This window comes from Lactuca sativa, chromosome 2 (assembly GCF_002870075.4).
Source record: "Lactuca sativa cultivar Salinas chromosome 2, Lsat_Salinas_v11, whole genome shotgun sequence".
Lineage (NCBI taxonomy): Eukaryota > Viridiplantae > Streptophyta > Magnoliopsida > Asterales > Asteraceae > Lactuca > Lactuca sativa.
In genome coordinates, this window is record NC_056624.2 from 167,600,680 (window position 1) to 167,672,768 (window position 72,089).

At 35.8% G+C, this 72,089-nt stretch overlaps 4 protein-coding genes across 8 annotated transcripts; 2 read left to right on the top strand and 2 right to left on the bottom strand.

Moving 5' to 3' along the window:
- Nucleotides 1-12,008: 12,008 nt before the first annotated feature.
- LOC111897370 (uncharacterized) lies at nt 12,009-12,643 on the bottom strand. The gene has a single exon (XM_023893323.3). It carries the CDS (start codon nt 12,564-12,566, stop codon nt 12,207-12,209), a length of 360 nt encoding a protein of 119 aa, XP_023749091.1. The 5' UTR covers nt 12,567-12,643; the 3' UTR covers nt 12,009-12,206.
- A 15,051-nt stretch (nt 12,644-27,694) lies between these two features.
- Nucleotides 27,695-30,207, top strand: LOC111897350 (dihydroflavonol 4-reductase). The gene is made up of 6 exons (XM_023893302.3): nt 27,695-27,865; nt 27,979-28,148; nt 28,310-28,507; nt 29,280-29,439; nt 29,530-29,722; nt 29,796-30,207. Exons 1-6 carry the CDS (start codon nt 27,745-27,747, stop codon nt 30,013-30,015), a joined length of 1,062 nt encoding a protein of 353 aa, XP_023749070.1. The 5' UTR covers nt 27,695-27,744; the 3' UTR covers nt 30,016-30,207.
- Nucleotides 30,208-30,709: 502 nt separating this feature from the next.
- Nucleotides 30,710-34,103, bottom strand: LOC111897351 (soluble inorganic pyrophosphatase 1). 2 transcript variants are annotated; one of them, XM_023893304.1, is made up of 10 exons: nt 33,903-34,103; nt 32,219-32,354; nt 32,027-32,055; nt 31,869-31,934; nt 31,628-31,735; nt 31,477-31,542; nt 31,217-31,337; nt 31,052-31,133; nt 30,912-30,976; nt 30,710-30,796 (listed from the first exon to the last, which is right to left on the bottom strand). In XM_023893304.1, the coding sequence occupies exons 1-9, from the start codon at nt 34,086-34,088 to the stop codon at nt 30,934-30,936; spliced, it is 837 nt and encodes a 278-aa protein (XP_023749072.1). In that variant the 5' UTR covers nt 34,089-34,103; the 3' UTR covers nt 30,710-30,796; nt 30,912-30,933. The 2 variants fall into 2 exon arrangements, with proteins under 2 accessions (XP_023749072.1, XP_023749071.1); XM_023893303.1 differs by having other exon boundaries at nt 30,710-30,976.
- A 5,601-nt stretch (nt 34,104-39,704) lies between these two features.
- On the top strand, nt 39,705-41,470 carry LOC111897371 (phosphopantetheine adenylyltransferase). Of its 4 annotated transcripts, none has more exons than XM_023893325.3 (7): nt 39,744-39,863; nt 40,116-40,154; nt 40,268-40,416; nt 40,545-40,616; nt 40,702-40,761; nt 40,845-41,009; nt 41,088-41,470. In XM_023893325.3, the coding sequence occupies exons 3-7, from the start codon at nt 40,285-40,287 to the stop codon at nt 41,184-41,186; spliced, it is 528 nt and encodes a 175-aa protein (XP_023749093.1). In that variant the 5' UTR covers nt 39,744-39,863; nt 40,116-40,154; nt 40,268-40,284; the 3' UTR covers nt 41,187-41,470. The 4 variants fall into 4 exon arrangements, with proteins under 4 accessions (XP_023749092.1, XP_023749094.1, XP_023749093.1 ...); XM_023893328.3 differs by having other exon boundaries at nt 39,747-39,863; nt 40,273-40,416; XM_023893324.3 differs by lacking the exon at nt 40,116-40,154 and having other exon boundaries at nt 39,705-39,863.
- The last annotated feature ends 30,619 nt before the right edge of the window (nt 41,471-72,089 follow it).

Consider the following 72,089-nt stretch of genomic DNA (forward strand, 5'->3'; position numbering starts at 1 on the left):
GTGGCTAAAAGAGATTAATTAAATAAAGGGACCAGAACTGTCAATTGTGTGATAGTTGATATTGGGCTGAGAATCCTTATGGATTAGGGTATGGACGAAATTAAGGAGGAGTCCATCTTAAATTCGTCCAAGGAGGCCTTATTCCAGAAGGTTCTCAAGTTGCTTAGGGCTTAAGTCATCCAATTAGGGTTTTGACTGAAACCCTAGAAGCTCAAGTATATAAGGACCCCTAGGGCTAGCAAAATCGACCACTAGATCCCTTGGAAGCTTGGAGCCGTCTTTTGCCTCTCACCCTCTCTCCTAAACATCGTCCTCTTGCTTGTGGTGTTTGTGAGCCATTAGAGGAGTTACGCTTGTGACACTAAGCTTCTTGAAGATCAAAGATTCTTGCAACCATTGAAAGGTATCATCTAAACTAGTTCATTATAGATTTCGATTTCAATGTATGCTAGATTAGGGTTTTCAAGTCTTGGATGAATTGCATGTATAATAGAGAAGCCTAGATCCAAGCTTTAGGGTTTTGTATGAGCACATAGGATTGTTTTTTTTTTTTGTATAAAACCCATCATGTTCATGTCCTGGTCATTTGAAGGTTCAGTTTGTACTAAACCAACTTCACGTGGGGGAGAAAGATTGGTGGAAGTTTGTGACTACTAGTTTTACTCCTGCAGATCATGTTGTAGTGACGTGGGAGAGGTTCACCCCATTGTTCCGAGATGAGTATGTTCCCATGGTGGAAAGGGAACGTTTGGCCTAAGAGTTTCTGTCTCTCAAGCAGAAGACAAAGTCAGTGACTGAGATTACGAGGATGTTTCACGAGAGGACGTTGTTTTGCCCTGAACATGTGTCCACTGAGCAGGCACTTGTGAGTCCGTATCTGAGCATATTGAGGAGGGATATACGAGAGTTCGTGGTGAAGTCATCATACAGGACATTGACTAAGCTTCAGAACAATGCGAGACGGAGGGAGATCGAGCTAGAGTTACAGACCAAGGAGGAGGAGGAGTCTCGGGGTAGGGATCGGAGACCAGTGCAATTGTAACCGGTGACGAAGCAGGCTAAGCCCGCCGATACGAGAGCTGGGGGCCAGAAGGGCCGCACTTGCGGAAAGTGCGGCAACGGTCATGAGGGATCATGTCGGGTAGGGAGTTGCTACAAATGCGACAAGGAGGGGCACATGGCGAAGGATTGCCCCAAGGGGTTTGCAGTTTGCTTTCACTGCAACCAGACCGGCCATCGGAAGACCGAGTGCCCTCAGCTCACTCAGGGATTTGCACCTACTGCTGTGCCTGCTACTGAGAATTGGCCAGCGAAGGTCGAGACACCGAGGGTTCATGGGAGAGCATTTCAGTTGACAGTGGAGGAGGTCCGCGCAACACCAGACGACGTGGTCGGTATGTGCTCTCTTACTTATGCTATTTTGTATTATGTTGTGCTTATAGTGTGCTATGTATAGGTACTTTTCTTGTGAGTTCTGTACCTGCTTTGGTGTTATTTGACTCGGGTGCGAGTCGATCCTTCGTGTCTTTAGCTTTTAGTCGTCATATCAGTATCTGACGTGAGGCGTTTAGTCGACCTCTGAGGGTTTCTATAGCCGACGAGCATGCGGTTTTTGTTACTGATGTGATCCGGGGTTGTGTACTAAATATTTTCGGTGTTGAGTTCCCAATAGACCTGATACCGATCGCGATGGTGATATCTGTGTCATAGTGGGCATGGACTGGTTGAGTCGGTTTGTAGCCGTGATCAACTGTGAATGTCAGTTAGTGACTATACGAGACCCTAGTGGGGGAGTCATTACGGTGTATGGCGAGGGTACTAGATCTGGATCAACTTTCTACTCTGCTGCCAGAGCGAGACAGAGTCTACAATAGGGTTGTATGGGCTTTTTGGCGTATGTAATGGATACGTGGATTGCCACAGAGAGGCTGAGTTCTATCGCCGAGGTTCCGATAGTGTGCGAGTTTCCAGATGTTTTTCTCGAGGATTTGTCGGGTGTGCCTCCTTAGATGTAGGTGGAGTTCCGGATCGATTTGGTTCCGGGAGCGGCACCTATTGCCAAGGCACCTTATCACCTTAAGCCACCAACTGAGATGCAGGAGTTATCCTCACAGCTCCAGGAGCTGCTGGGGAAGGGTTTTATCAAACTGAGTAGCTCAACGTGGGGAGCACCGATCCTTTTTGTCAAGAAAAAGGATGGTTCACACCGGATGTGTATTGATTACCAGGAGTTGAACAAGCTGACGGTCAAGAACCATTATCCACTACCGAGGACCGTCGATCTGTTCGATCAGTAGCAGGGAGCGTCTTGGTTTTCCAAGATTGAATTGAGATCTGGATATCATCAGATGAGAGTCTGCGAGGAGGATATCTAGAAGACGGCCTTTAGGACTCGTTATGGGTACTACGAGTTGTGGTGATGCCCTTTGGACTCACCAATGCACCGACAACATTCATGGACCTCATGAATCAGGTGTGCATGCCTATGTTGGATCAATCGGTGATCGTGTTCATCGACGATATCCTGGTGTATTCGAGATCTAGAGAGCAGCATGCGGAGCATCTTAGAGAGATTCTTGGAGTTTTGAGGATGGAGAGGCTTTATGCCAAATTCTCCAAGTGTGATTTCTGGTTACGAGAGGTCTAGTTCCTGTAACACCTCGTTAATCAGAATGGGATATTAGTCGACCTAGCCAAGATTGAGGCAGTTATGAGATAGGAGGCCGAGATCTCCATCTGAGATCAGGAGTTATTTTAGGATTGGCTGACTACTATCAGAGATTTATCAGACACTTCTCCAGATTGCCGTTCCTCTGACCAGATTGACCCAGAAGGGTGTTACTTTTACTTGAGGGCCCGAGCAGCAGGCCTCATTTGAGGCCCTTCGCCAAAGATTGTGCAAGGCCCTGGTGTTAGCCCTACCCAAGGGAGTGGAGGACTTTGTGGTTTATTGTGATGTTTCTATATCCAGGATGGGCATGGTGTTGGTGCAGAGAGGGCACATGATAGCATATGCATCGAGGCAACTGAAGCCTCATGAGACGAGGTATCCCACCTACGATTTGGAGTTGGGGGCGGTGGTGTTCTCCTTCAAGATTTGGCGCAACTACTTGTATGGGGTCTAGTGTACCATATATACGGACCACAGGAGCCTGAAGTACCTCATGGATCATGTAACATCCAAAATTTCAAAACAATTAAAACTTTTCAAAATCACCCATTTTATTAACATTGTTGCAAAAAGGTTTTCAATACATTATTAAACAGAGTAATTTCCCAGGTTCATATCATAAAACACCAACGCGTGGAACGGTACGATCACGCCTTTGCCTTGCCACAGACTCTTGAGAACCTGAAACATAAAACCACAACTGTAAGCCCGAAAGCTTAGTGAGATACCCCTAGAATACCAACCACATATACGCCTTTCCAGGCCCTGACCTTCCGGTCCATGTGTCTCAGGGGACTTCCGTCCCTGCTGGGTAAACCTTCCGGTCCTACCCACGCCGACCTTCCGGTCCATCACACAACATAATCGCCTTCCGGCCCATAACATATTGCCTTCCGGCCCATAACATATTGCCTTCCGGCCCATAACATATATTGCCTTCCGGCCCATAAGCATAAAATGCATATACAACATAACGAATAATCATATAGCAGTTCATAGACAACAATCGATCAACAGATTACATATCATAGCATTACTCTAACAAGATACCGGTCTAGCCGGTCACTATCATAACATTACCCTATGAATCAGTCAACATACTAAATGCATACATACGCCTTTCCAGGCCATGACCTTCCGGTCCACATAGTAATGCCTTCCGGCCTATAACATATAATGCCTTCCGGCCTGTAACATATAATGACAACTACCCGGATTTCCATCCGGTAAAAAGGGTCGGCCTTGGTGCCATAAACCCTAGCGATATAGTGAGGATAACTCACCTCGAAACTGCCGACTGAACAGATAGCTCAAGCTGCTCCGATCACTGATAAGATCTCCACCTTTGGACAGTCACCAATGCACTGAACTCAAACAATAACAACAATTACCAAAATACCCCTAGAACCACTGGTAAATCCTTGGTCAAAGACAAGGTCAAAGTCAACCCCTGACTGACCCTACTCGCCGAGTCAACCCTATGACTCGCCGAGTCCCCATACTCAGAACTTCACTCAACCCGCGATCTAACTCGCCGAGTCACCCCAAGACTCGCCGAGTTCAACGACTCTGAGTCCACTCGCCCTTAACTCACCGATTCCTTAAGACACCCTTTCTACACGTCGAGTATCCCCTTTTTACTCGACGAGTTCCTCCTGGAAGAATCGTGGGGCCACCCCGACTCAACTCGCCGAGTCTGAAGAACAACTCGACGAGTCCCAGTAAATCTTCAAGCTACTCGCCGAGTCTGTTCATCGGACTCGGCGAGTCCATGCCATGCAACCGCTCAAACTGCTTTCTAATGGCAGAACTGCTCCGACCATTCATAGGCCTGGCCTTCCTAGACTGGTCCATCACGTAAGGTCCTCATTTTGGTGCTCATGATACACCCCATGATTCATAACATACATATTGACCTAAGGCATAAGGATTCCAATCCAAAACCTTCATCAATTCCCGAAATGTACAGGCATGGGACATTCTGGACCTCCAAAGGTCCCAATACAGAGTCACAATCGTTTGGGGGACTAGGGTAGCATTCAATCTAATCACAAAAGGGTTCCACAAACCCTAATTCCATAAACACATCAACATAGCAGAGTATACTCGAATTCTTACCTGGATGATGTATTCTCTGTGTCCCCAATCCTCAGAATGTGACTCCCTTGCTGCTCCTTTAGCCAATCCCTTCTCTTCCTTGCACAACCACTCTTCTATAATCAACAATGGCCTATAATCCTTGCTCCAGATGCACACAATCGATTTAGGGTTCTTCTCAGAAGGCTAAAATGAACAATGACGACCAATGAGTCCTTTTTATACGTCCCAAACCTGAACGGTTAGGGTTTTCGCTAAACAGCGTAGACTCGCCGAGTCCATATCTGGACTCGTTGAGTCCAGCCGTGAACCCGCGACCAAGTCTGCGATCCTACTCGGCGAGTCTAGGCTCCAACTCGCCGAGTCCCCTCTTAAAACACTCCAAAAACATAATTTTAACAATACCTGAGATTCCAGGCTGTTACAGATCAGCCCAACCTGAATATGAGGCAAAGGAGGTGGTTGGATGTAGTGAAGGATTATGACTGCAAGATCTTATATCATCCGGGAAAGGCTAATGTGGTAGCCGACGCCCTGGGTCGTAGAGCAGCGAGTGCTCCAATCTGAGATGTGTACATGAGGATGACAGTGATGACTCCAATCTTAGATACCATTCGAGAGGCCCAGGTGGAGGCCGTGAGACCGGAGCACCGCAAGTGGGAGCAGGTTATTGGGCAGGTTCTCGAGTTTGAGATGGACAGTGTGGGCTTATGACTTTTCGAGGGCGGATTTGGGTGCCCTATATAGGTAGAGCTTATCGTGTATTGATGGAGGAGGCACATAGATCGAGATTCTTGATCCACCCAGGGGCCATTAAGATGTATTTGGACCTGAAAAGAGACTACTGGTGGCCCTGTATGAAGAGGGACGTGTCATGGGTTGTAGAGAGGTGCTTGACCTGTCGCCGGGTTAAGGCGGAGCACCAACGTCCACATGGTCCATTACAACCTCTAGAGATTCCCCAGTGGAAGTGGTAACAGATTTCGATAGATTTTATCACCAAACTACCGAGGACCGTGCATGGGGTTGACGCGATATGGGTGATTGTGGACCGGTTGGCGAAAAGTGCTCAATTCCTCGCCATCAGTGAGAGCTCTTCTACAGAGAAACTGGCCGAGATTTATGTGAGAGAGGTGGTAGCACGACTTGGAGTGCCGAATTATATAGTGTCAGATCGAGATGTGCGTTTTACTTCCAGGTTCTGGAAGAAATTGCATGAGGAGTTGGGTACCCGATTGCATTTCAGTACCGTATACCACCCGCAGACAGACGGGCAGAGCGAGTAGACGATTCAGACACTCAAGGACATGCTACGTGCATGTGTTATAGACTTCGGAGGAAGTTGGGACACCTATTTGCCCTTGGCTGAGTTTTCTTAAAACAATAGCCACCATTCCAGTATTGGCATGCCTCCCTTCGAGCTCTTATATGGGAGGAGGTTTCGGACTCCCATCTGTTGGGGAGAGGTAGGGCAGCGAGTGATCGGTGGCACTAAGATAGTGCTGAAGACGACCGAGTAGATTTAGCTGGTCAAATAGAGGTTACTAACAGCCCAGAGTCACCAGAAGAGTTACGCAAATCGGCGACGATCCGAGCTAGAGCTCCAGATTGGAGATTTTGTCCTCCTGAAGCTATCCCCATGGAAAGGGGTGATCCGATTCGGGAAATGGGGCAAGCTGGGGCCCCGATACATTGGTCCTTTCAGTGTAATCGCCAGAGTAGGTAAGGTAGCCTACCGGTTAGAGCTACCTGCAGAGTTGAGTCAGATTCATAACACCTTCCACGTGTCTTAGTTGAGGAAGTGTGTAGCCGATGAGACGGGAGGTGGTGCCATTAGAGAACATTTAGGTGGATGCGAGTCTGAATTATATTGAGAGGCTGATTGCCATCTTGGATCGAAAAATGAAGGTTCTGAGGAACAAAGAGGTGCCCCTGGTTCAGGTCCAGTGGCAACATCGGAAGGGGTCCGAGTAGACTTGGGAGCTGGAGTCCGAGATGCGAGAGTAGTATCCAGAGTTATTTTCGGACCATGACTTTGAGGGCGAAGTCTGATTCTAGTGGGGGAGAATTGTAACATTCCGACTCCCAGGTACTTCATTTATTTTTTTCATTCATTTATTTATTTAATGAGTGACTCGACGAGTTGGGTGTTGTACTCATCGAGTAGAGTTGGATTGAGCACATGGGTTTAAAGACCGACTCGACGAGTCAAAGAGACGACTCGCCGAGTTGGCGCTGTGAGATGAAACCCTAAATCTCCGGGGTTGGGACCTATTTAAAGGAACTTATGTCCTCATTTCCGCCTCACCGGCTACCCAACTCCCCTGTGTGAAACCCTAATCGGCCATTGAGCTAAGAGAGAGTGATAGAGCTAATATTTGAGTGTTTTAGTGAATCATTGGAAGAGAAGAAGTGAGATTCAAGCAAGGAACGAGGAAAGGCTATGAGATCCAGTATTCAGTCACTTGGAGCTTTTGTTGGAAGGTAAAAGTCATCACCTTGCTCATCATGTTGTTCAGAACTTGTTAATGAGGAACTTTTGGGGTTTTTTCCATATTTCCTTGAGATTTGGTATGACTTGTTCTTGCCAAGCATTAAGACATCAGATCTGGACTTTGTGAGGTCCATAGAGTCCAAAGGTCCCAGCTTTATCCAGCCATGAAAGAGTTATGGTGCTTAAACACCATAGTTAGAGCTTGTATTGGCATTATGGAGCAAATATGCCATGCATGAACGTAAAGATCGAAGCTTTACGTGACATTCGAACCTTGGGAGGCTAGATCTAGAGTTTGGAGGGGTAGATCTGCCTTAAAACGTCTGAATGAGGATTAGATTTAAGGGACTCAACGAGTAAAAGAGTTGACTCGACGAGTCGGCTAGGGTTTTCCCCGATGAGTCTGGACATGGATAACTCGGCAAGTTGACGGGACGACTCGACGAGTTAAATTGGATTTCTCGATTTTTCAGAGGAAACAAGGGGACTCGACGATTCATATAGATGCACTCGGCAATTCAGGTCAACATGGACTGTTCACTTGAGTGTTGACTTCTGTTGACTTTAGGGTTTGGTCAAGACAGGGATTATGGGGACAATGGAGGGGTAAAATGGTCTTTTACCCATTCCAAGAGTTAGAAAAAAAGAGAGAGAGAGAGAGAGAGAGAGAGAGAGAGAGAGAATAACCTTTGGTTTATTTAGAGTGCTGAATATAGTATTAATTAGAGATAATTATCCTATGTGTTAGGCGGAGGCTAGTTCGAGATTCGTGTACGAGGTTATTACTTGCGTGCTTACGAGGTGAGTCTTTTCAGTATACTTACCTTGAGTGGTAATCTATGTGTGACCGAAGGGTCTTATGTGCTTATATTGAGTATTGTGATATCCTGCATTATGTCTATGTGATTTATGTTATTATTATTCTGAGCTTACTGAGTTAGGACCGGAGGGTCCACCCGAGTTGTAGGACCAGAGGGTCCCACTGAGACACATTGACCGAAAGGTCTTATTCGAGCATAGCCATGAGAGGCAAATGAGATGCGTGTGGTATTTTGGGGAACTCACTAAGCTTCGTGCTTACCGTGTTATGTGTTATATGTTTCAGGTACCTCTCAGGATCACGGGAAGACACCGACTTGATTGTACACACCGATGCGAGATTATGTGAATGATTCTGGGATAGTGACATTTTTATGTGGATTGTATTAACACTTGAGACAATTATGTTTTTGAGATATAATATAAGTTTTTGTGTGTTTTAAAAATGAAAAAAAAAATAGTTTGAAAATTTATGTCGTTACAGTTTAACTCATGGATTCTTAAGGAATTAGAAGGAAATGGAATTTAAAATCCATAAATAAACATGTTTGTCTTACCAAAGAAAAGGAATTCGTTTTCCTTAATTACAATTATATTCCGTATCTGACTCATTTACAATTCTTTAGTTAATTATCAAGAAACTAGATTCCATCCCATATCTTTCATAAAAAAAAGACAAAACTGACATTCCTTCCCTGTGTAAACTATCTACGCCATCTTCTTTCAAAACATAATCAAAGACATGATTAATATTTCTCCTACGATTAAATTATTTCTAGCAATTCTTTATCTCTAAAACAATAGTCTGTCAAACGATATTATGATTCGATCATTACAATTGTATTACTGAATCACATCATCAGGTTTGCCATTATAGGGCTCTGTTGCATCATCTCTGTTCCTGCATCATAGTTGTTGATTACATTCTTTAATTTATAGTGATTTACTCAGATTTCGGAATTTATCACTTCACCAAGATAACTACAACTATCTAATTATCAATTATCGTCTTTGCAAAATGCATGTTAGCTCATTACTCCTAATGAGCACTTTCTTAATTAAATCTCTTTCTACTCTCAATATCTCCTCTAAAAAATTTACTTTCCTTTGGTTATTCACCTTAAGTTGAAGCCTTATATATCGACCTCTCCTACAACTTGTTGTAAAACGAAAAATCGTCAAGAATCAGGAACTTGTTGTAGCGATATAGACACCATAAATGATGTGTTGGTGTTTTTACGTTAATTGAAATGTCATATTGAATTCAATGTTCAACATAATCTACTTCAATAATATATGATATTAAAATTAGTGTAAAAGGGAATGATACTTTTTTAGATGTTAAGAGTAAGGCCCCGTTGGACTCATGGATTCTTAAGGAATTAGAAGGAAACGAAATTTAAAATCCATAAATAATCATGTTTGGCTTACCAAAGAAAAGGAATTCGTTTTCCTTAATTATAATTATATTCCGTATCTGACTCATTTACAATTCTTTAGTTAATTATCAAGAAACTAGATTCCATCCCATATCTTTCATAAAAAAAAAGACAAAACTGACCTTCCTTCCCTGTTCGGCTGACTCGTGAAATCCTCGCTCTAAATCACAAGTATAAAACCCTAATTAGAAATTAGGTCAATAATCCAACTCGAGAGTCCAAACCCTAAATCTTGACTTTAAAGGCATAGGGTTGCTTAACCCTTGCCTCATTGGGCCTACCTCACCAAAGTCCAAATCCAACTAAAAGACCCTAAAACCCAATATGAAGAGCTCCAAAATAGACTAAAGCCCATAAATGTCCTACTACTACAGAAAGGTCTGAGGCCCAAACCTAAACAAGGGAAAAAGCACAACAAAACTCTAGCCTAGAATCCCTTAAGCCACAGACTACGTACACACGACGTACATGGCTCGTACGCCTGACATACGTTGTTGATCCAGAATCGGGGCATTGGCCCAGTACGCCCGACGTACTGGTCAGTTAGCCCAAAAATGTTCCAATGACTTAACCCATTAAGCTTTAACGTCCATAATTCAGATCCAAGATCATAAAAGTCTCTTAAGCCATAAAGTTGCAAACTTTATGCTTTTGCATGACTTAATGGGACTCAAACCATGGATTAAGCCTTCTATCTCTCTTAAGTGGTCACCAACTCATGCGTGATTGAGTCTTAACCTCCAAGATTCGATTTTTATGTCATCAAGAACCCCTAAGAGCCCAAAAGGTCAGCTTAAAAGGTGTGGAGTAGTCCATACTCCATGAGACCAAAGTTATGGGACCAAAAATGCTAAGTTCTTCCCTAAACCTAGATCTAAGCTTAGAATGAGCAAGTTTCAGACTTTTTACCTCCAATGAGCTAGAAATAAGGCACAACCTCTAGATCTACAAGCTTCTTCTTGTCCTTTGCTTCTCCTTAAGCCTCCTTCTTCTTCAAGATCACAAAAGGAACACCCAAAACTCTTAGCAAGCTCAAGAATGCTCTTCAAGGTGACTTGGGTTTCAAGATTAGCCCAAAAGGCAATGGGAGCTGATAAGGTGAAAGTCTTGAGGGGTTTAATGAGCTTAAATAGGATGAAAACCCTAAAAATTAGGGTTTTCACCTGGCTCACGTACGCATGGGTACGCCCAGTTTACGTGGGGGATGCCCCGACTTTGCGCATGCATGAAAGTACGCCGTGTGTACCTTGTGTATGCCCAACGTACTCGGACCTAGTCCATGGGTAATAAGAAGTTTAGTGCGAGAATTTTACCTGGCGAATCCGGACGTTACAGAACATAAGTAATGTTGTAAAATTCGATTGTTGGCACCGACAATCAAACTTTCGCTACTGAAGGATTAAAATGTTTAATGATTTACACTAAATTTAAAATAAAAAATGATTGAACTAGAATTTGTTGAACATTGTGGTTATAATTATCCTAAACCTTATTTGCTTCGTTGTCAAGTAAGTTATATATTAGGAATGTTTCCTATTTATGTGTTTTAAAGATTTTTAGAGCTCTTTGTAAGACTATCATATAAATCCATAAAGATGTCTTATTTTACTCATTTCAACATCTTCTTTCTCTCCTTTATTCCTTGAAGATTTAGCAACAATTTAACCCTTTAAGAGTTGGTTTTTTTAGATTTGGGTTTTCCACTTTATATCTTGGTGTTCGTGCGGTTATTCTATTATGTTTTTCCACATTAAGTTTATCTATTTTATAACAAATGGTATTCGTTTATTTTATAACACATTGAATTAAATCAAATTTTCATGGACGGAAAGAAGCTCTTCTTACTCTTAATATCTGAAAAAATATCATTCCCTTTTACACCAAATTTAATATCATCTATTATTGAAGTAGATTGTCTTGAACATTGAATTCAATCAACACATCATTAATGGTGTCTATATCGCTACAACAAGTTCCTGGTTCTTGACGAATTTTCGTTCTACAACAAGTTGCAGGAGAGATCGATATACAAGGCTTCAACTCAAGGTGAATAACCAAAGGAAAGTAAAATTTTTAGAGAAGATATCGAGAGTAGAAAGAGATTTTAAGAAATTGCTCATTGGGAGTAATGAGCTAACATGCGTTTTGCAAAGGCGATAATTAGATAGATGTAACTATCTTGGTGAAGTGATAAATTCCGAAATTTGAGTAAATCACTGTAAATTAAAGAATATAATCAACACGGATGGAGAGACCCGATAGATACAGATGAAGCACATGGAGAGAAAGGCGACTAGAGGCATATAGATTGAGAGCTAAATGTGTCACCGATGAGACATGGAAAACCGTGGGGAAGAAAACAAACGTGAAAGAAAGTGTATGGGATGAACTATTAGGTTTTTTTTAATATTTCTTTAGAAAGTACAATTATAAAGTAATAATTTCCAAAATACCATTGGATGGTAAATATTTTTTAGATATACAATGCTTTAGTAAAAAACTCTAGATTATTTCTCTTATAAGAATACAAAATGGTACTATAAGGTGTTTACAAATACAATTACTAAAAATCGTACAAGATCTAGTGGCATCTAAGATGCATATATAACACTACTCGATTGTGAGAGGTTTACAAACTTACGCACCTATAAATTATCAGATTTCATTCCTTGTTTGAAACAAATGATCAGTAGATTACAGGCATATTTGAATTTGAATCCCAGCTACCTCCTTCCTTGAGGTATTGCATGTACCTTGAGAACTCTGGTTTAGCCGTCGCCTTCTTCCTCCGGCTCCTCTTCTCGAATAAGCTGAACAGTGGATGAACTTTACTCACTTTCTTCACTTGCTTCTCTATGAAATCCATTTTCGCCGGAACTTTGGGTGCTGACACATACTTCAACGGCAAGTCGCCGTAGAAGTTAGGAGGCAACGTCGTGGATCTGATCATCTGAGGCTCCGGCAATAGATAGTCGTCAACGGTGGGTTCGCTGATCAATTGATCGTATCCCCGGCGACCTCTCCTGGTGCTCATCGCTCTAAACATGGCTACAGAATTGTAGTGAGAAAAGGGAGTTTGTGTATTGAGTTTGAGTGTTGTGATTGGGAAAGCGAGGAAGATGACAGGTTTTGTAGGTGTGGAAATTTGTTCTCATGGTCTTGTATGGTAGGCGATACGAAGAAAAACACGTTCTCGGAAAGTGTGTTTGATGTGAACTCTTTTTCTTAAAACGTGAAGTTATATATATAAATTAATAATATGTCGATCTCCACGACTCTTCGCTCTTTGAAAATGAATATAACATATTAACATGTGCAATAGGAATTAACAAATATAATAATTAGTTTTACCACTATAAGCATGATAGTTGAAAAACATATTTACTTTGATTTAATAAGTGTGTTGAAATATTAAATAAATGTTCAGAATACTTAATAACATGTTAACGATTTGACTACACATAACTAAAACCTGATGAAAATTAGAGGTCGATTCAAGACACATTCTAGTTTGAATATATTGAAATTGAGGTTTGATGAAATGAGTTCGAGACATTGTCAAATCGAGGTATAAATTAAACTTGGCTTGTGTCTACAACTAAAAATGGACTGCGATGTTGATTTTGCTCTTTTTCAAAAAATGGCCCATGTCTTGTTTACAGTGTGTTTTATTGAGGAATTAGATGATTATGGGTCACCTGAACTGAACTTAATATAACTAGGAAGAATAAAAAAGATGGTCCTTTATGCTGGAGAAAATTAAGTTTAGATGCTAGCATTGTTAGCGGGTCATTATTATTATTATATGTTGTTATTATGGATGTGTGTATATGGGTCCATAGCAATGCCCTCTTGTATTGGACCATGTTCATGTTTTTTATATATAACATATAACATTCTTAATTAACGAGAGATTGGTTTTATAGGTAATGATTGGTAACTTCATGGTATAAGTTATCCACTAAAAAGATCTCATTTCTGGATTCAAAAACTTAACAAAAGTCATCCACCAACCTTCCCAAAATATAGTCAAAAAGTCAAACCCCGGATTCACCACGACACGATCCACACGGACTGTTAGTAGATCCACGCGGACCGTGTGGATCTCGCTGATTGTATGCCTTGACCCATTTAATATATAATCCAGCCCAATCTTCTCATTCATCCTTTAGCCCACATGCATCAATTCTTGGGAGCCCAATTATGTTATTCCAAAGCCTCCAATGATGGTCTAATGCTTCTTTAGTCATCCCTAACTCGAGTTTTCATCCAAAGATTAAGTCCAACGCGCTTCTCACTCATACTAACACCAAGCCCAATTGCACAACTTCAAGTCCATAAACAAATTGTAAGCCTCCAATAGCCTCGCACTCCCTCCATACCTCCAATAACAAATAGTCTTCGATAAATCCTGGAAATAAGCTCAAAAGACTGGAAAGCACTCGGTAAAGAAGAAAAATAATAAAAAGAGAAAATATGCATGAAGATTAACTAAAATGAGATGGTTTTAACTAAAAATAAACTATGAAAAGAAGTAATAAAAATGAAACCATCAAATCACCTCAAGCTTGAACCTTATTTGTCCTCAAGTACGACAATACTAAAATGAACTTGGGATGAACTATCCTAAAAAGAAAAAGAATGAACATCTTAAGCAGAAATTCACGACACGCCTTTAAAATAAAAACATATAATCCATTTTTAGAGATAACAATCGCTTTAAGGGACGAGTCTTTGTTATCTTTCTAGCAAGGGATGCATGTTGATCAAGATGCAAAATGAGCATGCATACTTCACTATTATGGTTTATGTAACATTGTTTTGTGGTCCGATCTAGCCCACAAGCCATAAGAAAGTGTCCCTCAGTTAGAATGTTCCTCACTCCTCACAACTTCAACCCAACACCAAGAAATAAAACCTAGCAAAAGATAAATCGGGCCAAAAATGGCAAGGAACGAGTTATGTACAAAGGTTAGCAAACTACAATCATTTAGAAGAATAAGTGCTTCCACTAAATAAGATCCATGTAGGGCAAAGAATCGAGCACGTGATGAGTAAAGGGTGTCATTGTAGTTGCCAACCAAAATCGAAATCTAACTAGATAAATACTAAACTAGAAACAAATTACATGAACTAAAATCCAAAAAGGGCTAAACATCTACCAAAGAAAACAAATTGATGCAACTCCGTGGCCCGACCTTTTTTTTTTCTTTTTTTTTAACAACAAAACTCCGAAGACACAAGTACAAATACAAATACTTAAGCTAAAAACAAATACAATGAAGGAAACACTAAAAAAAATATTTAACTAAATTCACATTTTATAATTGCGATAATATCCGACTTTTGAAAACAATAACGTTAAAACTTCACAAAAGACCACAACTCGACTTCTACTAACAGTTTAAACACATATGAAACTTCCCATACACATACTAAATACTAGACTTCTACTATTTTTTTTTTCGAACGACATTTTAAAACAACTTGGTTTTGACTAACGAAACACAAAACAAAACTAGAGAAAAGGTGTAGTTGTCTTTTTTTTTTTTTCTGGGTTACTTTTTTGGTTTACCACAGGAGCTTTACAAATACAACCTAAAAATAAAAATACAAAACAAAACTATATACAAACTATAATTGGAATCTAAATCTAATCTAAACAAGAGGCCAAACAAGCACAACTACATTAAGGCTAATTCGAGATAAAGTGGGAAAAATGTGTCTAAATCATAAAGTGATGAGGCATGATGTGAAATATAGCGGTTAGACACTAAAGATCTCAAAATAGCAAAATCTAGTTTTTATTCATTTCTTTGGGGTTTGATTGTGGCTTGTGAGAAAAATGCAAGTGAGGGACTAGTCGACTCGAGGCTAAGTTGTCCCCCTACTTATGCCACACTTTACATGAGTCAATTCATATGCATAACTACTTGCACTCTCTCCCCACGTATATATAAGAAAAGATGCAACAACTGAAGGTCCCTAAGAGCGATTCTTATTTGTTATGCTAGTTTCCAAAAGAATTGTATTTAAGGTGTGTCGAGTCTTTCAAGTAAAGATGTTCGGAGATGAGAATGAAGAGATAACAAAAATGCATGAATGCTAATGCCCTAAGCTAAATGTCATACAAAAATAAAATGTGAAAAAGAAGAAAAATAAAATCTTTTTGTAGTTTATAAAAAAAATGAATGCAAATCAAGGCTAAAATGCTATGCAACCTAAGTTAAAATGCATGAGAAATCAAAAAGAAAAAGGGGATACCCCACCCCAAGCATATAAATAAGCATTGTCCTCAATGCTTAGGGCGAGGCGAAAGTACCTAGACCGGGGGATCAGGAGGAGGGTATGGGTATTGGGGATAAGGGTAAGGGTAAGGTGGAGGTGGATAAGGGTGGGTGGGTAGATGGTATGGATAGGGAGGAGGAAGTGGTATGTTCTCAAAGTGGTTTTGTGATAGGTTCCACCCCCACATATGGTGCATCTGCTGAGACATGATTTGGTTGGAGACACAAAGAGCCTCGAACCGTTCGGCAAAATTGGGGGGAAGCGGGTAATATTCGGGAGGTGCTTGGGGCTGGGCTTGTTGTGGACCATGGGTGGGCTCATCGCCGGACTCGCCATCCACATGCATCTCGTCATCATCTTGAGCCTGGAGCGCATCCTCATTGAATGACTGAGTGATGGTCCTCGCGAGCCTCCACTGAGTGCGATCGTGGAAGGTGAAGTTGGAGACTCGATGGTCGGGAAGAATAAGATATCCAACCCCTTGAGGACAATACCATATAAAACTGCTTCTGTTCTTACGACGGATGTGATGCATGTTTGTCAGAACCCGCTCATCCAAGAGAATTTTGTTTTCGACAGGTGTATAGTCATCCGGGAGCTCAATGTCAAGACCGCGGGATAAAAGGGTGACAAATCCTCCAATGCAAATATCACCGGTTGTTTTGGTTCTCATGAGTGCACATTTGTAAAAAAAGAACGAGGCAAAATCCGGGATCGGTGGGTTTTCACGTTGTGTCATGCACCAAAGGAAGAAAAGCACAATTTTTGTGATTTGGTCAGCTTCTTTGCGGGCAAAAACGGTGCATACCAAGATACGATGGGCAATGCGGAGGCACGAGTGAATGATGGAGGTTGCCTTATCGTGACCGGCACGTGAAAAGATCCAACCAGTGATTTTCGTCCAAAAAGTCTCGTAGTTGAACTCGGCAGGCATGGAGTCGAAAGTCACGAATGTGTTCGAGGAAGGTAAGCCCAAGATGTCATTTATCCTTGCAAAATCAGTGTACCCCAGGTCCCCCATAAGTTGGAATGCAATTTTTTTCTCTCGTTGTCTAACCCGCAGTCGGTAAGGAAATCTCTAGTAGGGAGCTCATAAGTGTCTGCCATGAGATTTAGAAGGTTTTCCCACCCGATGTTATTAAACAATTGAGTGACCCCCTCAAGAACCCCTAATGAAATGAGCGTGGGCTTGCACACAAATTTGGTTGAGGCAACTTTTCTAGGCAAACTTTTGTTATAGTTTTCGGTCGCCTTCGCTTCCCGAAACCTTGGAATGTTCGGTTCCGCATTTTGAGCTCTAGCGGGGGCCTTGCCTCAGGAAGCAGTCGAGCACTTTCTAGACGTGGACATGATCAACCTGAGAGGAAATTAATAACCGTTGGTGACCACGACTTTTGAAAGTTGAAATTTGTGCACGAAAATTCGGGATTTGAAAATCCTGCAACACTCCACCCCAAGTTTGATGCTTTGCTCGATTACCTATAAGAAGTAATTTACCGCGAAAACCCGAGAAATCTGGCAACAGCTTGAGATTCCGGCAAAATTTTCCGGCGAACTTTTAGGAATATTTTTAGTGGGGTTTGTAGCCTTGACCAAAATGAGTACAATGGTGGTGTCGGAATTGCGAGAGGTTGCCGGAGTTGGTCGGAAAATGGCCGGAAAGTGGCGAGATGGTGGTGGTGGCGCCCGGAATTCCGGCAATAGATTGGAGCGGTTTTTGGGTGGGGTCTATAGAGCTCGAAAAATGGGAGAGAATGGCAGTGGTTTCACGTTCCGACTTGCGGTTTGACCGGAAATCAAGTTTTTGTGTTGGAAGTGGGAGGTGCTTTAATGGAGTTTAGGGAAAAGAAGAAGAAGAAGTGGGGAAGAAAAGGGTCGGCTGCTTCTTTTCCTTGGTTTAATTTGTGGTCAAACCTAGTCAAAACACGGGTCACGAAAGTCAACAACTCATGTGAACGGTTCTTCAAGTACACGCGGACCTCGTGAGTTGCCCTAAAACGGTCCAATTGGTCATCTCTTCACGCGGACGTTTATACTGATTACACACGGACCGCGTATGCCCCACGCGGACAAACCCTCGACCACACACGGTCTGCGTAAAAAGTTCTGTTAACCCCCACTTTTGAAGAATGACGCGGTCGATTTTAGGGGTGACACACAGTCCGTTTTTATAACCCACTCGGACGGTTCTCCGAGTACACGCGGACCGCATGTGTCTTGTTGAAACATCTCAATTTTCTCCCTTTGACCGAAACGAATATTGGGGCTTAAAATTCAACATTCTTTTACTGCAAGAAAGAAGAAGAAGAAATGTGAAATGCAAAAAGGATTTATCTAAAACATTTATTTGAAATTAGAAAAGATGAAAACATTAAGTTTTCCAAAAATGCCCTTCTTTAACGTCTTTGGCGAGACGTCCTTCCAACTTGATTCAAGACCTCGGGACATCCAAATGGATGATTTCAAGGGAATTTGCATTAAAACCTTCGTAGAATGGCTTCAAACGATACCCATTGACTTTGAAATTTGTCTCGTTTCTTCACTTTGTATTTCCACCCCCCATGGTCAAAAGTTTTTATCACAACAAGGCCTTATCCACCTTGATCTTAACTTTCCTAGAAATAATTTCAATTGCGAATGGTAAAGTAAGACCCCATGTCCCGGTTCAAAGTGCTTCCGAGTAATGGACTTATCATGGAAAAACTTCGTTTTCTCCTTGTAAATTCTCAAGTTTTTGTAAGAGTCATTTCTCAATTCTTCTAATTCTTAAAGTTGAAGCTTCCTATGTATACCCGCCTCATCAATATTGAAATTACATTGCTTAACCGCCCAAAATGCACGGTGCTCCAATTCCATAGGAAGATGACATGGCTTTCCAAAAAACAACCTAAATGGGGACATTCTTATTGGGGTCTTATAAGTGGTCCGATAGGCCTATAAGACATCATCAAGGCTCAAACTCAAATCCTAGCTTGTCAGATTCACTGTTTTCTCAAGAATAGATTTCACTTCATGATTTGAAAACTCCGTTTGACCATTCATTTGACGGTGGTATGCGGTAGAGATACGGTGGGTCACGTTGTACTTTCTTAGCAAAGCCTCCATCATCTTGTTGCAGAAATGCTTCCCCTGATCACTAATCAATGCCGTAGGCACACCAAATCCCACAAAGACATTAGATTTTAAAAAGTTAATAACTGTTTTGGCATCATCCGATATTGTGGCTTTGGCTTCAACCCATTTAGAGACATATTCAATCGCGAGCAAGATGTAAACTTTGCCAAATGAGACGGGAAATGGGCCCATAAAGTCAATTCCCCATACGTCAAAAACTTCACAAACAAGGATTGGATTTTGTGGCATTTTATTTTTTTGTGAAATGTTTCCCGTCCTTTGGCACCGTTCACAGCTTTTACAAAACAAATAACAATCGCGTGACATGGTTGGCCAAAATAGTCCACGCTCAAGAACCTTTCTCAAAGTTCAGTTAGGTCCGAAGTGTCCCCCACAAGCAAATTCATGAAAAAATTGCAAATTGATTGATGTTCTTCTTGGGGCACACATCACCTAATGATTTGATCGGGACAATATTTCCACAAATAAGGTTCGTCCCACACGTGATATTTTACATCACTTTTCTATTTATCTTTTTGAGCACGTGTGAATGTGTCGGGATACCTTTTTCGTGACCAAAAAGTTAACAATATTGGCATACCAAGAAGTAGATTAAGTAAGGGAAAAGAGACGCTCATCCGAAAACTCGTCCCGCAACGAGAAATGAGTCTCATTTGAAGTGATCCGACTTAGATGGTCGGCAACAAGGTTCTCACTTCCACTCTTGTCCTGAATCTCCTAATCAAATTCTTGCAATAGTAGGATCCACCAGATGAGTCTTGGCTTTGCATCTTTCTTTGTCATCAAGTATTTGAGAGTCGCATGATCCAAATATACTATAACTTTGGTGCCATGTAGATATTGCCTAAACTTCTCCAAAGCAAACACTATGACCAATAGCTCCTTCTCCGTGGTAGAGTAGTTGCTTTGAGCATTGTCTATTGTCCTCGGTGTATAGTAGATCACATGGGAGGCTCTTCCATTCTTTTCACCCAAAAACGGCGCCAATAGCATAATTGCTTGCATCACACATGATCTCGAAGGGGAGATCCCAATTTGGAGCTTGCATTATGGGAGCGGATGTAAGCAACTTCTAGAGCTTGTCAAAAGCTTCTTTGCACGCCTCGTTGAACTCAAAATCAACCTCCTTTTGTAAGAGTTGACACATTGGTTTTGTTATCTTTGAAAAATCCTTAATGAATCTTTGGTAGAAACCTGCATGGCCCAAAAAATAACGAACTTCTTGAACATAAGTCGGGTAGGGTAAGCTTTGAATAACATCAATTTTAGCCTTATCTACCTCAATTCCTTTCTTTGACACAATGCGACCCAAAATAAGACCTTGACTCACCATAAAATGACATTTCTCAAATTTAAAACCAAATTCGTTTCAATGCATCTTTTTAAAATTTTGGTGAGATTGGTCAAACATTCTCGAAACGAGTTCCCGTATACCGTAAAATCATCCATAAAATCCTTAATTATGTTTTCAACATATTCCGAAAAGATGCTAACCATACAATGTTGGAAAGTGGTCGAGGCATTACACAATCCAAACGACATTCTCCGTTATGCAAAAGTGTCAAATGAACATGTAAATGTTGTCTTTTCTTAGTCTTCTGGTGCCACTAGGATTTGGTGGAAACCGGATTACCCGTCTAAACAACAATAATAAGATTTCCCGGCCAATCTTTCTAGCATTTGGTCAATGAAAGATAATAGGAAAAGATCTTTTCTTATGCTTGCATTGAGTTTGCAGTAGTCAATACATACTCTCCACCCGTTTTGCACATGGGTTGAGACCATCATACCTTTGTTGTACACGACCACCGTTATTCTCGTCTTCTTCGGTACCACTTGCACTTGGCTTACCCACTTGCTATCCGAGATTTGATAGATCATCCCCGCATCAAGGAGCTTCAAAATTTCTTTCTTCACAACTTCCATCATAGGCGGGTTCAATATTCTTTGCGCATCCCGACTCGGCTTGCATTTATCTTCCATCAAGATCTTATGCATACAAGTGGAGGGGCTCAATCCCTTGATATCTGCAATCGTCCAAACCATGGCTTCCTTGTGTTCCTTCAACACCTTGAGGAGTGCTCTTCTTCACCTTCGGTTAAATGAGTTGAAATGATAACCGAAAGAGTCTCATTTTTTCCCAAGTATGCATACTTCAAGTATTGAGGTAGGACTTTCAATTCTAGTTCTGGTGGGTGAACAAGGGAGGTGGCAATCTTGTGTGAGTTTGAGGTAATTTAATTTGCTTCACACTGAACTGAGTGGTTTTCTTGATCTCTAAATTGTGTACAAATCTTTCAACTTCGGTGTCTAATGAGTAGAGCTTCAACTTCTTCGCTAATTTTCCATAATCAAACCCTTTGCTCAAAATCATCTCCAACATGTCACCATTAGACAACTCAAACAACTCTTGGGTTAACGGTTCGACAACATCAAGTAAATACAAGGATGAAACATCACTAGGATATCTCATAGCATCGTAGATATTAAAACTTATCGTTTCCCCATCAAACTCCATCGTTAAGCTTCCTGCATACACATCAATCTTTGTTATATCCGTCTTCAAAAATGGTCTCCCAAGTAAAATAGAGCCGACTTGGAGGACACTTGTTCTTCTAGATCAATCACATAGAAATCCATCGGGAAAACCAATTGGTTCACTTGCACCAAAACATCTTCCAAGACACCTCTAGGAAAGACACTTGATTTATACGCAATAGAGATTATGACACTGGTTTCACTTAAAGGACCAACATTCAATGATTCATACACTGAATAAGGCATGACATTGATAGAAGCACCAAGATCAAGCATGTCACTACTAAAAGTGACATTTCCAATTTTGCAAGGAACCGTAAACATTCCCGGATCTTTGCACTTGGGTGGAAGTTTCCTTTGTAAAACCACGGATGCGTTTTCATTCATTGAGATTTTCTCATTTTCCTTCAATTTCCTCTTGTTGGTACAAAGTTCCTTCAAGAATTTTGCATATCTAGGAATTTTTATGATTGCATCAAGGAAATGGATGTTTACTTCCACCTTTCAGAAGGTGTCTAAAATCTCTTTCTCCTCCATATTCTTCTTTGAAGTTGCATGTCGGGAGGGGAATGGCGGTTGAGTGGATATTGGTGTTACTAGGGGAATAGTCTTTTTTGGAACTCCGACTTGTGCATCATTCTTAACTATAGAATCTTCAATGACATCTATTTCTTCCTCTTCTTCCCTTGGCTTCTTCTTTGAACTACTTTCTTCGGTTTGTTTGCCACTTCTCAAGGTCACCACATTGACATTTGGGTTCTTTTCGGTTTGAGAAGGGAGTTTTCCACGGGACTCCAACTTGTTTATGGATGTAATTATATCTCCCATTTGTGCTTCAAGGTTGGAGATACTAGTCCTTGTTTCTTTTTGGAACTGTTGGGTATTAGTGGCTAATGATTTGACAATGTCTTCAAGAGAGATCCCGAAGCTACTTGGTTGGGATTGAGGAGGTTGTTGGTGATGATGTGGAGGGTTCAGTTTGGGTTGATATTGTGGTTGTGAATGTTGGTAGTGAGGTTGTTGAGGTGGGTAGGAAGGTCTAACCAATGCATTTTGAGACAATGGTCTTGGGTTGTAGCTCATGTTGGGATTTGGCTTCCAACTTGAATTATATGCATTTTGGTAACCGGATGGTTTGTTGTGGTAATTTTGGAACTCTCCCGTGGCATTTACATGTTCCGCATCTTCTTGAAGAATGGGACACATATCCATAGGATGTCCCATTGTTTCTCATATTCCACAAACCATCACTTGTGGAGTTTGTCCCATGGCTAACTTTTGAAAAACGGATATTAAATCTTTGAGTTGAGACTCTAGATTCGATGTTCCCACTTCATTGACTTTTTTTTTTTGAGTTTCTTTCTTCATATCTTGGCGCGGACCAAAGTGTTGGGAGTTAGCGGCTATGGTGTTGAAGAGTTGTCTTGTTTGTTGTGGAGTTTTGATAAAGACATATCCTCTACTCGAGGCATCAACTAATCTTCTCTCCATTGGAAACAATCCCTCATATAAGTGTTGAATGATGAGTTGTTCCGGAATTTGATGTTATGGACAACTATAGCACATGTTGTTGAACCTCTCCCAATAATCATGAAAAGTCTCATTTTGACCTTGGCAGACTTTACAAATCTCATTTCTAAGACTTGAGACTCTTAAAGCATGATAGAACTTGTCAAGAAAAGCTCTTACCATGTCGGTCCATGAGTTGATTGACCTAGGGGGAAGATAGAATAACCAATCCTTTGCTCTATCGGCCAATGAAAAGGGGAATGCCTTTAACTTGATTTGGTCATCGGTTGACCCCTGTGGCTTCATGCTAGTGCAAATAATATGGAACATCTTCAAATGTTTATGAGGGTCTTCATTCTCTAATCCATGAAAAGTTGGAAGGTGATGGAATAAACTTGATTTCAATTTCGAACCTCCTTCCAAAACCGGGTAACTGATACCGGTTGGAGTTTGTGTAACATCGGTTTCCATCATTTGCCTCAAAATTCTTTCGGGAGCTTCTCCTTCGTTCTCCATTGCAATTGGTTCAATAATGGGTGGATTTTGTTGTAGGGGTGGCCTTTCGGGAATTTCTTGGCGAGGATCGAGACTAGAATCGGGTTTCGTGCCACTTGATGAAGCGGTTTCAACCTCCGGGTCCCCGTGAGGATTTGAAGTTTGACCACGTTCTATTCTCTTTTCCTTTGCCGAACTTCTTGCTTCTTTTTCAATTTTCGGATTATAAATCAAAGCACCTGTACGTTGAGATCTGGGCATAGAGAAACAAATTGATTAAAAATAAACCAATCCCCTGCAACGACGCCAAAATTTGGTGGTTGTCGAGGCCAACAAAATAAATACCCTAAATATTACACACTAAAATAGTGTATAGTGGTAAAGGGATCTTATCAACGAAGATTGGTTCAATTTAAATCTCTATGTAAATCACTTGTTCAAGTACTTGTAAAACAAAAATAAAAGTAAAATGGGGGAGGTTTAATTCTTTTTGATTGTTTGACAAAATTAAAACTAAGCTAGAATGCAAATATGACAAGTAAACAAGTAAAAGATTTGAGAAAATTCAATGAAGTGAAGTTGGTTGATTGTGGGATACACCACATGGATGACATGGTTGACTTATCATTAGATTAAATGGAACAACACTTATGAATTAATTTAACTTGGCTATAGCAATTCATAAGCACAAATTACCTTAACCCTTCATAGTTATTAAAATGGTTAGTGGAGCTCTTAACACATTTCCTTAATTAAAGTCACAAAATCAATGAAGCATATAATCTTGTGAAAATCAATTAGTTTAAGTTCTAAGAGTTACCAAGTCCAAAAGATAATCAAATGCTTACATTATAATTATGGAGGAAACATTTTCATGGTCTAAATGAAATGAAAACAAACATATAAACCATTTGTTGCTTACTAATTTAAGGGTCCATTACTTAACCAATAAATTAGTCAACAAAAATAAGCATTCATTCATCAAAGTTCATGATCAAAGATAAATAAACACAAGAAGATGTTTGGCTAGAAAACATTTCCATAAATTTCAAACACAAGATAATATGAAGTCTTCAAAGCAACTAATCATCAATGGTTTAAACCCTATTCAACCAAATGTGAATCTAGCCAAGCATGGACAAAATAAAAGAAATACAAGATAGTTTAGAGGTACCAAACATTGTTCTAGTTGCAAGATGAAAAGAAATTACACCAATCTTCTAAATCTTCAAATCTTCTAAAGCCTTCTTGAGAGAAAAAATGAATGATTTTTCTAAAGTGATGATAATGAACTCCCTCTCAAAGTTCCAGTAAAAAGGGCTCGTTTCCAGATTCAAAAGCTCAACAAAAGCCATCCACCAACTTTCCCAAAATAGAGTCACAAAGTCAAACCCCAGATTGACCACAACACGATCCACGCTGACCGTTTGCGGATCCACGCGGGCCGCTTGGATCTCGCTGATTATATGCCTTGGCCCATTTAATATGTAATCCAGCCCAATATTCTCATTCATCCTTTTGCCAACATGCATCAATTCTTGGGAGCCCAATTATGTTATTCCAAAGCCTCCAATGATGGTCCAATGCTTCTTTAGTCATCCCTAACTCGAGTCCTCGTCCAAAGATTAAGTCCAATGCACTTCTCGCTCATACTGACACCAAGCCCAATTGCACCACTTCAAGCCCATGAACAAATTGTAAGCCTCCAATAGTCATGCACTCCTTCTATACCTCCAATAACCAATAGTCTTCGATAAATCCTGCAAATAAACTCAAAAGATTGGAAAACACCTGATAAAGGAGAAAAATAACAAAAAGAGAAAATATGCATAAAGATTAACTAAAATGAGATGATTTTAACTAAAAATAAACTATGCAAAGAAGTAACAAAAACGAAACTATCAGGTGTGAAAGCCAATATGAAAGAAGTTTGTTGTGTAAGACGTAAAAAGTATCACTTACTAGACAATTTATTATTTCGATAAAACCAATTATCAAATTAAATAATTTTAATATTATGATATTCATTTTGTTGGATTGTTTGCACCAGAATTTTAAATGTTATTTTAATTTGGTTTGGTTATCTTTGTTTTATAAATCTTTATTTTTATTTAATATTTTAGAGTAAATTACTGAAATAGTCCCTATGGTTTGGTCAAAATTACATGTTTAGTCCCTAACATTTTTTTGCACTTAGATCGTCCTTATGGTATGATTTTGTTATGTTTTTCGTCCCTGAAAGACATGAAAAGACTATATTGCCCTTTTCAGGTTATTTATTTATTTATTTATTATTTATTAAATTAAAAAATAAATTAATGTATTAAAGAAAATGTTAATTAAGCTTTTCATCATCCCTGCAACCTACTATCACTTCACATGGGACTCTCTAATCCACCTCTCTTTCCTACCGCCGGTCACAACTGCACCCTCTAGCCGGAAACCTCATTCGTTGTCACCTTCGAACAACCATCCACCACCGCAAGTCTTCATCTCTTACGAAGAATCTACCATCATTTTCATCGAACAACCTACAACCATCCACCACTGTAAAAAAAACCTACAAACATACCAGATGTAATCCTCAAAAATCTGGCCTAGATTTCATTGCCTTCTTCATCTCCACCGGTGGGTTTTGATTTTAAGATGAGGGTTTTGATCTTACACCATCGTTGCCGTCTCCATCCACCATCGTATGTAACCATGAAGAATATGCCCTAGGTCAATCGATTTGCTTCTGTAACGATGAGGTTTTTGATTTCACACCGTCGAACAGAAAATCCAAGCCCTAGATTTTGTTTCCTTCTTCATCACCACTGATGACTTCACCTGAAGAGTCAAAGTCCAAGCCCTAAATTGTCACCGCCATCATCTAAAGAGTTAATATCCAACAATCCCGTCGTTGTGCATCTAGGGGCTACCATATTTAATCTTTTGTTAGGTTTTAAGTTTCAGGTTAGCATTTGATTTCATTTCAGACTTCATTTTTTTTTAGTTTCAGGTTAGGATTTCATGTATGTATTTGATCGGGCATCAATATGTTTCTTTTCTATAGCATTTGATTTTGATTTGTGGTTTGGAATTAATTTTGGGGGTTTGATATTTTTATTTGATTTGAGCTTCGATCTGTTTTTTGTGGTGGTTAAGTGTTAATTTCAGTTTTAATTTTCATTTTAGCTTCAGTGGAGGTGGTGGTGGTGGTATTGGTCGGTGACAATGGTCTTCCATGGCAATGGTGGTGGTCTATGGAAGTGACGATGGTTATGGGGTGATATATTTTAAAGTAAATTACATTAATTCATTTTTAATTAATAAATAATAAAAAAAGGTTTAAAATAAAAGACAAAGGGCAATATAGTCTTTTCATATCTGTTAGGGACGAAAAACGCAAAAAAATGATACCCTAAGGACGGTCTGAGTACAAAAAAATAATTAGGGACTAAACATGTAATTTTGACCAAACCACGGGGACAATTTTAATAATTTACTCAATATTTTATTAATTTTTTAGAAAAAAATTATTACATTTAACAAAAACATTTATGTTTTCAAAAACATTAATATACTTAAGATCTGAGGTGTCAATCGTGTCGTATTTTGATTGAGGGGTCTTGGTTGAGAAAGCTTAACTTGGACACTACCCATTCATATCGTCTTGCTTACCTTAACCCAGATAAGCCAAACCCGAATACAACTCCTATAACCTATTTAATTATATGAGTTTGCAGGGTCGTGGGTCACGGGAAAGAAGTCTAAATAACACATATTTGCTTATTTGTTATTGCCCTCTATTTTATTTAATAAGTTTTTTTTTTTAATCCAATAAAATAAACGGATTCACGGGTCAACCCACAAATTATTTACAAACCGGAACAGGAATAAATACTAAATAGAGTAACATGACAACAAAATACAACCCAAACTTATTTACCTTATTATAGGATTTATTTGTAGTCAAGAATTACCATCCTACATGAGATATCAAGTATGATCTCCAAGATATGATTCGTGTTAATAAAAGGGTATTTGTGAATTTAGACTAACCCCCAAATTAACCACCTTGTTGTCTGACCAACCGGTCAAACGTTCAAGCATGACACCCTCCTCCGTGACCACACCATTCTCCACCGTTTATTATATTATTTAGTTGAATGGTGGGTTCGGCACGTGATGTCAACAAAAACCCCATCTATATATATCATATTACAAAAAACTAATCCATATGCTTAATCAATCATTACAAAACCTTCAAAAACAACATGAAAGAGGATTCTCCGACCACCGTGTGTGTCACTGGAGCTGCCGGATTCATTGGTTCATGGCTCGTTATGAGACTTCTTGAACGTGGGTATAATGTTCATGCCACTGTTCGTGACCCTGGTATATATACATATATAGTCCTCGATTTTTTATTTTATTTTAATTAAGATATTGTTTTGGTTAGTTTTGTAAAAGTTAAAACAAATATATTAATATAACGTTTGATCAAACAGATGACATAAAGAAAGTGAAACATTTATTGGAACTACCAAAAGCAGCAACAAACTTGACGTTATGGAAGGCAGATTTGACACAAGAAGGAAGCTTTGATGAAGCCATTGAAGGTTGTCATGGAGTCTTTCATGTGGCTACGCCTATGGACTTTCAGTCCAAGGATCCTGAGGTACGTAGCTACACTAATTATCTTATACTTAATTTTTTGCATGCATATATATATATATATATATATATATATATATATATATATATATATATATATATATATATATATATATATATATATAGTAGCGATGATGATAACGAATATTATTATATATATTATAGAATGAGATCATAAAGCCAACAATAGAAGGTGTATTAAGCATCGTAAGATCATGTGTGAAAGTCAAAACAGTCAAGAAATTGGTGTTTACATCCTCTGCGGGGACAGTGAACGTGCACGGAAATGATCAACTTCCGGTCTATGACGAGTCTCATTGGAGCGATTTGGACTTCATCTACTCCAAGAAAATGACTGCATGGGTTCGTTTCAATTCGTTGTTTTTATTATCACGTATTCATACAAAACAAGTATTTTTTTTAATCGATTTACTCAGTCATGTTTTAAATTTTTAGCAGCAACGGATTTAAGAAATTAATTAATGTATTAACTGGTTTCAAATTGGTAGATTACTAAAACATGAGATTATAATGGTAAGAAATATATTTTGTTACATTAACAGGTCTACAATGCCTCTTGATTGCATTAATATATAAGAGCATCTACATTTGTAAAGTTTTTCATGAGTTTTTTGGTGCTAAATTCTCTGCTAAACTCATATTATGAAGCTTTACAATCCACTCCGTTTATTGGCACATGTGGCGGGTGCATAGACACTACCTCGAGCTAGTGGGTCCCACCTTATATTTTATATAAAAAAAAGTATAATTTGTCTCCACTTAAATTTACTTGGCACACTTTTAAGGAAAAAAAAAACCTAAAATCCATAATTTTGATTTCTTTTATATATAATGGACCCTGTAAATTAATTTTTGTTTCAGATCCACACTATTTACTTGCATAGAATGACAAAAAAAATTAAATGAAAAGTAACACACGTGACAAGAATGAAAATTAACAAAATAAAAAGGAATCGCATTTCTTGAGGAATGATCGATTCTATCCAGCGAAACAAATATGTTTTTTGGCTTCATGTGAAATAAACCATTCCATTCATTTTCTTTTACATCATATCAAACACAATATAAATTCAAATAGTTTGTCTTTTAAGTTTAAATTTGTGGACAAGTGCAGATGTATTTCGTATCAAAAACATTGGCAGAAAAAGCAGCATTTGAAGCAACAAAGGAAAACAATATCGATTTCATTAGTATCATACCAACGTTAGTCGTTGGTCCATTCATCACTCCCTCATTCCCTCCAAGCCTTATTACCGCACTTTCTTTAATCAATGGTACATACCACACCCCCCACAAAATCATAAAAGGGAAGACATTTTCTATATATGTTCTAACTTGTGTATGTGTGTTTACACTTAAACTAGGTGAGAAATCACACTATTCGATCATAAAACAAGGTCAATATGTGCATTTGGATGATCTTTGTGAGTCCCATATATATCTATATGAGAACCCAAAAGCCGAAGGGAGATACATTTGTTCTTCCCATGAAGCCACCATTCATCAATTGGCAAGAATGATCAATGAGAAATGGCCTGAATACCAAGTTCCAACAAAGTAAGTATCTAAAGTTGGTGGTTTTTCTTTCATCATGTTTATGTTGATATTCAAATGTATGGTGATTTGGTAGGTTTCCAGGGATTGATGCTGAGCTACCCGTAGTTTCTTTTTCATCAAAGAAATTAACTGATATGGGGTTCAAGTTTAAGTATGATTTGGAGGAGATGTTCAAAGGAGCAATTGATAGTTGCAGAGAGAAAGGAATGCTTCCATATTCCACAATCAAGAAGAAATTGATCACATGTAATGAAGACCTTGTTCATGGAGTTCTTCGTTCTATCAAAGACTAAGTGATACAGTATCAGGGACAAATTTCAAAATTTGAAAAGTTCGGTGTCTAGTTGTACCATTATAATAAGAAGTCGCCTTTTGTATGTGTGTGTGTGTTTTTTTTTTGGAACGATATTGTCGGTCTAGGGGCTAAAATGTATCTTTGTCAACCACTAGATCTTTATCAAATACATTCAACAATGTTTGAATTTTGATGCCTGGATACTATTAAAAGTTAAACCGAAAGAAATTAGAAAAATGCCTTAATCTAGATTTCATACCAAACAGAAAATAACCGTAAACAATCAACAAATACATTCACATAATAGAATTCCTTCATTTGTGGCGCAACAAAAAATATAGAAATAAATTGAATGGAAGAAATCGAAAGTATGACGTTTGATGGTGCCAAAATTATGAAACTTGGACTTAAAGTGAGAATTTCAATATACCACAAGGACCATTTCTGTAATTTACTCACAATTGTATTGTTCTTAGTTTTATAGCTTCAGTTCTGGTGAAGCTATTGGGAGCAAAATTGCAAGAGTATACTACTGTTTGATTCTTATACTGTATCCTAGATTATTTATACTTATATTTATTTAATAATTACATTTAATTCTTTTTAATGACAACGTTATAGCTTTAAAATATTTTTTATAATACGTAGGAAAACTATATCACAAATATGTTCATTTTATTTAGTGACAGCAATAAGAAAAGATGTTTTCTTTCTGTTGTTAAAATGTGTAGAGCAATATTCCACGACCACAATAGCCCTTTTAAACCTTTGTCCTTGTTCTAGAAACACAGTAAGAAATATCAGTAAAGATGATTATACAAACCATCAACATAACCCACCACCACTGTAACCATATATTATTATTATATTACTTTCAAGTTTCAAGAATCCTACCACATAATAATAACACCATTTTTTACTGCCTCAAGCTTTCAACAATGTAGGAGGCGTACAGATCCCTGCAATCACAAACATTCATTTAAAATATATGCAAGAAAAACACAGCAAGAGCCTATAGCTTCTGGATTACTCACATGGAATACTTGATAGCTTCAATTGCATCATTTGCTGGGAGGAAATCATTCACTTTCACTGATTTGTTCTCGTTCTTCTTGTCTGTATCAACTTAATTAAGGCTATACAACGCCCAAAATAATAATTTAAAAAAAAAAAAAAATTATACGCAAATTTACGGATACAGTCCTCGAAGAAACGACGAATTTCAGCAAGACGATGAGGAGGAAGTTCTTTGATGTCGGTGTAGTGGCGAAATTCAGGGTCATCAGCACATACTGCTATGATTTTGTCATCAGATTCACCCTGTAAAAACCAAAAGAAATTCAGATTGGTCAAATAAGTCAAACAATGGAGCTAAATGCAAGAAATGATACAAGTTAACATAATAGATATTTTCTTATTTAATTAAATAAGAAAATTGAAAAGTGAAAAGCACATGTACCTGGTCAATCATAGGCATTAATCCAATAGCACGCGCACGAAGGAAGGTGCCTGGGAGTACTGGTTCCTATACAACCCAATTAACTTCCAAAATATTATATAATCGACTTTTTTTTTTTAATTTTTAATTTTTTAATTTATTTATTTTATACCTGCATGAGTACCAATACATCCATGGGATCACTGTCTTCACAAATGGTTCTTGGGATGAAACCGTAGTTGTGTGGGTAAACCACAGATGAGTAGAGAATCCGGTCAACCTGTTTTTTTTTTTTTAAATTTAAAAGTCAACAAATGTAGAAGATATATAACAAAATCACTTATCTAAAATTGATTTTCTCGTGATCAGGGAAGAAGACAAATTGATAAAAAGGTAGTAAGAAACAACTTTACCTTGATTAGGCCACTCGCCTTGTCAAGTTCATACTTCACTTTGCTGCCTTTTCCAATTTCAACAACCTAACATAAAGTTACACCAAGTTAAATAAAAAAAATCTTAATTTACAAGAATTATCAAAAGCAGAAATTGACAGAAATGTCGAAAAACATACACAGTTGAAAACCGCAGGTGCACCTGGACCTGCATTTATCAAACACAAAAAGAACACCTTTAAGAGCCGATTCATGAGCTTTGTAACCATTTCAAATTATAAAAAAAGGATCCTTTAAATGATTGTTAATTGTACACTAGATTTTTATAAAACTATGATTATGATTAGAGTATTAGAAAATAAAGGCTTTACCAATTTCCAAGTCATGCCATGGATGAGCAGCAACAGCTCTTCTTGACATTGAGTTGAGGATCCTTTCATTGAGGCTCACACGAGTATTTCCAGAGCTTTTCTCACTTCCTTGTCCCTCATTGTTAGCCATGTGTACCTTCAATTTCAAATTATTTAATAAATTTTAATTTTAATTGACTCATTGTGAAACTAATACTTCTGTTGACACAGATTAACTGTATGAAACTGTTGAGAATACTAGCAAATAGATCTATTAAATATAAATGTGAAGACCAAAATACCCTACACCTGCAACCTTTTTATAAGAAGACCCCACAATTGACCTTAAGAGTCGAATGAACTAGTTTTAACTTTTAAAAAGTGGGAGCTTATTTTAAAAGAAAAATTGAAGTAAAAACATTATAATTATTATGTGGACCATATACAAGGTATACAGAACAGAAAATATTTTGGTCTTACTAACCAACCAAATAATTCAAAACATAAAGGCCATATCTATTGCTACACCAACTTTACTATAAAAGATCCATTTATTTCTGTTTTCCTTTTTATTGAATAGTGTGTAATTGCTGATAATCAATGATTTACACACAAAACAATTATGCTAAACCAAAATTTTACTCCACAAATGACAAACGAAATGAGTGACTTTTTTTCTTTCAAGAAACTATTGTTTGATACCATAAACCGATTCCCCTTGTTTAATTCCATAAACTGATATGAATTCTTTTGATTGTAGATTAAAAAATGATTATTAGATAAAACTATGAGAAAGTGAGAAAAACATTTCCAGATGATAATTAAGAACGATCGATGTAAAATTTGAGTTTCAGAAGTTTCAAAATCGAAAATTTGAAGACTTTTCTCCGAGTCAAATGGAGGAGTATTAGAAAATGAAAATTGCCAGAATCAAATTGGTGAAACGTAAGTGCATGTTAATCTGGAATGAAATTAGAAGTAAATCCGATAAATTAAAACGATAATCCATGGAACGAAGATTCAACACTTAATGTATACGACTATACTCTTTGTTTTTGAAAAAAAAAAAACTTATCCACGCAAACAATCTTGTAACACTAAACGACTTCAAATCCATACATCTGACTAGAGAAGATGAAACAGAAAATTAGAAGATGAGCCCTAACAAACAAGCTCTTCGATAATCATACCAGGAACTTCTGTCATTCCAACATCTGGAAATTGATCCAAAAAATCGGATGAAATTTGCCGGAATCAAATTGGTAAAATGTGCATGCTAATTTGTCGTGAAATTAAAAGTAAAAGTAAATCGGATAAATCAAAACAATAATCTATGAAGCGAAGATTCTACAAAAGCACACTTATACTACTAATAAGCCTTCAATAAACATACTAGCGCCTTGATTCATTCCAACATCTGGAAATTGATCCCAAAAAAACCATCGATGATGAATGAAACTACATACTAAGAAAAAAACAACCTAACAATCAGTCTCAATCTCATTGACTTAGAACACAAACTCATCACAGCAAACTAACAAAAAAAAAAACAATCGAATCAAAAACTAATTAACCAACAAAAAATCAATGAGACAGTGAGCCTGTATTCTGTTCTTCTCCTTAACATTTTCACTTTGTTTATTTTTAGGACTGGTAATCAACGAAGGCCATTGAAAAAGAAGAAGAAGAAGTAGAGAAAACTTACAGATTGAGTGATTGACAGCGAAATCGAGTTCTGGAACGGAAAAGAATGTGAGGAGTGAGAAAAAAGAAGAGAGATATTGGGGTCGGAGAGTGAACGCACAAATTTGACGCTTTGAAACCTTTTTCTGAAAAAAGGAACGGATGGTCTACGGAATCTGCGAACCGTTGGATTGGCAGGGAATATCATCGACGATCTGTACACGTGGATAATACTCTGTTTAAACAGTTACTCCTCTTGCACATGAAAATGGAATCAATTTTAACTAAAATTTGATGCGAATATTTGTTTATTTGTATTGCATACTTTATAACAAAAATATAGTATAACATTCGTTATACTGTGTATTGTTTCGCATGTCGTTTTCAATAAAGAGTTGTTTTTTTGGATTTGTTTTCAAGAAAGATTTGTGGTGTTTGTTTTTATTTAGGAACTTTAATTTTTTTGTTGGACAGAAAGAATTTTATATGGCATGTTTGTTTTCCAAAATAGTACAAACCTAAAAAGCTATGTGTGTAAGTATAAAAGACAAAAAAATCTTCTAAATTGTATAGGCCTTAAGCCAGAGGGAATGGTATTATTGTTCTACCATGGCAAATGGTGGTGTTGTCATCTATTTCATACAATGGACAAGGAGTAGAGAAGAAGAAATAAAAAAGAGAAAAAGAGTGAGAGAATTAATGAAGGGTAGAGGAGAGAAATATGACACGAGGAAGCGCCTAGGCCACACCCTGGACGGTGGGCGTGTCAGCTAAGCTAACATACCACTCCTCATGTCGTGCCCATTGTTAGGTGTATTTTATGCATATATTTAGCATGTTTATTTCATAACATTGCATTACATTTAGGTTTAGAATCATGTAGTTTACACATTTTTAAGACATTTCATGATATTAATTCACCCACACGTTTTTATGATTTTCATGGATTTTTGGAAATGGTAGGGATGATGAATGGAAGCTTCAGGTAAAATTTCAAGATTTTTAGAGCAAGGATGCATGAGTTGGGGAAATTGAAGAAATCAATTACGGACTGTTCCGCGACTGTGTTTTTTAACACATGAAATAAACATGGTCATGCTTTTGGAGGATTGGAGCCTGAAGATGACGCTTCCACGAGCGTGTTTTCTATGCCTAAAAATTTACATGATCGTGTTTTCTCTCACATAAAGCCATTTTCAACAACGAACTTTCAAGACTTTCCCCAACATAGCAATGTACGTTGGGCATTTGCACGGTCGTGTTTTCTTACTGTGTTAATTTACATTGTTGTGTAAATGAGAACATGAGTTATTTGGTAATTTATGATTTTCACTAAAAAAAAGGGGGGCTTATCTCATGTCCGGGAATAGTTAGTTTTGGAACTTTGAAGGGTGATTATTGGATGATTTTTCTTGCTTGTTTAACACTTGGAACCTATTTCAATTCGTATTTTCATATTTTGTAAGTTTGATTCGTATTTTCATTACATCTAGACTTCAATCTTGATTTAGCCATGTGTGGCTAAATCCTTTATATTTCCAGTTTTAGAGGCTACCAAATGTTATGTTTTTGATTCAATGAATTGATGTTATGTTTCGCTATCTATCTAGCAATTGTAGTTTTGTTTTAACAAAGATTTTGATTGTGATTTTGGTTCATGGTGGCCACTTTAATTAGAAGTAGGTCATTTTTGTCATTCAACTTTTTGAAATCCATAATTGTTTTGTGAACTTGATACAAAGTGACAACATCAACTTAGTTTTATGTAACACCTGACTAAAAATAAAGTACACCTAATTTTTTAAAATTTTTTTTTATATAAAAGAGAGTGTACAATATAATAACCTGTAATACAAGTTATTATCATTTTACATCAAAAAGAAACCATACAAGATCGAGCCAGGTTACAATGTTGACAACATCAAATGTTATATGCGCTTATTATCTGTGATTAAGATATTATGTGTTAGATGAAACAATATGAGATGATTTTTTTTAACCATATATGTATTTTCATACTTATAATATATTGGGTAGAGATGGGTGATGAGAAATGAAAAATAATGAGAAGAGACCATGGCTTTACTAGCAATGTGTGATGTAGTCATCTAATAGAGTATATATGACCACCATGGATTATTCTAGACAATCTAGTGGAACACTGACAAGTTTGCAACCTATAGGTGATGAACTACATGTTCATGCGATGTACTTTACTTTCCCCCATGGTTTCCTTACTGCTACGAAATCCTCGAAGCAGTATTGTCTACCTATTGCTTGCGTTGATCCTTAGGATATGTCCATAGAGATGAATATATAAGAAGATGGAGATGGTCAATTGGGTTGATTGTTTGATGTGAAATATGTAATTAAACAAATTAATTATATTATTATGGGTTGAAAACCCTATGTACTCATTAGGCCTAACAAGCTGACCCACTCAACTTCTTTATATCATAGGTAACAGTACGAAGGTACATAAATAGTGATTTTTTGAGATATTCAAGGAAATGTAGGTCATTAGTATAATAAGATGTTGTAAGGACTGTTAAAACAAGTTTAATCTTCAATTTTGTATAAGTTATGACATTACAAGTTTTAAATATTAATGAAAACCATTTCTTTGGAAATGCTTAGATATTGATATTATATCACATTTCAAATATTTTTAGAACAACTTCCGCAATAAAAAAAACTTTGAATTTAATAAGCATAAAGAAAAAGTTTTAGTTTGATGTAAAAATGGGGATATCACAAATTATAATGAGCTTAAAGATAAGTTACACTTAAAGCGTAATAAGCGTAGCTTAAGTTATAGAATTTCTAGAGAAAACTGGGAAGTCGTAGGTAGAACTCCGACCTGAAAGCTCCTCTTTGCCAGGCTCCTAGATATCTCAGAGCCTTCAGAAGTCCAGAAAAAAATCGGACTTCAGGAAGGAAAATGTCTCAGAGAGAATGAGATTGAATGGTGTGAGGAAAAAGTGAAGAGGCTACTGCCTTTTATAAGCATTTTTGCTAGGCTCGCCATATATATATATATATATATATATATATATATATATATATATAAAAGGTGCACGCCGCGCCCTTGTGCTACGTTGCTCCTCCGAATTTGTGACATGTGTCGAAAAGGTGGTGATCTGCGTCGCCCCTTCGAATAGCAGTGCGCGCTACGCCCTGCCTGTGCATGCACGGATTTTTCAATTTTTCTTAAAAATCGTATATTTCTCATACAAGCTCTGTTTTCGACATTCTTTATATCCACACGCAACTATCATCGAGTACTACAACGTCCTTTTAGACTCTGTCAGCTAAATCTCACGTTATTTTTTTAAGTTATATTTTTTATAGGCTTAGATAGTAAAAGTTCATACGAAAATTGTAACTCCTTCATATGAACTACGTTATCGACTATCTTTATATCAATGATTTCATATTTACGAGATCTTCAACTCTCGTTTACATTGTTTTGGCTAACATTCAACTGTGCCGCACACTGTTATACTGAAACTTCAAAAAAAGCATAACTTCCTCATACGAATTCAGATTTAGGTGTACTTTATATGCAAGTTCTCGCTTTTATGATTACTACGAAGTTCTTTTAGATTACTTAGGCTAATAAGCAACCTATCTTCGATTTGTATTTTATGAAGCACTTTGCCGTATCGGGTAGAACGCAAAACTTCGAACAATCATAACTTCTTCATATGAAGTTAGACTTGAGTGTTACTTATATCTACAAAATCATAATCGCAACAATTACAATTTTCATCAAGATTATTTATCCCGAATAATCTTTTATCAAAAACATTATTTTATCGCTTAGTGATAAAATGTCTATTTAGTGTGTAATGGATACAACTAAGAATTAATAAAAATGAATATTTATTTATTATAATCACCTAAATCATGTAGCCCTAACTTATGGGGGTTACAAACTTAGATGACCGTATTTCTTGGCAACTAGATCTGAATGGCGCGTTCACGGTTTCTTCCATGAGGTTTTTTTCTTGACAATACGTCTCTCTTGAATTCTATGTATGCGACTCAATGTAATTCTTTGGTGCCGATAAAGTTAAATGTGCTGCTTTTGCGGATTAAGATTAATCGTATCCCCACTCGTCTTTGCCTTTTGTAACATGGTTGGATTTGGATTTGATTTTGTGTTTGGTTTGCTAGTCGATGGTGGAGTCGTCCCGCCATCTTTATTTCTTGCTCAGAGGTGTAGGTTGTGTTGTCATTAATTAGTAGGTTTTAGAATATCATTTATCCTAATTCTTTTGTGATTGGCTCTTGGAACACTTGAGCAAATTCTTTATCTTTTTCGGCAGGTCAAAACAATAGTTTTGGTGCATTTGTTATCACCGCTTTACTTTTTAGATGATTTGAAATTGGGAAAATGACTCTTAAGGGTAATTAACTTTTGTGTTTGTACTCATTTGGTCCCTTTTTTTTGTATTCAATATACCATCGAACTTGTTGTTGGTGTTTACCATAGCCCTTTTGACCGGCTTTTGACCTGTGATAGGCGGCCAAAGGGTTATGGTGAACACAAACAACAAGTTCGATGGTATATTGAGTACAAAAAAAGGAAAAGGACCAAATGAGAACAAACGCAACAGTTGGTTACCCTTCTGATTCATTTTCCCTTTACTCGTTTACAACAAATCTCACATCATCTCCTACTGATATTAATGACTTTATGAGATTCATTATTGCTTCTCTTCAAAACATCACCTACGAAAGAAAATTATTCATACATGTACAACTTTGTAATGCACTTGAATATTTATTAGGGGAATTTTGATTAAGCAGACGCATTTCATGACTACATTTACATTTCCAATCAAATGATTTATCGTATCATGGATTCTAGACAAGTCTACAAACGAGTGGAATCACAAGTGCTATGATTTTTGAGTTTACTTAGCTTTAAGATCAAACTCATGGGATAAGATACAACATCAATATGTATAATATTATGGTGATGTGTCTACAAAAGCAACATGATATTGTACATATTGATGTTGTATCTTATCCCATGAGTTCGACCTTAAAGCTAAGTAAACTCAAAAATCATAGCACTTGTGATTCCACTCGTTTGTAGACTTGTCTAGAATCCATGATACGATAAATCATTTGATTGGAAATGTAAATGTAGTCATGAAATGCGCCTGCTTAGTCAAGATTCCTCTAATAAATATTCAAGTGCATTACAAAGTTGTACATGTATGAATAATGTCCTTTCGTAGGTTATGTTTTGAAGAGAAGCAATAATAAATCTCATAAAGTCATTAATATGATGTGATATTTGTTGTAAATGAGTAAAAGGAAAATAAATCAGGAGGGTAACCAATTGTTGCGTTTGTTCTCATTTGGTCCTTTTTTTTTGTACTCAATATACCATCGAACTTGTTGTTTGTGTTCACCATAACCCTTTGACCGACTATCACAGGTCAAAAGCCGGTCAAAAGGGCTATGGTAAACACCAACAATAAGTTCGATGGTATATTGAATACAAAAAAAAAAAAAAAAAAAATTGACCAAATGAGTACAAACGCAAAAGTTAATTACCCTTAATAATCATTTTCCCTTTGAAATTATTGAAATAACTTGGTTTTTGTGACAATCAAGCCAAAAGTCAACGATTTTCGGCGACATAGTTTTTTTTCCGTATTATTTGGATTAGAAGTAGATCTAAAGTTTGTAATTTTAACTGCACATATGGCTGAAAAATTAAACTATGGCTTTGAGTGTGTAATATGTTTGCTAACTACTTAAATAAAATAAAAAACCTGTTCGGATAAAAATAAAATAGTATAAAAAATAAAATAAAGTTAGCGAAAAAAAAATATTTCAACTGAACACTCTTTGGTCTCTCTCCGAGTCGTCATTTTGACTTTGTTCTAATCCGATTTCCGTTGCTTTCAAGGTTTCAGCTGTGAATTGAGTGAGGACAATTCTATCGTGTATAGTGAAAAAGGTATGCTTTAATTTCGTCCTGCAATTCTCAATCTCATAATTTATAGCCGATTCTGCTATAGCTTTGTAATATAATCTGTTCCGGTGAAGTCGCCGGTAAATACTGATTTTCGCTTTCTCGAGCTCCGATCTGATAACGTTTCGATTCTCCACATGGTGTTGTGGTTGCGTCAACATTCTAATTAGGTTTTTCTGGTCTTATGCGAATATAAAATCCAGAATTAATGACAGTAACATATTTGATTTCTGGCAGATGATTGCCAGTAACCACTGTTATAGTTCAACATAGGATGTAAGGATCTTTTGCAGTTTGTATTGTTATGTGATAATGAAATCTCACTTGCTACTATTTAAGAACCATTGCACATATACAGTTCTTAAAGAAAAAACTCTGATATCAAACAGCTTAGACTGAAGGTAAAATGACAATCAAGAACTCAAATTCAGAGCTTGTACCTATTGCATCAACCATTTCTCCACCGAATTCATATGGATCCGTTGTTCTAGGAGGCACCTTTGATCGCTTACATGATGGTCATCGTCTTTTTCTTAAGGTTTGATTCCATATCTATTTTCTAATTCACATTCAAACACTCAAACACATCAGATGCGTGTATTGAACTATTGAAGGGTTTTTATTACATTTTTCTGAGATATGGAGACTTTCAATGGCTAACTGTAGGCAGCTGCAGAGTTGGCTAGGGATCGAGTTGTAGTAGGCATTCTTGATGGCCCAATGTTGACCAAGAAACAGGTTTGACCTTTCTCCTTCACTCTTTCATATCAACACACTCATTTTGACAGATTTATATTACTCTTCTATTCACATTCACTTGCAGTTTGCCCATCTTATTACACCTATTGAACATCGAAAAAGAGTTGTTGAAGATTACATTAAGGTATTTGAATGTTTATTCTTCATTACTAATTTAGTAAGTAGATATATACAGTATACCCCATTTGTGATTCTTTTTGTTTTCAGTCTATAAAGCCTAATCTGGAAGTAGAAGTTGAACATATAACAGATCCTTATGGCCCTTCAATTGTTGATAAGAATCTGGAAGCCATTGTTGTCAGCCAGGAGACATTACCTGGTGGATTATTGGTAAACAAGAAGAGAGCTGAGAGAGGCCTTTCACAACTAAAGGTGCATATAATATATTGTTCAACAATTTCACCATTTTCTTTTTATATAAAATGGCTGAATGTAAAGATTTTGTTGCAGGTTGAGGTTGTAAATCTTGTATCTGATGAATCTAGTGGAGAAAAACTGAGTTCTTCTACATTGAGGAAGGTGGAGGCTCACATTGCTGGAAAACTTTAGCTAGGTATGCATCTGTAACATATTTCTACATATGCTTCATTTGAATAATAGTTGAATCCAGAGGGATAAATTTGCAACAAAAGTCTTTGTGGACCAAACTTGCAAAAATGGTATAGCACGGGGTTAAACTTGTAATTTTATAATGATAGAGTGTAGATCTAGAAATGATAAACATACTTTCTTTTTAGAAGCAAGATCTTATAACTTCTATATTAAACTACCTGTATACTAAACAGATTTGCTTCTTACAAGTATGCAATTCAAGAACCTTAATTTTTATTGCATTTAGATATTAATTTTCAGATCTGTAAGTTTTACAAATTGTAATGTCATTTCCGGTTCTCCATCTTTTCATAAAATAGTGGTTAATATATAAGAAACATCAAATTGAAAAAAAAAAAAAAAAAACAGATGATTAGTTATTATTGAAATACTTGAACACTAGCAAATTTACAATTATTCCTGAAAGAAATCATGCATGGGGTATGTGTCGTTAGCAAGGTGGAAATAGAAAACAGAAACAAATGATAATTAATAATTTAATATTGATGGTTATTTATCATTTTGTTGCGTGTAAAAAAAATCCTGACTATTGTTATTATGATTACAAAGTTTGTCCAAGAACCGGTCCTGTTATCATCAGATGAATTAAAAAGACGGAATAGAGAAGATGAGGAATTCTTCTATTGAATTCTTACTATATAACTCTATGTGAATTAAGAAATAAAAGAAAATTATAACAAAATCGAGCATCAATTGCTTCCATATATTTATCGCTTTCCGAAAGTCAAATAATAACCAGATTTACTTCTTGAGGAATGTATATGACCTTACGTTAGAGGGAGTGTCTATACTTTTGCCACTCTTTTTACGATCATGTAGGCATCACATCACATTTATAAGGCCGGAGTGGACTGCGGGGAACCCGCGGAAACGGTTCCCGCACTTAAGCACACCGCACCGTGGGTGCGGGAAAGGAACGGCGGGAAGAGGCTGGGGGAGAGAGTCCCGCTCTCTTTTTTTTTACTCCAAACGGCTATATTGTCGTTATATATATATATATATATATATATATATATATATATATATATATATATATATATATATATATATATATATATATATATATATATATATATATTCTTTTCTCCTTCCCTTTTGTTAATCTATAAATATTCAATTATTTTATCATTTTTTTGCACTCATAATCTATATTTCTTTTTAAAAAATATTACTCAAAATGTCATCATCTTCATCATCCGATTCGACGGCGGTAGAGGAGACGGCGGTAGAGGAGGCTAAGTTTATCGGTTCCGTCATGGCGAAAACGGTTGCATAGTACAAAACCGACTAGGTGAAACATCACCTAACCTAAGAAAGCCGCCGTTACGTAGAAATCACGAAGCCGGACACGATCGCCTTATAGAAGATTATTTTGTAGATGATGCCGTCTACGCTGTAAAGTTTCGACGTCGGTTCCGGATGAGGAAGAAACTATTCTTACGTATTGTTGGCGATTTGGAAGGCCGCTTTCCATATTTCCAATGGAAAATGGATGCAAGGGGAAAAAAGGTTTCTTTCACATTCAAAAATGCACGACTTCAATTCGTCAGCTAGCATACGACATAGGCGCAGACAAATGGGACGAGTATTTTAGGATGTCAGAGCGTACCGTGCGGGAGTCTGTGTACAAGTTATGCAAAGCGATCTGTTTGGTTTATGGGCAACAATATTTGCGCAAACCAACTATCAACGATATCCACCAATTGTATACGGTGCATGAAGGCAAACATGGATTCCCTGGAATGTTAGGTAGTATCGATTGCATGTATTGGCATTGGTCATTATGCCCCAACGCATGGCGTGGTCAGTACATGAGAGGCGACCACAAAGAGCCGACGATCATTCTAGAGGCTATCGCATCACATGATCTTTGGATATGCATGCATTCTTTGGTCCAGCTGGTGCAAACAATGATATCAACGTGCTAGACCAGTCGCCTGTATTCAACGATATCTACCTTAAAAAGTCACACGATGTACCTTTTCAAGCAAATAGGGTAGCATATAAGCGTGGATACTATCTTACTGACGGTATATATCCTTCCTTGTCTGTTTTTGTGAAATCGTTTACATGTCCTAACGACCCGAAAAGGAAAAAGTTTTAAGAGGCGCAAGAGTCAGCTAGGAAGGATGTGGAGCGAGCATTTGGTGTACTTAAGAGACGTTGGCAAGTACTAACGGTCGGGGCAAGGTCATATGAGGTGAAAATGTTACAACACGTAATGTATGCATGTATCATATTGCATAATATGATTCTTGAAGACGAAATAAGAGCGATATGCCGATACAACGAAAATGAAGTTTTGCCAAATGTCGAAGGAGTAGCCGTTGGTACACAAGAGTATAGGGTGATTAGAAGAGAAGTACACAATCGCGACATTCATCAAGCCCTTCGTGCTGATTTGGTGGAGCATGTTTATAGGGCTCATATTCATCCTCCGCATGATTTATCTCACGATGATTTGTTAGACGAATCAGACGAGGATTCTGATATGTTCGTCGAGAGTGAAGATTCCGACGACGAGAGTGACGCTGAGAAGAATGATGCAGATGATCAAGGCGATGACGAAGACGATGATTCCGAGTGACGTATCTAGGTTTAAATAAAATTAGGATATTAATTAATAATTTTTATTATGTTGTAGGTTTTTTGATTTTTTTTTGCGGTTTTTTTTCTACTTATTTAAATATTAGGGTTAATGTAATTTTTATTTTACTTAATGAAATGCTTTTTATTTTTAATTAAATTTTATGTTTGATATTAATTTAAAAATTATAAATCAAAAAAAAAATATTTTATTTAATATAAAAAAAAGTGAGGGAAGGACTTCCCACCCATTCCTTGGCTTTTAGGTGAGGGAAAGAAGAGTGATGGAAAGAGGGGTATGGTCCACCAAAAGTGAGGGAAGTTTCCCTTCCACTCCTTCCAATCTAAAATATCACACTTTGACGACTTCTATAAAAAATGACACGCCACCGGTCCTGTCGTTTGCAATATTTCATGAATGGTCATTCTGACGTTAAAACTAACTTTTCAACTGTTAGTTTTTTTATGAAAAGACTATTTTGTCATTGGATCAATTCTGAAATATACAACAAACCTCAAGGACCATTTGTGTAATTTTAAAAATTTTAAATTATATATATATATATATATATATATATATATATATATATATATATATATATATATATATATATATATATATATATATACACACACACACATTGTATTTATTTTATTTTATTTTATTTTCAACAATATTTTTTTTTTGTTTTACGTTTTTAAACTTTTATTTCTATTTTTTTAATTTTACTTATTTATGGTTTTTCTTAATGTTTTTATTTATTTCAATTCAGTAAATGAACTTAAATTCGATAAACTATGTCGGAGCAATTTTTCTTTTAATTTTTCTTATTTGTGAATTGAACCGTAATATTTCTTTTAATTTTATGTCGTTACGGTTCATTTTTTTTACTTGGATGCTCCAACAAATAAATGAAGTTGTTATTTTTATTTACTGAAAATAAAAATTATGTTAAAGTTTATATATATATATATATATATATATATATATATATATATATATATATATATATATATATATATATATATATATATAATTTAAAATTTTTAAAATTACACAAAACGTTCAAACACCTACAGTATAGTATACTCTATCATAGTGATACATTTTACATTTTTTGAAAAAGGTCAAAAAAACTTATCAAATTGTTGGAAAATAAAACGAAAAAACAAAAAAGCTAAAAATACAAAAAAATAAAAAATAAAAAAAAAACTAAAAAAAAAATAAAAAAAGACAGAATGTGTAAGATTTATGAATATATTAATGTATATTACAATTTTGTTGTTTTCATTACTTAAATCAAAATAAATAAAAAAACATTTGAAAAACCTAAATAACTAAAATTAAAAAAAAAAACAAACAAAAACAAAAGGTGAAATACTGATAACTGTAAACTTAAAATTCCTAACGAGACATGTCCTGTTTGTCGCAATGCATGTTTGGACTTCTTTAGGGAACATGCAATTCATTGTAGAGAGCTCTCGAGTTAGAGATGTTCATTCCGACATATTTAGGCATACTGAGGTTTCTGCTAAAAAAGAGGCACCCGCAAAGTTTTTGACTGACCATTTGGAAGGAAGATCAACACTTAGACTAGCTGATGTTTTAATTTTTGATGAGCTGGAGCAAAACATACATGTGTGGATCTAATAGGTGTTTCTCCTCTTCTGGGCTTGGGGAGTGGAGTTTTTACCGTGGGACAAGCTGTTTTAAAAGCTGCATCATGCAAAGTAGCAAAACATGAGAAAGCATACATGGAAAATCAATACATGTCTATACCTTTTACATTTGATACTTTCGTTTTCCTTGCGTCAGATGCTCTGGAGCTCTTTTCTAGAGTCCAATGAGCCATGCATAGTAATGTTATGACCCCAAGATCCATGGATGTTGTTTTTAAAAGAATCAGTTTAGACATTCAAGCAGAACATATTGCTTGTTTACCCGCCACGTCGATGTAAAACTATGCTTTAATATTAATATCATAGTAAATTGGTGAAGGAAAAAAAATACAAAATTCGTAAATAACTAAAATTAAAAAAAAATAAAAAATAAAAGTTTAAAAAGATAAAAAAAAAAAGTTATCAAATTGTTAAAAATAAAAACTTTTGAGGATATTAAAATAAGATTAAAAATAAAAAAATCAAAAAATAAAATAAACTAATTTCTAAAATTTAAGAATTAATATATTTAAAAATTAAATTTTTGACAATTATAAAAATAAAAAAAAAATAAAAATAAAAATAAAATGAACGCAGACAAAATTTATCTCAAAATTTACTGAAAATTTTCTTGTGATGTTGGGATCAAAGTTGTTAGACAGCCTTAATCCACCTGTCGGTACCTTTCATATTCACATCTTTGTCTGGTCGATCGTCGGTATTGTGATCCATTTAAAAATGAAAAATTGTGACAATTTTTTAGGACATACTAATAATTGTAAGACAAAGTGATCCTAAGTTCCTAGATACTATATCTGATCGTAAGTTCCTAGATACTATATCTTAAGGACCATTCAGCTGACGACAACCAAAGATATTATTGTCCACCTAAATTGAGCAGCGAGATTTATAGACAATCTTTGAGTGTTCAATTTTAATTGTACTGGAACATGTTTCCTGCTTCCTGATATGCCCCAACAATCAAAGACTTCCATAATACTCCTTACATCGGGTGAGCAGACAATTATAAATAGAGAAGATAGATTTAGAATGCATATGCTATACATCCAGGTCGGATCTCTTCCAATCACGCAGAGGATGAAACATATGACTAACTGAAGTTTTAGAGGGATTGAGAAGTAGAATGGTGCATATACTATGTACCAGGTCGGATTGTGAGTCACGCAAAGGAGACAGTATATGGCTAACAGATAAAAAGAATTGCATAGATAGAAGATGCAGAGAAATAGAGTTGCATATGTTACAGTCCAGGTCGGATTTTGAGTCACGCAGAGGATGTAACATATGACTAACAGATAGAAAGAAAGAATATAACCTTCTACAGACCTAATTATCGGAATTCACCAGTCGCCCCATCAATACCGGAATTAAGGACAGAATCCGCACATCGAGGAAAAGTTAATCCACGATTCCAGATACGGGTTCGTTTAATGTGACGAGTAGATTACCATATATATCTCCCTGCTCAACCTATCCAAGCGTCGTATGGTCAGGCTAAACAGATCTAACTAAGTCAAGATTTGTCAAGTCTATGAATTCCTTAAGTTCAACTCTGCCTAGTCATGTCCATTAAGAATCTTTCGTGCCTACCAACGCATCAAACCCAGAGCATAGACCCTTCAACTTTGGGTACGTTACGCAGACTCAGATTGTCTGTTATCACTTGATAATATCACTTCCTAGTCCTTCATCAACAAGCAAAACTTTATGCAACAATTTTTTTTTGATTTTTCTGAATTTTTAATGTTTTTGGATTTTTGAATGTTGTCGGAAAAAAAAATAGAAGCATAATGTTTTCTTTCTTTTTTTTAATTTTTAATTTTTAATTTTTAATTTTTAATTTTTAATTTTTAATTTTTCAATTTTTGTTTGGTTTTGTTTATTTCTCCCCCTAAATTTGTGCATGGAAGAGAATGAAATGACTAAAATGCTTAAATTTAAACTAACCTAAATAATAACAAAAATTAATCCTCAAAACGAATCATTTTCAAAAATCCCACAAGCACATCGAATCGAGCTTTGTTAAAAGGCTTAGTGAACAGATCTGCCACATTATTGGCAGTGGGAACCTGTTTTAGCCGGATGAGAGAATGCTCATAAAAACCTCTAATAAAGTGAATTTTGATGTCAATGTGCTTGGTTTAGGAATGTTGGACCGGATTTTTAGTGATTTGAATAGCAGCCTCATTATCACAATGAATTGGGGTTTCTAGATAATTCAAACTATAGTCCAACAGCTGATGTTGGATCCAGATAACTTGAGAACAACAAGATGATGCAGCAACGTATTCCGCTTCTGCTGTTGAGGTAGAGATGGTATGTTGTTTCTTGCATTGCCACGACACCAGCCTATCACCAAGGAATTGGCACCCTCCTGATGTGGATTTCCTGTCAAGCTCACAGCCTCCATAATTACTGTCAGCAAAAGCATATAAATCAAATTCAGAATTCTTCGAATACAAAGACCCAATTTTGGGCTGCCTTTGATATACCGAAAAATCATTTTGACAGCAATAAGATGTGAAAGTTTAGGATTAGCCTGATAGCGAGCGCATTGACACACTGCAAACATGATATCGGGACGGCTTGCAGTGAGATACATCAAGGAACCAATCATCGATCTATAGTGAGTCTGATCTACGGATTCGCCATCAATATATGGATTCAGCAGGGGTCTTTCAGCCATTGGTGTCGATGCAGGCTTTGCGTCTTCGAACCCGAACTTCTCAAGAATATCCTCCACATACTTAGCTTGATGTAGCAGGATTCCGGTTGAACTTTGTTTGACCTGAAGCCCCAGAAACATGGTCATTTCACCTAGAGAACTCATCTCGAATCGCTTCTTCATCATGCCTTCAAAATCTTTGCAAAGTTTTGGACAGGTAGACCCGAAGATAATGTCGTCAACATAGATCTGAACTAGTATCTGATCATTACCCACATGCTTGATGAATAAAGTTTGATCAATAGTGCCGCGAGAGTCTCCATGCTCGAGCAAGTGCTTTGTTAGAGTCGCATACCATGCTCGAGGAGCTTGATGTAACCCATACAACGCCTTGTCCAACTTGTAGACATGATTAGGGAACTTTGAGTTAACAAACCCAGGGGGTTGATCAACATAAATTTCTTCCTTTACCTTGCCATACAAGAAGGCAGTCTTGACATCCATTTGGTAGACCGTAAATTTGATCTAGGAAGCGTATGCGAGAAAGATACAAATAGCATCCAAACGAGCCACGGGAGCATACACCTCAGTATAATCAAGACCCTCGATTTGTCGAAACCCGCAAATCGCCAACCTTGCTTTATTACGCACTATTACACCAGAATCGTCCTGCTTATTACGATAGACCCAACGCGTGTCAAGAGACCCTTTGCCCTTTGGTAACTCAACCAACTTCCAAACCCCGAGCTTTTCAATCTGATTTAGTTCTTCATGCATTGCATCAACCTAGCTGGGCTCATTCAAAGCCATGTCAACGTTCTTGGGCTCTATTTGAGATATAAAGCAAGAGTAGAGACATGCATTGACATCTCCACTCTGAATTCTGGTTTTAACTCCATCACCCAGCTGGCCAATGACGTTATCGATCGGATAATCTCGTTGAATTCTTGAAGGTATGTCTTGGCTGATATCATTGAGTGAAACAGGAAGAGTGTGTATGTTGAAACCTCCATTGTCTGTTGATTGATTCACATTAGATGAATCTGCTACAAACTCATTAGCAATTTCTTCAGGAAAGAGTAGTTCTATAAAAGTTGGATTGACAGCGGAAACATCTCTAGACATGAACTCTCTCTCAACAGGTGTAAGAGGTGTAGCATCAGCATCAGGAGTTTCATTTATAACCTTAGACTCTGGACTATTTGGTTGATCAGATGACTCCTCCTCAGGTGGATCAAAGGACGCCCCCTCAGATGGAGCAGATGACTCCCCCCAACCGTTGGAGGTCTGTAGACAACTTCTTCGTCTTCGACTTCAGAAACAATCTTCGAACCAGAAGAGGATCCACTTGAACTATCTGTAGACACATTTAAGGATTTTAAAAGTGATGTGTAATCAAATAACCAGTCGGGACCCACTCGAGCGTCTGTTTCATTCTCCTCCAACCAGCGCACGTCATAGGATTCTACTATCTGCTTAGTCTTTTTGTTGTAAACCCTATACACAGTGCACGCAGCATACCCTACAAAGTAACAATCATCGGCTTTGGCATTGAATTTAGGGTTGGATTCCAAGTGAAGAAGGGTGCAAGGGTAGCTAAATACACGGAAATGGATGACAGAAGGCTTGTGTCCATAGAGAATCTCGTACGGTGTCTTCATCTGTGCTTTGTTGATTAGAACACGATTCTGCACGTAGCAAGTAGTGTTAATCGCCTCAACCCAAAAGAAAACAGGTAGTTTGGAATCACAAAGCATTGTCCTTGCAACGTCTTTCAAAGTTCTATTTCTCCTTTCAACAACACCATTTTGTTGAGGCGTGTGAGCAGATCTATATTGACGCACTATCCCCTTTTCTGCGCAAAAATGGTTAAGAACTGCATTCTTGACCTTAGTTCCATTGTCAGTACGAAGCGCCTTCACTTGGTTGTTGGTTTGCTTCTCAATCATCACAACAAACTTCTTTATCAGATCAGCAACACCCGCTTTGTTGGATAAGAAGAAGACCCACGTAAACCGAGAGAAATCATCGATCACAACGAGACAGTACGAGCTTTTGTTGATGCTCAGGACGTTGACCGGACCAAATAAGTCCATATGTAATACTTGGAGCACTTGACTGATTTAGCTGACTTGCTTGGGCAGGTGTGGTTTCCGATGATGTTTGCCTTGAGCACAGGAAACACACTTCTCAAATGTAATAAAATCTCTGACGGGAAGGCCTCTGACCATCTCATTCTTAGCATGGCGATTTAGGTTTTTCGCGTTAGCATGGCCGAGCCTCCGGTGCCACAGCATTGCATTTTGTTCGGAGACTTTTGAGAATAAGAAAGTGACTTGTTCATGTAGGTTACTGTTCATATCAATAATGTAAGCATTCCCATCCCGTTTAGATTTGACTAGAATCCACTCTTCCGGGATGACAATGTCTGGCTTGAGAATCATACATTCTTTATCGGTAAAATGGGTAGAGTAGCCTTTGTCACAGATTTGAGAAACTCTCAACAAGTTGTGCTTTAACTCGGGAGCGAAGTTGACATTCTCAAAGCTTAGCACTCCATTTTGTAATGGTTTATCTCTGTGTGATCTTGCCACCATCTCCGACCACGAAGGAAACATAACCCCTATTAAAAGATTGAATTTCGCTCAGTTGGGAGATGTCTCATGTCATATGCCGGGAGCAGCCGCTGTCAACGTACCAAGGACGAACGACATTCCTCCGCAACTGTCCGTACAAAGTGAGCGGAATCATTTAGATTTAGGAACCCATGTCATCACTGTTCTGGGTTTCCTTTTCGTTTTCTCTGATTTATCCTTCAATATTTTCAAATTGGGATCCTCATTCTTAATCACTTCAGAAGATGTTAATGATAGATTAGAAAGTGATTTGGGCTTCCATTGGTATTTGGGTTTTACAACATTCTCAGGTGGTTTGAAATATGTTTCTTAGGAGTTTGCACCGAGCCTCTGGATTTTCTACCAGAAGTGGTGGAAGATCCAGAATTGCTTTCTGATGAAGCTAATCTTGGCGGAGCCTTGTTCGGTTTTGACAAACTATTTTGAGCTTTGTTAGTAAAAACCTTTTTATTCTTTTGAAAATTGGCCATTTTTCTGCTTCGATCATCTTTCCAATCATCATTTTGACAATGAGTTCTTGAGGATTTTCTAATTAAAGACCTTCCTCGAGATTCGTTCTCTCCTCTTGGTGACAAGTAGTTTACAAAGATCCTATTTTGACAATTCCTAGCTATATGACCACCAACACCACAATTAAAACAAATCTGTTTATTATTTGTAACTTGTACTGCATTTTTCAGATTTATTTTCTTAACAGACACTCTCACTTTCCTCAGAAGAACATGCGTGAGGAATAGATTGAGAGATAAGTGAGGGTGTCTCAGTTGTTGTGACTTGTGGAATTGATGGTGTTTCATGAGTATCACAAGCATCAGAATTACCAAACAATTAATCAAACATATCAAAGAAATTAAATGCAACAGAATCAGATGTGGAAGCATCACAAGAAACATTATCAGTCTTAACATCAGAAACATAAACGTTTTCATTTGAAACAGAAAATTCAAAATTAGAAACAGAAACAGAAACAGGTCCTCCGACTCCATGCTTTGCCTGGTCTAAGGGTTGATCTGCAGGGGAAGTAGAAATGTTAGTACTTTCAACGTTAATAAATCCACCTAAAAAAAACCAGATGGCTTGCCATAAACCATAAATGGTTCGTTGGCAATCTCCTCCTTAGATAGAGGTTGATACAGATATGTATGATTATAAGGAGGAGGTACACTATCATATCCTAAACCCTTAGACTGATTTCGTTTAAATTGCATGCAATGATCAATCATGGTGTTAACTACCTCGCTTGATCCATCAAAATTTTGAAATGCAAAGTTTGCAGAATCAAAATCCTTTTTTAATGTATCAAGCTTAGTAATTAACTCATCATTTTGTCTCTTAACATAATCATACAATTCACATTTTTCACTGTATTCTGTTTGAATCCTTCTGAAATCTTTTATTTTAGTTTCCAACTGGGCCTTAAGTGGTTTATGTCATTTCCTAAGTTGGTAGCCCTCATATCTAAGGTCCTCTACTTCTCTACGTAATAATTGGATTTCATCACAAAGAACTTTAATATATTCTTTACATGCATGAGAACAAGATGGTAGGTTTACCTCGCTTTTCTTGGGCTTGGAAGAAGTAGACACCATTAGGGCAAACTGCAGCTCCATCATTTCTGCTTCGAGATCAACATCATCATTCTTCAAGGTAGCATCATCAATCTGAGCTAGGTGAGCATTTTCTGGCCCTGAGATATTCAAAGCCTGAATTTGGTCCTCCCAGTCAAAGGATTGAGCGACCATAGCAGTCTCACCATTAGTTGCAGCACCTGCACGGTTGTTTCCTACTGCTACCATTTGCCTATTGTTGTTGATCCTACGATCTGGATTAGGGAATTCACGAGCAAAATGACCCAGCTCGTGGCAGTTGAAACATCTCAGCATGCCCTTGTTAAATCCCACCTTCTTATCAACATTCATGACCCAGTTGCTCTTCCCTGTCTTCTTAGCAAACTGTTTGGCCCTAAAAACAGCCATAACAATCTGCCATGTAATGTCCATCTCTTCTACGTCTTCAGGATGAATCTGATCCAAATCAACAAATGACAGCTGAGGTGGAATATCTCCAGCTACAAAAGCATTGTAGCAATTAACTAGCCCAGTAGCTAGAGCCAGATTTTCAACAGAGTCTTTAGAGTTTGAAGAAGAAGCTGCAGCTGACACATTTGGAGCAGGGACAGCTTGTGGAGTGACATATGGCTGAGTTTGATGATGAGGGATGGATGATGCAGCATCGAAGGTCTGAATCTGAGGTTGTTGAGCTGCAAAGACTTGACCTGAGGATGACATGATTGATGAGAAAGCATTGTTGGATGAGATTCCAAGATTTGCAGTAGAGTATGAGTTCACATGATTAATTTCTCTCTGTTTGTCATCAATGTCACAAGCTTTGATGATCGCCATAATTTCAGCAAGAGTGAGGCGATTTAAATCCTTGGTTTTCTTAATTACAGCAACATTCATATCCCATGATCTAGGAAGAGCATTCAGAAGCTTCTTGTTGATTTTTGAATTGGTTAATAAAATCCCAGATATGTTCATGTCAGTCATGAGAGTTGTGAATCACTGCAGATGAGCCTCAAGAGTCTCTCCTGGAATGTAGTTGAACATATTAAACTTTTGTCTCAACATGTCCTGCCGACTCTCCTTCATATCTGCATTGCTCTCATAAACCTCAATTAGGGCTTCCCATAGATCTTTAGCTGAAGTGTACTCACGAAAACCTTGAGCAATATTGGGAGATAATGCCATGGTTAAAGTGGCCAAAGCCCTTTCATGCTCCTCAATTTTCTCAAACTCCTCATCAGTGTAGTTTTCAACAGCCTTGTCAATCACTTGGCCACCATCTGTCATAGTGATTCTAACAGGGGCTCTAAGAATGCTTCTCCAGACTTTGAAATCTTTCATCTTAATGTATTTTTCAATTCTGTACTTCCACTCGGGAAAACCATTTGCATACGTCAATCTTGGAATACGCGTAGTAGTGCCCATGATAGTATCAAGTTCATGAAAATGACTTTGACTTTGAGAATCCATTTGAAATTAAAGCAATTTAAAATCACAAAGGTGTTTACAGTTGATGAGTTTACGACCGTAAAATGGGTTTACGGTTGATGAGTTTACGGTTTCTGAGTTTACGGTATATGAGATTACAGATCTTAAAGTTCTTGAAGCCTTGTTTGCGGTTTTTGAAGATTCACAGTTTACAGTTGATGAATATCTTGAGTTTAGAACCGTAAATAGTGTTTACGGTTGGCAGTAAACTCCTAGAAAGCTCTCAAACACACGTTTTTACAATAGATTCAGATCCTTTAACCACTTAGAACACCAAAACCAATGTTCAAACAATAAGAATATCAGTTTAAGCACCCTAAATCTCGATTGAATGAAGCTTGACACCGGTTACTGCTCTGATACCAATTGTAAGGTCCAAATAAGGATCTTTACCAGTAAACAAGCAATAAACAATCACAGAATAAGAAAGAGATGAAAAGAAACCAAGCTTGCACACGATTATATTCAATAAATCGTTAGGCACAACTCGATGGACTGCTCTGTAAACTCTATGGCATCAACCACCACAAAAGACCAACTCCTCCACTATTTATACTCGATTAGACCGCAAACTGTGTTTGCGACTGTAAACAGGGTTTACGGTCGTGAACACACAAAATGACCAAAAATAAATAAACAACTCATAAACTGTATTACTGACTAATGCCAAACAAAATACACTGAAAGCCTAGACTAAACCATTAACTGGACTCTTCACACTGCATATTCTCAACCGTTTGAATGACTTTTACCCGCGAGTTACTCATGAATAAAATTAAATAGAATATATGGTTTAATGTTATCTATAGTTGTTGTTATTGTTAATTAATTTTTTAAAATTTATTTGCTTAACATTTAATTTCTATCATTATAATTATTTAAAACATCAAACAATGTTTTGATTTTAAAGGTAACAATATAATCATTTATATAGAGTTATTTTTAACTATTGTTATTCTAAGTTATTTTAAGCTACTTATTTGAAAACTTTTAACGATTATAAAAATATATTTGGGAAATATTTTAGTTAAATTGAGAATATAATTTAGTTAATATTAAATATAATATATGGTTTAATGTTATCTATAGTTGTTGTCGTTGGTTTGGGGAGCGGGGGTTTCACAGTTGGGCATGCCGCTTTGAAAGCCGCTGCATACAAAATGGTAAAGCACGAGAATGCATGTAGAGAAAATCAACATGTGTTTGTTCCTTTTGCATTCGATACATTTGGTTTTCTCGCACCAGAGGCGGTGGAACTCCTTAATAGAGTCCAACGGGTCATGCATTCTAATGTCATATCTCCTAGATCCACAAATGTTGTTAGCAAAAGAATTGGTTTTGCCATCCAGAAAGGGCTAGCGGCGCAGCTTGTTGCCCGTTTGCCTTCAATCGATATGCATTGAACGTTTATTAATACATAATTGCATGAATTTGAAGGAGATATAATTATTTAAAACATCAAACATTATTATTGATTTTAAATGTAACAATATAATCATTTATATAGAGTTATTTTTAACTATTGTTATTGTAAGTTATTTTAAGCTACTTATTTGAAAACTTTTAATGATTATAAAAATATCTTTGGGAAATATTTTAGTTAAATTGAGATTATAATTTAGTTTTTGTATTTAGCACTACAATTTATCACTTTTAACTATTCACAAAATATTTATTGGGTTTGTTGCGTGGAACTAAAATTTATATTTAAGTTGACACTGTAATGTTATATTTAAATTAACATTTAAGTATTTTATCTAAACTGTTCAAAAGTTGTAACTTTAAACTGATAATGGTTTACATACAACATATTAAATCTAATAACATAAGTATAATATGTTAAAAGTTAAAGGACAAAACTGCAAATTTGGTCCTTGTGGTTTGCAAAAAACTTTGGATGGGGTCCAAAAAGTTTCCAGCTTGCACAGAAGGTCTAAAATCAAAGTTTTTCTGGATTTTTTGTCCAAAAAATTTGAAATTACCGATTTATCCTTTTAATTTCTGTTTTGTATTTTCTTTTCTTATTTAATTTAATAATTTATGAAATAAAAATAAACAACAAAAAAGATTAACACCCACTCCACCCCTACCGGCACCTCTCTCTCTCTCTCTCTCTCTCTAAAACCCATCTTCATCATTCTTATTTTTAGAAAAATTGAATATCACCGTTACCATCTGAACAATATGAAGATCTGGGAACCAGATGAAGATGAAGATCTTGTGTTCATCTCATAGCTAATACACAAATTCCAGAATTCAGGGGTTAGAAATTGATTTCTTGCCTTCAAACACGAACATGCACATACACTCCAGAAATCGAGAACCCTTTCAAATTATCTCAAAATTTCATCGGTTTCTTCGATCTCTCTTCCAATAGAATCAAAATTTTCATCTGGACGAGCAATAGATGATAAAAAAATCATAAGCACCCATCTTGGGTTAACTCTATGATTGAATAATAGGAGGGAACTCACACACATTGTGTGTCTGTATCTGTGTGTGTGATAAAGATAACAAAAAGACGAATGTTGGGATTAAGAAAGGGCTAACACCACTCCCACATCACTGCTCCTCAATTGCTAACCAGATCGATTTCCTAAACTTGATCTTTGTTTGGATCGATCATCAGGAGGTTGAGCAAAGGGGATGTCGTCGGTGGAGGCAAGGAACATGAATCTGAAACTCAAACTCAAAACAGATCTCTTTAATCTGGTACATGTAAATTAGTGGAATTAGGAACTCATGAATGAAGCATGAATGTGCAGGTGATAAGTCATTCCAAGATCTGGGTTTATTCCACCATTGTAGGAACTCATACAGAGGGTCGATGATGGTTTCGTTGGGGTTGTTAACGGAGAAATCATGGAGATTGGGTTTCTATTTATGGCCTCAGGCGTCGTGAAGGATGTAGTTGAATGTAGCTTGATTTATGGGTGATTCTGAAATGTCGATTGGGTGGTTGAGGATGATGATTTACAAATGACGGTGGTTGTGAAGAAGATGAGATTGAGAAGAAGATATGAGTATTGTGATGGGAGAAAAAGTCGTATGTGTGTGTGAGAGAGAGAGAGAGAGGAGACGGGATATTATTTTTTATTTTTTAATATAAAAAGTATTAAAATACATACAAAAAATACAAAAAAGAAATTAAAAGGGCAAAACCGTCATTTCAAGTGTTCCAAGGACCAAAACCACAGAAAAGTTTTGATTTTGGACCTTCCATGCAAGTCAAAACCTTTTTGGACCCTATCCAAAGTTTTTTACAAACCACAAGGACCAAATTTGTAGTTTTGTCCAGTTGAAGATATAACTTTATAAGTAGAAGTAATATATTATTTTATTACTGAAATTTAGATTATTTATGATTACACTTTAGGTTTGATATTTATTTAACCTTATTAACCAACTTATAACCATTATTATAAAGACACTATAATTTATCACTTTTAGTTATTTACAAAATATTATTTAATTTTATCTTTAAGTTGATCATGCATTGTTATATTTAATTTTATAATTGAAGTATTTTATACAAATTGTTCAAAGTTGTAGCTTTGAAATGATAATGGTTTACATCCAACAATATATTAAAAATAATAAATTAAGTATAATATGTTAAAAGTCAACAAAACATAACTTTATAAATAGAAGTAAATATATTATTTTAATATTAAAATTAGTTTATATATTATTACACTTTAGGTTTGATATTTATTTAACTTTATTAACCAACTTATAATCATTATTAGAAAGTCAGTACAATTAATCAATTTTAACTATTTACAAAATATTCTTTGGGTTGTTTAAGTTAAACTAAAATCTATATTTAAGTTGACCCTGTAATGTTATATTCAAATTAATAATTTAAATATTTTATAGAAATTGTTCCAAAATTGTATCTTTAAAATGATAATGGTTTACATCCAACAATATATTAAAACTAATAAATTAAGTATAATATGTTAAAAATTAAAAAAAACATAACTTTATAAGTAGAAGTAAAGATATTATTTTAATATTGAAATTTGGTTTATATATGATTACATTTTAGGTTTCATATTTATTTAACATTATTAACCAACTTATAATTATTATTATAAAGAAATTGAAAAGTCATGGGAGTTTCAAATGAATGTGGTGAAAGGAAAAATGATTCCTTTATAATATAGTATGATATGATATGATATGATATGATATGATATATATATATATATATATATATATATATATATATATATATATATATATATATATATATATATATATAATTTAAAATTTTTAAAATTACACAAATGGTATGCGTTTTGTTGTTTATTTCAGAATTGGTCCAAGGGCAAAATAGTATTTTCATAGAAAAACTAACAGCTGAAACATTTTTCATAAAATTCCTCAAAATGTGATATTTTGTAAACCATATGGATCATTTATGAAATTTTGTCTACATTTAATCTAGTCTTTGACCTTTAACATCATTTTTTTTTCGTCCTCACTATAATGAGTAATATATTTTATTATTATTTTTATGTCATGAGATTTTTTCTTCTCTTTTGCAATAATCAAATATTACTCAAAAGTAGTTTTTAAGTTGTCCATCTTGGTCATCATTTTATCTATGTCATTCGAACTACTTGTAGCCCCTTTACCTTTTCGTTTTGCTTGGTCTCTTCCCATGAGACGACTGTTTTGACACCTCAATAGGCCGATGAGGTCTACCATGACATGTACATCCGACGATTGACTATGAGCCTATGAGTGATTTCAGATGTTTTGGTTCTTTTAGAATTACACAAAACATTCAAACACCTAAACTATAATATACTCTATTAGTGATACATTTTACACTTTTTGAAAAAGTTAAAAAAACTTATCAAATAGATGAAAAATAAAACGAAAAAACAAAAAAGCTAAAAATACAAAAAAAAAAAAAAAACTATAAAAGATGAAATGTGTAAGATTTATGAATATATTAATGTATATCACAATTTTGTTGTTTTCATTACTTGAATCAAAATAAATAAAAACATTTGACAAACCTAAATAACTAAAATTAATAAAAAACAAACAAAAACAAAAGGTGAAATACTAATAGCTGTAAACTTAAAATTCCTAACGAGACATGTCCTGTTTGTCACAAGGCATGTTTGGACTTCTTTGGGGAGCATGCAATTCATTGTAGAGATCTCTCGAGTTTCAAGTACTGACACGATATGATTAGAGATGTTATTTCCGACATACTTAGGCGTACTGAGGCTTCTGCTAAGAAAGAGGCACCCACGAACTTTTTGACTGACCATTTGGAAGGAAGATCAACACTTAGACTAGCTGATGTTTTAGTTTTTAGATGGGTTGGAGGGAAACATACAATTATAGATCTAATAGGAGTTTCTCCTCTTGTGAGCTTGGGGAGTGGTGTTTTTACCGTGGGACAAACTGTTTTAAAAGCTGCATCATGCAAAGTGGCAAAACATGAGAAAACATACATGGAAAATCAACACATGTCTATACCTTTTACATTTGATACTTTCGCTTTCCTTGCGTCATGCTCTGGAGTTCTTTACTAGAGTCCAACGAGTCATGCATAGTAATGTTATGACCCCAAGATCCATGAATGTTGTTTTTAAAAGAATTAGTTTAGCCATTCAAGCACAACTCTCGTTTACCCGCTAAGTGGATGTAAAGTTTTGCTTTAATATTAATATCATAGTAAATTAGTGAAGAAAAAAAATAGAAAATCCATAAATAACTAAAATTTAAAAAAATAAAAAACAAAAGTTTAAAAAGATAATTTTTTTTATCAAATTGTTGAAAAATGATATATATATATATATATATATATATATATATATATATATATATATATATATATATATATATATATATATAGGTTATTTTGCGGATGCTATATATTGTGTGGATGTAGGGTTGATTTTGGACCAATCATTTTAGTTATTTTAAGAACATGATTAATAAATATTATTGAATTAAATAAAATTGAAAAATATCATCTAATTTCATTGTAGGGTATTTTAGTCATTTAACATTAATTTATAAAAGAAAAATTGCAAATTTTAGGGAATAATTAATTCTTTTAACTGTAAAAATATGATTTTTCTGGATAATAACTCTATTAATGCGAATATTCTAAAAGAATGTCTTAAAAAATATTATATTCTGACTGAATATCGTAAACATATATTATCAAGATTAATAATTTTTAATTAATACATATTATATATGAAATGAATTTTAATATTTTAGAATCAGTAATTATATTTATTCTTAAACAACACAATCATGAACATAAATTACATTCATTCTGAAAGAATACGACTAATAATGATTAACAATTACATTTATTTAAATAATAAAATTGAGAATGGTTAAAAATCAAATAAATCATTATCCTCTTTTTAGAAAATTGGTGATCATTGTTCCTTTCCATCCCACACATCATCATTTGGCCTCCAGGCCATTAATCATCATGTTCCCTTCACGCACCATTTATCTCTATTAGATTTATGTCCTTAATCATAACAATTTTTGAGAATAACTTCAATGAAATCAAATTCTTTCATAATAACTGCCATGACAATAAGAAGCTTCTGTCTCATGTTTATGACCAACCAATAAAAAAAATAAGAGGCATTATGTGAGAAACATCGTACAATTACCATTGCAATAAAAACCAACTAATTAAATCAATATACATATTTTATAAATCATGGTTAGATTTTCTTTAAGAAAATAACATTATACAATTACCCATTACTATATTCATAACCAAAATACATATTATATAAATCTTAACAAGTATTCTTAAAGAATCAATAAAACTAAAATGCAATTACCATTTTAAATTTGGACATAATGCATGACATTTTTATAACAATCTTTAAAACCAATTTCACAAATTGCAACCCAAACCTTCCAAATTAGAAAATAGCCTCACACAATTACTCATTATATTTTGTTAGAATATACATCGAATCAATCTATTAGAATATTTACTTTATCCAAAATTAAAAAAAAATCCACAATCCAAAACTGAAAATCCACCACATATATATATATATATATATATATATATATATATATATATATATAAAAGGAATTTTTTCAATTTGGATTGTAGAATATATATATATATATATATATATATATATATATATATATATATATATATATATATATATATATATATATATATATATATATATATATATATATATATATATATATATATATATATATATATATATATATATATATATATATATATATATCAGTACATTGTTATTTCTATGTCACTATAGTCTTTACTTTAAGCTAGTTTCGAAGGAGGTGTTCCAAGGTTCTTTGAATGAAAAACAAATGTTTATAAAGGGTATGTCTTTTTTTTCTTTATGTAAATAAGTGAATGGAACCTAACATCTTTAATGGTTCTTTTATATATATATATATATATATATATATATATATATATATATATATATATATATATATATATATATATATATATATATATATATATATATATATATATATATATTCTTTATGAAAAATTAAATATTCTCCTACCTATTGTTCATACCAATCCTCCTACCCATTTAAATGATGACATGTGTCATATTAATATCATTAAATAGGCATTAAATGTTACATATGTCACCGTTTAATTAGGTAGGATGATATGTAGGAATAAAAAGTAGGATATTTAATTTCTCATTCTTTATTAATACATAAATTTGATCTAACAGTATGTCCATTTCGTTGTGGCTATGTTTTTTTTACAACTCAATTTTATTAATCGTGGTCATCTTTCTATGATTTTAGGGAATACAATCTAGAAATATTAACCAAGTAACTTAAAAGATAAACTTGACATAAACAAAAACACGTAATAACTTTATGCTGGTGGCGTCTAAGCCCGCAATGATGAATGAATGTAAGGTGTATTACAACTTGGGACGATTTTACCCTAATTTAAATAGATATTGATTACCTTAATCCAAATATTTACCATAATTAATTAATTGGTAAGATTACTATTATACCCCTAATCAAGTTTTTGAAATGATTGGTTAATATTAATCCTTACATGCACACTATAATTGCCTATCCACATATGAACATTGCTCTCTCTCTCTCTCTCTCTCTCTATATATATATATATATATATATATATATATATATATATATATATATATATATATATATATATATATATATATATATATATATATATATATATATAATTTAAATTTTTTAAAATTACACAAATGGTCTCTATGTTTTGTTGTTTATTTCAGAATTGGTGCAAGTGCAAAATAGTATTTTAATAGAAAAACTAACAGCTGAAACATTTTCCATAAAAGTCCTCAAAATGTGATATTTTGTAAACCACGTGGATCATTTATGAAATTTTGTCTATATTTAATATCGTCTTTGACCTTTAACATCATTTTTTTCGTGCTTACTATAATGAGTAACATATTTTATTAATATTTTTATGTCACGAGATTTTTTCTTCTCTTTTGCAATAATCAAATATTACTCCAAAGTAGTTTTTAAGTTGTCTATCTTGGTCATCATTTTATCTATGTCATTCGAACTACTTGTGGCCCCTTTACCTTTTCGTTTTGCTTGGTCTCTTCCCATGAGACGACTGTTTTGGCACCTCAATAGGCTGATGAGGTCTACCATGACATGCACATCCGATGATTGACTATGAGCCTATGAGTGACTTCAGATGTTTTGGTTCTTTTAGAACCATCCGTGTATGATTATGAAGTTTGATATCTTGCCATTTTTTGGACTCCTTTATTATATTCTAAAACTTAATAAATTTGAAACATGCCCACTTATTATATTGGTACATTGCTTAAGCTTTTTTCAATATTGTTTCATTATTCATCCCACTTTGCCACTCATGTTTCACGTTAAAAAAATATGGCGTTAAGCTCCATGAAAACTTTTTTGGTGTTCCTTCTCTTTGAGTAAATTTGACTTTTTATTTTCAGTAGCATCCACTTCATTTCAGAGAGAAAAAGCCTTGTAACTTTCCGATAAAAGTTGGCCCATCTTAGTTGTTCCTGACTTTTGAGTCTTCCTAAACATCCACCCATGCACGTGCCAACGCCTTCTCTTCCACAACGGTCCAATTCTTACGAGGTGCCTTTTTTTGGGATCTGGTTGTGGTTGACCATCTTCGGGATCGAAATTCGTTTCGGATATGATTTGGGGATGAGATTGGGTTTGGAATTGGAATTTGAATTGTCTTTCTTGAATGGTTTCAAATGGGTTGAAATCATTTTTGGATTGGAATAGGGACTGGGATTAGGATAATGATTGAAATTGGTGTTGAGATTGAGATTATGATGGCAGTGGGTTGGGATTGGCTAGGATATGTATTGTAGTATAAACCGACACCAGGATAATGGAAAGTAGGGGTGAAAAATAACATGATCTATTTGACTTTGGTAGAAGATGGGTGATGAAAAGTTTGAAGTAGTTGTATTTTGGTCATTTTTGTTGTTTCTTATTGGAGTTTTTGGGTTGAATAGGGAATTAGAGGAAGTCATTTTCACAAAATAATACAAATGTTCGAGTGAAACACTAAAGGCTGTTATGTGTTAAAAAAATTGGATAGTTGTTGGTATTTACATTGGTTGAAAGAGGGTTAAAATTTTGAATCTTTTGTTAAAAAAGGTATATTTTTTAAAGTGATAATAGATTTGAATTTGTGGGTACCTTCTCTCTCACCGGTTAGCCGTTGCCTAGTAACCCTGCTAAACTCGGCATGTTGAGCTTAGGGTGCACTATGCACTGAGTCTAGCTCACCATTTGTCAAGCACCTACTGAGCCACATCCCTTAGCCTTATGTAAACCAAATTAGTCTGAAGATGAGGCAATCATGATAGTGCATATATTCAGTGGTGAATAAGATGAAGAACAATCCTAATTTACACTTTACAACCATGGGTCGGCGATTGGTGGACTAGAATTGAGTGGTAGCCTGGTAGGTACTGTCTATTTTGTGAGGAGTGGGTATCAAAATACTATGAAAGGCACATACATAGGGGCACAAAGTTAGGAAAGCATATGGAAGTAAACTTGTCGTCAAATTCAATACCTAATACATCACTATTATCAAACTCAACCAAACCCATGAATTACCCTTCACCCATTTCTCATCCTTCATTCTTTTATGACATTTTATCATCAATAACCCTTCCTGGTAATTTTTTGTCTTTTGGGTTTTATTAGCACCAATACACATTCAAAAGGTAACAGACGCAATCAAAGATTTACCTAAGTGTACATGCACCCTAAGATCTAGGTTTTATTAGTTATAACAACGAACTTAAAAAAACAAACTAAAGAGAAACATACTAACCTCTTGATTCTTCGTTTGGGATCTCGTAATTGACAGTGATTGCAATGGATGAAGGATCCAAACTAGAATCAATCTGATGTAATCAGACCCACAAACACCAAAAGCAAAAAAACCTTAGAATATGGTTTTGGTGAAATTTACTAACCCTGGGAGAGGGGTTATGAATTTTGTCCACTAAGAGAAAGAGAGAGAGAGCCAGCAACTAGGGTTCGACATCTACCAATTTATTTATAGGTTGAAGATAAATCCTTACGAGATTTAAACACTTTAGGATAATCCTTCTCTGGTATAAAACTTCATTATACCTATCATGGATCCTATCAAAATCGTCCACCCTATGTCTCTAGGAGCTTATGAAATATTTCAGTTAATCCCTAGGATTTAATTAATATTCAAGTTCATTAATTAATTATAACTATTTAATTAATTACCAAAATAATATCTAATTAATTTATTAAGTACTTAATAAATTAATAATTTATTTTCTCCATTTCCTTATTGCTATTTGGGTTGTGAGGCCAACTTAAAAGGACCATACTTTTATCAGAAATATTACCAAAACATTTAATGACCTTGAACACTCTTTCCAACAGTCTTCCACTTGGATAAATCGTAAACTTTTCAAGGTCTTAATATTTAACTATCAGTCAATAAAGAGTAGTCATTCAATGTAACTGCCTAACTCTGATCAAAATCAACATTTAGTCCTTAGACAAGTGATCAACTATTCGTTCATTCTAGATATCTCTCTGAACATGAGACATGATAAGGGTCAATCTCAATGTTCAAAATTTTATTTCTCGATTAATGATTTCTGACAAACTCATTTGACTTCTAAATCGAACAAGTCGATTTAGTCAGGGCTAGGTCAATCATTTAAGATGTCAACACCAAATCATTAAGGGGCCCATAGATATTGCAACCTAGTTACGAGAAGGATCAAATAAACTTGGAATATATAATTTTTGTTTACTCGTGTAATCATACATGGGCATACCCTTTATGACTACCAGTTACAAATAGTGTTGGAGCAGACCAATGCATAACAAATTTTGCAAACAAAACCCTATATACATCTTGGTTTGAAGAATAAAAGATATTGTCATCTTAGAATTACTCGTGATAAGATCCATTATGTAATATCTAAGTGTGGGTTGTTAGAATACTTAAAATCTTTTTTTATTCAAGAACTCATAAGTGTTAGCACAATCTCAGTTGCAATGTCAAATCCAATTCGGCCAATCAGCTAATACTCATGACAATCTTAAATCACTCACTCACTTCCCAAAGTGTGACCGACTGTGGATATTTGAACATAATTAAACATTTTGGAAATGAGTTCAAAACATGCAAAAAGTGAAACACAATATTTGAATTAACACAAATTTGATAGCAAAGAAAGATCTTTATTAAGTCTTAACGAAATAAAAATCAAAACGATTACAATTCATATTGTTAAAACGTTTCTAAACAATTCAAACTAATCAATTAAACTATTACATCAAATCAATATCTAATCTCATGTCAATGGTCCTCACATAACCATCGTGTTTCTTCTCTCTTGATAACGGATTCGTGAAAGGATCAACAACATTCTCCTCATATGATATTGTAGGATCCCATTGCAAATGACATTACAGAATAAGAACGATCAATCATGAATCAAACGAAAATGTAAGAACACCAAATGTAAATAATTCTATTTTAAGCTCTATTAATGTCTAGAAGGTAATCAAAGTGTACAAAATAGGAAGGATAAGAACACTCTCTCATCCTTACACATAAGACTACAACACTATTTATAGTAGTGTTCTCATACACTACAAAAAGTAAAGTGTGACTAAACATCAAAGTACAACTCTAAAATACAAATGAAATACATAAATGCTACATCATCATATTCAAGATTTCTTGACTCAAAATTCTCCACTAAATGTTGGATCTGGTGAGAAACACACTTTTCATCTGTGACATTCTCCCCTAAAAGAGTGAGAATCATCAGCATTCGGGAATGTGAAAGAGAGAGAGGAGCAGATCTTAAAATCGGACTCCAAAGCACATAGATCTGAATATCGAACTCCCCTTGAACGAACAAGACCCCCTTGAATGAACAACACTCCCCCTTGAAGAAAAATCTTAAAACTCTTCTCAGATCTGAGAGTGTCGTCATCAGTGACCAAAGATGTTCCCCATGCGAAAATGTACTTTCGATTCAAAAAAGTACTTTCATGTTCAACCACTCGGTTCCCATGCAAAAGTCAAATTTCGTTCTCAACCACTTGTACTGAAGGAATCAGAGACAAATCAAAAGCGAATGCATGCGAACGTTGAATGTGACCGGTAACTCCTAAATTAGTCAAATGCACTTTCAATATCAAGTGTCGAAAATGAACTTTCGCTATTAGGTGTCGAAAATGAACTTTCGCTATCAGGTGTCGAAAATGAACTTTCTCTATCAGGTCTTCAAAGTTTCGACACTTTATAAAAAAATTAGTACTTTCACCATCACGTCTTCAAAAAATAGTACTTTCGACACTTCATCAAAAAATAGTACTTTCGACACTTCATCAAAAAAATATTACTTTCGATAGTCAGGTCTTCAAAGTTTCGACTCCTAATAGTTCATATTTTCGACACCAAAGACTTCATATTTTTGCAAGTGTCAAAAACCAACATTCTTTATTAGATCTTCAAACTTTTGACACCTGAACCTCCAAGCAAACTAAAACACAATATTTTTGGTTTTTCGAGTTTTCCTAATCCTTGTAACAAAACGAAGAACAAAACAAAAATCTTTTTGAGTTTTTCGGGGTTTTCTGAGGCTTCAAAGAACAAAGAACAAAGACGGAAATCTTGTTGTGTTTTTCTGATTTTCTTGAGAATCAGACCAAAAGAAAAGAGAAGAAACAAAAATAGAAATGAAGAAAATGTTCTTTGAGAAAGTTTTGTTAACAAAAATGAAAGATTCGTTATCAGAGGCAAAGAATGAACTTTTGACTCTTTAGGCAAAGGAGAAATTTTCGACTCTTTATGCCTTCCCATATACTTTGATTTTCCATGCGAAAATCTACTTTCACATATAGCCCTAAACCTTCGACTAAAAAAATCAACTTTTGATTCAAAAGTTAACTTTCGTTCCTAAGGTCCACAATCTTCGACCGAAGCCTTTGCAAACAACTTTCGACTATCAAACCTTTGAACTTTCGTTCCCAAGTCTTTGCAAAAAAAACTTTCGACTATCAACAATCAAAACTTCAAACTTATGATTGCCTTTTTCATCAACAACTAACAATTTCAAATCACAACCACAAACTTTCGATTCTATTCTAGCTTCCCAAGAACTCGTTAAGGATGAAAACATTGAGTCCAAAATCTCATTTTCCAAATGTGCATTCTTCCTGAGAAACCTCGTTTACAACAAAACATGGTTTCCTAAAGCACTTTTTCTGTTGGACACTAGCTTCAAAACATATTATCTGAAGAAATAGTAACCAATGCTCATGCTCGTCACCAAAAATATTAATTCTTGAGCGAGACATCCAATCAAATCATCTTCTTTTCATACGATTGACTTTTCTGAGATACACTCTACCCAAAATTTCGCTTTCCAAGAAGATTTACTTTTTTCAGATGAATGTGACTTCTCATACGAACACATTAATCAATGTGATACATGAAGACCAAGGTCACGTCGTTGTCTTGTTTCTTTAAAAAGTCAAAGTGAGCTTTTTCATTTTTCAAAACATGCAAGCCAACTCATTAATCAATGCTTATTTTATTGCAATCATCTTTTTCTTATGAACAATACAACTATTCAGTGAAGCACACGTATCATGTTCCAACTATCACACTCGAATTCACAGTAATACACAATTTCCAATGTGGGTTATCTCGAAAGTAGCAACAGACAACACATATTCTCGAGTAATTAACGGATAATTGACAACAAAAGTACTATGCGCTTTCTTCTTCCAGTCACGAATTGTTTTATTCGAATTTGAGAGATATACATTTGACTTTTCTGACCAGCTTTCTTGACATGGGATGCGTAACATTCACTTTACAAGACCTGTCTCGGTCAATTTCATGTTCAATAACAAGAGACAAGGTTTGATATGTGCTACAAGTCAACATGTAGGCATTCACTTTTCATAAATTTACTGTTGTGACCCACCAACTTTCAAGAGAGGAAATCCTTTCTCAATTTTAGTAACCAACAACTTTTCTCGGTAATAGGTCTAAATAGAGCTACTGTCGATGTCACTTTTTCTGATGTGTTGGAATAAATGAGACAAGGTCTTGACCATTGAATAGTCAAAGAAACAAGATACCTTCTATAACGCCCGTGTTTCGAGGCTAAGCATTGATGAGCTGATGTAATAGTTATGGTCAACAAATATAACTCATTTTGAAGTAATAAAATGGAATTATTCGAGTATTATGTGAATTATGTGAGTTTATGTGCTTTATGCTTGTTTATTATGATATAATAAATCAAGAATGAAAATAAGCGCCAAAGATAAAAATATTGATAAACCCGATATCTATGAAGAAAGTTCTAGTGGTCGTGACAAGGATTTCGGGGATATAAAGAACACTGAAATCCGAGTTATAACAAAGAAGTGATCGTATGTCGAAGTTTCGCGACAAAACCGACACGACACTGCGTGACGTAAATAGTGAATTTACGATAGAGGATTTTTTAGCCTTAGTGATATAAACGAAAGTCGTAGCATACGTTAAATCAAGAGCGTGCATGAAGTTCAATTTTGTTTGAAGCTTGTTTGGCATCCTACTTGTGCATAAAATTTCAGAAGGGTTGAATTTCGTGTTTCCCGGACACTTTTGGGAGAAATTCCCTTTTGGTCTTTTTGACTATTGTTTGTCTTAGCAAATTTAAGCTAAAAGGCTTTGGGGATGGATTTTGCAAAAAAATTTCATGGAATGAAGTGTGGTGACTTATATATTAATTCTGAGATTGGCTCAAACAAGCTTTGAGTGGGATGATTTTGTTAATCCAACATCAACGAGTTTTAAGTGTGATGCTACTACCCAGTTTATGCTATTGACCATTCTGGATCCTATAATGAAATAGACATCTTTTAGAGTAGCGTACTCGAGTTGTGATTTAGAAGCATATGTATTTCATTTGAATTGATTTTCTATCGATTATTTCTTGTGCTTCTCTGCCCCACACACCTTATACTCATAAGCAAATATTGAAATATTTTAGGAGTTATGACTTGGGAATTGGATTATAATCATTAGCCAATTTTATTCCAAAGTTTAACTTTGAGTTTACTGACTAGGTTCCTCAAGCCAAACGTTCACTACAAGAAAAATAGCCTTTAATGACGCGCAAACAATGACACTCGCTGATTCATGTTACGCATTTTTGGGTGTCCTTAAAAATAATGTCAGACTTCCAAAATTTGAAGCATAGTGGACACGCATTTTTACGTGCCCTTAAATTAGTGTCTCAAGAAAAAAAATAAAAAACACGGAGGGCGCCTTGTCTTAAACGTGCGTCTTCTGTAGGTGTCACTTTATAATTTTAAGGAAACGCGCCTTGAGAAGATAACGGGGGGAAACGAAACCCTAAAATTTTGAAAACCCGCCTTTCTTTTCTACCTTCTTTTCTTCATCTTCACAATTGACTCTCCCCTTTTGTTTCTCTATTTCGATGGTTGTTTCCCTCTTGCCCTAATCACTTCGCCGCCACGAATCACACACCACCAGGCAGTGGAAGAAGAAGATGATGAAGATTGACGAGACCTGTGAGAATTCTGAGATCGTTCCATGCTCCCTGTGTGACTATGTGAGGATACAGAGATTAATGGTTGCGACAGGGGTTAGCAAAGCTCCTTATTTCTTCTCTACCAGGTATAATAAATGTTGGGTCAAGTCTCTTCTTCCTTTCACAAATCTTCTTTAAAGGAGTATTCTTTATGTGCGTACTTCGATTGTTCCTTGTTTTTTAATTGAAATGAGCTGAATCATTAATTGAAATTTTGTAGCGAAACATGGATCTAAATCAGAAGCGAACCAAAACAGTTGACCGAGTCGATCCGGTTGACCGCAGGTCCGTGTCTCTCGTATGTAAAGATTGGTAAAACGCTGAGCGGTGGAGCAGACGTCATGTGTTTATCGGAAATTGCTACTCGGTGTCGCCATAGACTGTAGCCGGGAGGCTTCCTCAGATTCAGAGCGTGACCTTGAAGGGGAAACCGAGGTTTTCGGATTTCAATTTAGTACCGAAGGATTGGGGAGCTGATGTTCATCCATGGTTGAGTGTTCTCGCCAAAGCGTATCCATTCTTGGAGGAGCTGGGACTGAAGAGAATGGCAGTTTGCTACTCATCACAGGTAAAATTTCTACTTTTCTTCTCGATGTTAGAGCTAAATATGTTCTCTAAGGTGCATCAATCACTTTATCTGTTTAACATCTGCCGTCCCAATTCATATGAATTTGTCAAATTAGGTTTTGTTTGCTGTAAGAGACATAAATCTGATCACTTTACTCTTGTGTTTGATCTTGATGTTATCAGATCACACTAATTTTGTTGTTATTGTTTGAAAATTTTGAAGATCTGGAAGCTTTACACATTCATATCCATTTTGTTGAAGATCTTATACCCCTCTTATCTACAGAGAAGTTCCCAACTGGTACCCTATTTTTCCTTATCTCCTGTGCAAGTTTAAACTGTTCTTTCATTGTCCTTCAAATCTCTTTTTTTTTTTACAATTGCCCTTCAAATCTATATTTTTACCTTAGTTACACATCATGGTTTATTTCCCGAACTCTTTAGGTTCTCTATATTCAAACTATGAATCATCCTTGACCTTTGTTTCTTTTTTGTGAAAACTAGTATAGGTGGCTTCCTCAAAATCAGGTAGCTCTACAAAGTCACCATTTGAAGATAAATTTCTATCACAACAACCTCAAGCTCCAGCTGGATGGCCAAATTTTCTGTGTGTATGTTCTGTTTTCTCATACGGATCTATTCAGCTCCATTTAAATAAAAATTACCTGTACTTCTTGTTCTTTCTCGGTATGTATCAATGGAGATCATGAAGCCAACCCAAGTGAGAGAATATAAACATACGTTTTATATTTTATATAACTTATATTATATTTATATGAATTTTTATCTTATTTCTTGTTTTGGCAATGCAGGTATAGCAAGGAGTATCCTTTTAAAGGAGTATCCTTTTAAAGGAATGGACATTGTCATATGAGCATGGCTATTTCTCAGCTTGTTTCATCACCTGAAGTACTTGGTGAGTATAATAATAAAATATATGAGAACATAAGTAGAAGATGCTTGTAAGTGAAAGCATAATAAGGACAGTAAGAAATTAAATTCATCATATGAGCATATGGTTTTCACTTTTGAACATGTTTGCTCTGTTTCCTGTGTTTTTCAAATAAGAGATATCAAGACAAAAAATTGGAGCAACTGATCAATGGTTTTTAATTATTAAGTATGTGTTAACAAAAGTAAAATGAAAGGATCCGTGTTTTCTGATATGATTTATGTATTGTTAAACGATTTGGTGATGGACTTGCAAAAATACTTAGAACGACTAGATTATATATTACATTTAGAAAGGTTTCATGTTTGTTTTGATATCAAATACTATGAAAGCTTTTGATTCAATTTCTTTCTTTCAAGTTTCATAACAAGGGACAAACCGGATTGGCAAAAAGGAAATTCATGAAGGGCAAGGGCAGTGGTGAAAAGGAACAAAGGATGGACGGATACAGCCAAACAAGCCTATGCTCATGACTTCATTTCTTCTCTACCTGAAGGCTATAACTGGG

Bases quoted from the DNA above. Each gene is read 5' to 3' on its own strand.
- LOC111897370 (XM_023893323.3), bottom strand. From the start codon at position 12,566: ATGTTTAGAGCGATGAGCACCAGGAGAGGTCGCCGGGGATACGATCAA.
- LOC111897350 (XM_023893302.3), top strand. From the start codon at position 27,745: ATGAAAGAGGATTCTCCGACCACCGTGTGTGTCACTGGAGCTGCCGGA. The intron at 27,866-27,978 runs GTATATATACAT...TTGATCAAACAG, and splicing joins TGCCACTGTTCGTGACCCTG to ATGACATAAAGAAAGTGAAA. The intron at 29,440-29,529 runs GTACATACCACA...CACTTAAACTAG, and splicing joins CGCACTTTCTTTAATCAATG to GTGAGAAATCACACTATTCG.
- LOC111897351 (XM_023893304.1), bottom strand. From the start codon at position 34,088: ATGATATTCCCTGCCAATCCAACGGTTCGCAGATTCCGTAGACCATCC. The intron at 32,355-33,902 runs GTAAGTTTTCTC...TTGAAATTGAAG, and splicing joins CGCTGTCAATCACTCAATCT to GTACACATGGCTAACAATGA. The intron at 30,977-31,051 runs GTGAGTAATCCA...TTGTGATTGCAG, and splicing joins GAAGCTATCAAGTATTCCAT to GGATCTGTACGCCTCCTACA.
- LOC111897371 (XM_023893324.3), top strand. From the start codon at position 40,285: ATGACAATCAAGAACTCAAATTCAGAGCTTGTACCTATTGCATCAACC. The intron at 40,417-40,544 runs GTTTGATTCCAT...GGCTAACTGTAG, and splicing joins GTCATCGTCTTTTTCTTAAG to GCAGCTGCAGAGTTGGCTAG. The intron at 40,762-40,844 runs GTATTTGAATGT...TTTTGTTTTCAG, and splicing joins TTGTTGAAGATTACATTAAG to TCTATAAAGCCTAATCTGGA.